Source organism: Triticum aestivum, chromosome 6B (genome assembly GCF_018294505.1).
Source record: "Triticum aestivum cultivar Chinese Spring chromosome 6B, IWGSC CS RefSeq v2.1, whole genome shotgun sequence".
Classification (NCBI taxonomy): Eukaryota; Viridiplantae; Streptophyta; class Magnoliopsida; order Poales; family Poaceae; genus Triticum; species Triticum aestivum.
In genome coordinates this window covers 42,030,121-42,102,209 of record NC_057810.1, presented here as the reverse complement: position 1 = coordinate 42,102,209, position 72,089 = coordinate 42,030,121, and positions in this window count along the sequence as shown.

The window sequence follows — 72,089 nt, the reverse complement described above, 5'->3', positions numbered from 1 at the left end:
CTTGCTGCCGCCGTCCATGGCGCCGCCACGGCCACAGCTGCTGCCACCGCGTCCGAGCATTGCCGCGTGCTCAGCACGCTCCCAGGAGCCGGGCGCGCCCACCTGTTCGACCTACCGTTCCCCCTAGCGCCAACCCGCATCAACCCCGAGCTCCGGCCGCCGCCGCGAGCTCGATTCCGGCGAGCCCGTTCGACCTCAGCCCCTCCCGCTTGCCTAGATGGATGCGGCTGAGCGCCAGCTACGCGTAGATGATCACTGCCGCTGTTTTGGTCGCCGGATGACGTTTCTCGAGCCCCTTCGCCGCGTCTGGACTCGCCGGCGGTTAAACGCCGGCGACCGTTGACCCTTGACCGGCGTGGGTTGACCCCACTGCCCGGTTTGACCCTCCCCTCTCTCTGACTGACGTGTGGGCCCAGCCCCCCCTGTTTAATTAGTACCAGGTTAAGTTAGTGTTAACTAACTTAGTTAAGTAGATAGGACACTGACATGCGGGCCCAGGCTCTAATTAAACTTAGGTTAGTTAACTGTGTCACTGACGTATGGTCCCCACACGTCAGGTTTGACCGGACCAGCCCCTGTTGACCTGTGACGTCAAGGTGATGTCATGCTGACGGATTAAATGATTTTCTGGATTTAAAATAAATCAGAAAATCCAGAAAATGGTATAAACTTCTAAAATTCATAGAAATTCAACCGTAACTCCAAATTAAATAATTTATATATGAAAAATTATCAGAAAAATTCAAGGAATCCATCTGTACCATTTTCATGCATGTTAGAACAACTTATAGCTGCTGTTTAGCACAAATAAATTAAATGGCATTTGAATAATCACATATGGAGTTTAAATTTGAATCTTGTATTCAAACCAACTTCATTTAATCTGTTGCTAGTTGCATTAGCTCAAAACACATTCATTTTGCCATGTCATGACCATGCATCATATTGTGCATTGCATTGATTGTGTTCCCTTCTATGTTGCCGGTAATTGTCCCCTCTCGATAGACGTGATACCGATGATGTGATCGTTGACACTGATGAAGACTCAATGCTATCTTCAGAAGTGCCAGGCAAGCAAAACCCCCTTGTTAATTCCGATACAATCCCACTCTCTCGCTCCTGCTCTCTTTTACTGCATTAGGACAACAACGATTCATCTGTTACTTGCTGCGGTAGCTGAACCCCTTTATCCTTTGCATGACCTGTCATTCCACAGTAAATAGATGAAACCCACTAGTATGAGTAGGAGTTGTTTGAGCCCTGTTGTGCCTACTCATTCATGCTTGTTTGTCATGCCTGCTACTGCTTAGATTTGAGTGAGGTCTGATTCATCGGGGATGAATCAGAGGTGTGTGAACATGTCCTACTGTGTGTGAGCTAAGTGTGTGAACACGATTTGGTAAAAGGTATCGGTGAGAGGCCATGTAGGAGTACATGGTGGGTTGTCTCATTGAAGCCATCCTCAGGAACTGAGTTCTGTGTTTGTGATCCATGATTCAGCTACTACCATACATTGGGCCCTGAAATATGACCCCGCTCGACTTCTTATCCACCCTTGTCCTCTGTCCAGGAGTTGCAAGTAGTTTCTGGTGTTTGTAGTATGCTGGAGGCCGTGGGCAGCGCTGACCGGAGGGGTGGGCTGTGATGCGGTAGGCACGTGGCACGGTGTACCGGATGCCCGTTTGGTATCTCGGGAACCCTGTTCACATCGTTTGGGGCTGTGAGCGAAACTCCGGCCGGATCTCCTCATGGATGGAACCCGAACAGGCGATAAACCTGGACTAGAGACTTGAGTGTTTAGGTAGGTCGTGGTCTACACCCACGTCGGCTTTCGCTTGAAGTCTGCCGAGCACATGTCGTGTGCAGACGCTAAGTGGTGGAAACATGTATGAAGAAGTACACCCCTGCAGGGTTAATATCATCTATTCGAATAGCCGTGTCCGCGGTAAAGGACTTCTGGGTTGCTTATATCAGTTCATAGACAAGTGAAAGTGGATACTCTAAAATACGCATGATAAGTGTGAGTGCTATGGATGGCGTTCTCGTAGGGAGACGGGAGCGAATCCATAGTGGTGTTTTGATATGGTGAATATGTGGACTCGTGTGCGCCACCTCAAAAGAGTTACTCGCAGTCGTAGTTTAGGATAGCCACCGAGTCAAAGCTGGCTTGCTGCAGTTAAACTCCACCATCCCCTTTGTTGATAATGATGCATATGTAGATAGTTCTGATGTAAGTCTTGCTGAGTACATTTGTACTCACGTTTGCCTATTTATGTTTTTGCAGAGAGACTTCGGTCTCGCTAGTAGTTCCGCGTGGACTTCGACGTTTAGCTTGTTACCTCAGCTACGATCTTATGCCTCGGCAGGATTTGGTAGATAGTCAGGCTTCTCAGCCTTTTTCATTTATAGATGTCTGTACTCAGACATGATAGCTTCCGCTTGTGCTTTGAGTTGTATGCTCTGAATGTTGGGTCATGAGACCCATGTTTGTAATATCTCGCTCCTCGGAGCCTATTGATAAATTACTTGAGTCATAGAGTCATGTTGTGATGCCATGTTGTATTTGCACATATCGAGCATATTGTGTGTATGTTATTGAAATGCTTGGTATGTGTGGGATCTGACTATCTAGTTGTTTATCTTTAGTAGCCTCTCTTACCGGGAAATGTCTCCTAGTGTTTCCACCGAGCCATGGTAGCTTGCTACTGCTCCGGAACACTTAGGCTGGCCGGCATGTGTCCTTCTTCGTTCCTGTGTTTGTCCCTTCGGGGAAATGTCACGCGATGAATACCGGAGTCCTGTTAGCCCGCTACAGCCCGGTTCACCGGAGTCCTGCTAGCCCAGTGCTACAGCCTGGGTTCACTCGCTGATGACCGACACGTTCGATGCTGGGTCATGGATGCCTGTCCCTGTAAGTTTGTGCCACTTTGGGTTTACGACTAGCCATGTCAGCCCGGGCTCCTTATCATATGGATGCTAGCGACACTGTCATATACGTGTGCCAAAAGGCGCAAACGGTCCCGGGCAAAGGTAAGGCGACACCCGTGGGAATACCGTGCGTGAGGCCGCAAAGTGATATGAGGTGTTACATGCTAGATCGATGTGGCATTGAGTCGGGGTCCTGACAGCGTTGGTAGCAGAGCTTGACTGCCTGTAGGATTACCAAGCCAAACTGGTCGAAGTTGAGTCTAGAAATTCTTTAGTTATATAAGGGAATTGATTGTGGGATGGAACGTAAGGCTCTTTTTACTCCTTATATCTCATGGCCTTCTGATCTGAGTCATCATCTTCTCTTCTACGGGGATTAAGAACTAGGCTATCTCTTCTTTCTATCAGGATCACGTGTTGCTAATCCGTAGACTTATAAGATTGTTCGATTTAAGCTTGAGTCTAGTTCCTACTACTTCTGTATGTTAACTGATGATCTCAAAACCTTGATATTGTGCTTCTGAGTGGCTATGCCACCATTTTTGTGAATGTCTCAAGTCCTTTCTGAGCATTTACAGCCGTTATGCTGTCCGAGTCATCCCAGGTTTCTAAGTAGTCTGATGCATTTGCAAATTCCTTCCTCCCGTTTCGATGTTCCTTTGGGCCAGATTAACCACACAAATCAGTGAGTTGAGGTACTTTATTGCCTTGACATGTATGTTGGAGCTAGTATTATGACCCTAGGTGTCTTAGGGGATCATCTAGTGGTCTAGCCATGATTTGTGTCCCAGTGTGATGATTCTGGCCTTTATTCTCGGAAGCATCCCGTGATGCTACTTAGTAGTAGGTATTCTATTTCTGGGTTTTGAACCCGAGATTCACTCTACTTACATCATGTTGATAGTGTTGCTAGTTCCTTTAGGATATTAGTAACCTTTGCGATAGTCCTTGAAGTCCGTGGTATCTTCTTCTTCCAAATACCATGAACTACTTATGGCAGAAGTTCCTCGTTGAACTGAAATATCACAACAGGATTATTCTTGATAAGTTCTCCATTATATATTGTGGCTCTGCCAGTCCTACCTCTCTGCATGGGTTATCTGGAAGAAATGTTGATCTCGCTCGACATACTAATCTATGCATCCACAACTCAGAAAATTATATGTTCCTTTGAGTTGTCCCTCTTTAGTTGTCTACTGACCTTCGTCTATCAATTGATAGTCAAGGGTATGCATGCATTCGTTTATCGATGCCTATTACCCTTGTGGTCCGTCAAGCCATTCTGTCCTGAATGACTTGGAGAAACAAACTCCAGTACCTCATCCATATCTAGGATTGGGTCAAAGTAGTTGTATTCCGCAGATCAAATGCCAATCCAGCTTTTGGTTCTGTTCTACCTTGGAGTATTACCCCCTTTATGTCAGAATTGTCATGAGAACTGCACCAACTCTCATGAATTTTGACGTAGTAATACTTCTCACCATCATTAGTCATTCCTCGGCCATCGTGTTGATGCAACCGGAATACCGACAAATGAATTGTGATGTGTGAAATCAATACTCCCAGCAACCTCGTTGCTTGGTAGTTAAAGGATAATAATTTCATTCTTAGCATGTTGGTTTTTGAATCATCCCTCTAAGACTGATCGTGCTACCTAGTCCTTATTTTGGTGCACTTTTCAATCAATGAGTTAGGATAGTGTCAATCCTTGCCCTATTGATCATATCGTCTTGCCCTGAAAAGCAGGATTGTCCTCGATCTTAGTAACATATCGGTGGTTCGTGATTTTCCGAATATCTTCTCGGAAGTATTACCAGGTTGTCCCCTGACTGTTATGTTGAGCTCGTGATCAAGTTGGTTTCTTGTGAACCACCCTTTCTCCAAGAATCTGTAATGGATATCCCGGAGCTAGTTGGCTAAGTTAGACAACAACTTGGAGAGTTGGAAGATAAAAGCTTGCCTGACTTAGTCCGTTCCAAAGGGATATTCTTGTGTAGTGTGTGTTGAAGAAAGGTGATATCTTCATCGATTGGTCCCTGTGATCAGTTATTGGACTTATTGCCTGATAAAAACTTTGATTTGAGTATGGGTTATCGTCAAATCAAATCAGAACCAACGATATTCGTAATGTTGTCTTACTCGTGGTTGATCCCTCGAGCATACACCATTATATCTTTTGGGTCTGACCAATGCTATCACTTGTTCACTTAACTATGGAATTCCTTTTAAAAGGAAACCCAGATGAATTGTTGTTGTGCCCATTGACAACATCCTTGTCTTCCCCATAATTTTGCTGAACATTAAGTTAGTGTTGGAAACTTTTGAAAGCATTTGATCATGCTAGCTCATGAAGCATATGTTCGGATGTAAGAAGTGACTTCCTCTAGTTCATGTGCATTTGATGCAAGTTGCCGCCGTGGACTCGAGAAAGTCAATGTGGCTTCCTCTGGAATCATCGCAAGTCAGTCATGCACACGTGCGAAGTATTCTGTGGTCTGGAGACTTGCAACCTTCATTCCATATGTGTATCCTAGCACACCAAGCCACTGACTGATTTGTTCAAGGAGAAGGAGTATCTTCATAAGAGCTAATCCGGACTTATGAAAGAACTTCGATACCCTCGTTGATGGTTCCTCCTCCTGAACTCGGTAGTGTTTTATTATAAGACTACTTTGTGGTCATGCTTGTCTGGAACAACGTGTTCACATGTGTGTAGCAGAACCAGCTCATGTTTTGGAGCTTACTATCGTAGTTCATTCCCCGAGAATCTCGCAACGTCATCTCGTCGATTCGTGTTGCAAACTTCCGTTTTTCTTCCTGGACTCGATGAGTCTGGAATATCCTGACACCAACCAGATCTGAATCTCAGGCAGATATGATGGTTGGAATATTTCCCAAGAATTATAATATTGGTCGCGCGAAAACCGGTAAAGTGGATGTTGTGGCCAACACACCTAGCCGGAAGACATGTTATTATAATATCTTGATTGAGGAAGTTGGCCACCTCCCCATAGGGATTTCGTAGGATTTACTCTCTAGTTGTTCCTTATGGATTTTTGTGCTCCCGAAGTCCGACCTTTTACTTGATGTTCTAGATACCAGACCATTTCTATGAATAGGTTACACTAGCACATCAAGGAGAACATTAGAAGCGGAGTGCTAAATGTCTCTCGGTCGATCATCCAGATTTCGTCCCCTTGGCCTCGTTAAGGTGAAATCTGAGAAAGTGTTATCTTCCTTTGCATCTACATCTCCCACCGGTATTCATCATGGTAGTATGATGTGTTGCCAGGATCCTTGACACGGATATTGGTAAGATCTTGATGATTATGGAAATGCTCAAGTTCTTGAGAGCACGCTCAAGCGCTATGTGTTATCATCGACACTAATTGGGATGCTCTCAGTTTCCTCGGCAATGCTATGACCTTTTCAAACAGTGAATTCACTCTCTATTGTTGGGTTCTTCCTCAGTTACCAGAATCATTCCCAGCATTTGCATTTTTTTTCCCAGCTTGCACCGCCAATGTGCCATTCTACCACGGGTCTCTTCCATTTCTGGTGATAAGCAAATTCATCCATTACGTTGTCTTCAACAAGGTAATCCACACCATCCAAGTCCGAGTATGCCATTCTACCGACCCCCTCCAAACGATCGCTCGAGAATTGCCTTAGGCTGGTTTAAAGAGTTTCAATGATCTCTGAATCAAAGGTAATTCTTCTTGCCACTTAAGGGGATATATCTACGAGTCACCATCCCTAAGATGCCTCGTTGTGGTATCATGGCAACTCAACTCCTCGCTACGTGGACAATCGTTTACCACCTTCTTAAGTGTGGAATTGTTGTCTACCTAGTGAACCTTCGTCATCCGTTTCTTTCCACCCCTCTTGATGTGTATCTCGTGTCTCAACCCGAGAGATGGTCCTATGTCTCATTCCGTGAGTTGTTCGATCTTCGAGAAGATCGACCCTTCTAGAGTCTCCTTCTTCCCTCCATGTCATGTTGACAGGATTTTTCAAGGCAAGACTTCAAGACAATGATGGTGAATGAATCAACGTTCAACTAAAGTGCACCCTGGATCGTGAAGATTATACTAGTCTGCGTTACCCTTCACTTTACCCTACGCTTGAATCTCGAGACGAGATTCTTGTCTAGTGGGGGTGAGTTGTCACATCCCTAGCTGCTGGTAGTGCTCTAGGCTAGCTTCATGTGTGCATCATGTCTATATTTTCGAAACTTGAACTGAGGAATTTTGGAAGCCTCAAAAACTTAAATAAAAGAGGGGCAAAAACCCTAGAAATCTCATTCATTGCTCCAAAAATGCTCCTTTTCAATGTTTGATAATTTTTGGTAAGGGTTCTGGTCCCAACCAAAATATTGAACATTTTTAAGGAATTATTTTTGGTACTTTGGATTTAATTCATTAGCTATTTGAATTTGAATTATATTCATATAATTAGAATATAATTTCAAATACCCCCTGAAATATTTTATAAGCTTTTGGAAAAGTCCATCTAGCAATATAAAATATTCAGAGGAGTTTTTGGCATTGTTTGAATTATTTTAAATTCAAAACAGTGGCAAAATAAATTAAATAAAATAAAACAAAACAGAACAGAAATAAATAGAAAGGGAGAGAAGGCCACCTGGGCCACCTACCTGGCGCCACTTACCTGGCCCAGCTCCCCCAACGGCCTAGCCCACCAAGGCCCATGCCAGTCATCCTCTACCTCTGCCAGTAGGCAGAGGAGGAAGACAGCGCACGCGCGCGCCGTGGCGACACGCCACCTCCCTGCCTGCCTGCATCCCACGCCACCGCGGCGCCTGAACCGCCTCCCCGGCCTCCCCTCGACCCCTGGACACCGCACTTTCCCCTCTTCGCTCCTCTCTCGCCGTTCCCCACCACAGCCGAGCGCGCCCATCGCCGCCGACGCCGTTTACCGGGGCCACAGCCACCCCCTCGCTCCCTCTATGCATCCCTGAGCTCCGCCCTGACCCCGTGGAGCTACACACGCGACGCACGCAACCAGAGGAGGCCGCAGTCGACCGGAGCGTCGTCGTCTTCATCTTCGGTGCCCGGAGATCGCCGTCGTCAATTCGCCGTTGCAGAGGCTTCCCCGAGCCCACCGAGCTTCTCTCCCGACCCCTTGTGAGCTCCTACGCCTTTTCCCTCTCTCCCCGAAGTCTAACTCGCCCTCTAGCACTAGCGCTGCCGCGCCCGAGAGCTTGCTGCCGCCGTCCATGGCGCCGCCACGGCCACAGCTGCTGCCACTCGCGTCCGAGCATTGCCGCGTGCTCAGCACGCTCCTAGGAGCCGGGCGCGCCCACCTATTCGACCTACCGTTCCCCTAGCGCCAACCCGCATCAACCCCGAGCTCCGGCCGCCGCCGCGAGCTCGATTCCGGCGAGCCCGTTCGACCTCAGCCCCTCCCGCTTGCCTAGATGGATGCGGCTGAGCGCCAGCTACGCGTAGATGATCGCTGCCGCTGTTTTGGTCGCCGGAGGACGTTTCCCGAGCCCCTCCGCCGCGTTTGGACTCGCCGGCGGTTAAACGCCGGCGACCGTTGACCCTTGACCGGCGTGGGTTGACCCCACTGCCCGCTTTGACCCTCCCCTCTCTCTGACTGACGTGTGGGCCCAGCCCCCCCTGTTTAATTAGTACCAGGTTAAGTTAGTGTTAACTAACTTAGTTAAGTAGATAGGACACTGACATGCGGGCCCAGGCTCTAATTAAACTTAGGTTAGTTAACTGTGTCACTGACGTGTGGTCCCCACACGTCAGGTTTGACCGGACCAGCCCTTGTTGACCTGTGACGTCAAGGTGATGTCATGCTGACGGATTAAATGATTTTCTGGATTTAAAATAAATCAGAAAATCCAGAAAATGGTATAAACTTCTAAAATTCATAGAAATTCAACCGTAACTCCAAATTAAATAATTTATATATGAAAAATTATCAGAAAAATTCAAGGAATCCATCTGTACCATTTTCATGCATGTTAGAACAACTTATAGCTGCTGTTTAGCACAAATCAATTAAATGGCATTTGAATAATCACATATGGAGTTTAAATTTGAATCTTGTATTCAAACCAACTTCATTTAATCTGTTGCTAGTTGCATTAGCTCAAAACACATTCATTTTGCCATGTCATGATCATGCATCATATTGTGCATTGCATTGATTGTGTTCCCTTCTATGTTGCCTGTAATTGTCCCCTCTCGATAGACGTGATACCGATGATGTGATCGTTGACACTGATGAAGACTCAATGCTATCTTCAGAAGTGCCAGGCAAGCAAAACCCCCTTGTTCATTCCGATACAATCCCACTCTCTCGCTCCTGCTCTCTTTTACTGCATTAGGACAACAACGATTCATCTGTTACTTGCTGCGGTAGCTGAACCCCTTTATCCTTTGCATGACCTGTCATTCCACAGTAAATAGATGAAACCCACTAGTATGAGTAGGAGTTGTTTGAGCCCTGTTGTGCCTACTCATTCATGCTTGTTTGTCATGCCTGCTACTGCTTAGAGTTGAGTCAGGTCTGATTCATCGGGGATGAATCAGAGGTGTGTGAACATGTCCTACTGTGTGTGAGCTAAGTGTGTGAACACGATTTGGTAAAAGGTATCGGTGAGAGGCCATGTAGGAGTACATGGTGGGTTGTCTCATTGAAGCCGTCCTCAGGAACTGAGTTCTGTGTTTGTGATCCATGATTCAGCTACTACCATACATTGGGCCCTGAAATATGACCCCGCTCGACTTCTTATCCACCCTTGTCCTTTGTCCAGGAGTTGCAAGTAGTTTCTGGTGTTTGTAGTATGCTGGAGGCCGTGGGCAGCGCTGACCGGAGGGGTGGGCTGTGATGCGGTAGGCACGTGGCACGGTGTACCGGATGCCCGTTTGGTATCTCGGGAACCCTGTTCACATCGTTTGGGGCTGTGAGCGAAACTCCGGCCGGATCTCCTCATGGATGGAACCCGAATAGGCGATAAACCTGGACTAGAGACTTGAGTGTTTAGGTAGGTCGTGGTCTACACCCACGTCGGCTTTCGCTTGAAGTCTGCCGAGCACATGTCGTGTGCAAACGCTAAGTGGTGGAAACATGTATGAAGAAGTACACCCCTGCAGGGTTAATATCATCTATTCGAATAGCCGTGTCCGCGGTAAAGGACTTCTGGGTTGCTTATATCAGTTCATAGACAAGTGAAAGTGGATACTCTAAAATACGCAAGATAAGTGTGAGTGCTATGGATGGCGTTCTCGTAGGGAGACGGGAGCGGATCCATAGTGGTGTTTTGATATGGTGAATATGTGGACTCGTGTGCGCCACCTCAAAAGAGTTACTCGCAGTCGTAGTTTAGGATAGCCATCGAGTCAAAGCTGGCTTGCTGCAGTTAAACTCCACCATCCCCTTTGTTGATAATGATGCATATGTAGATAGTTCTGATGTAAGTCTTGCTGAGTACATTTGTACTCACGTTTGCCTATTTATGTTTTTGCAGAGAGACTTCGGTCTCGCTAGTAGTTCCGCGTGGACTTCGACGTTTAGCTTGTTACCTCAGCTACGATCTTGTGCCTCGGCAGGATTTGGTAGATAGTCAGGCTTCTCAGCCTTTTTCATTTATAGATGTCTGTACTCAGACATGATAGCTTCCGCTTGTGCTTTGAGTTGTATGCTCTGAATGTTGGGTCATGAGACCCATGTTTGTAATATCTCGCTCCTCGGAGCCTATTGATAAATTACTTGAGTCATAGAGTCATGTTGTGATGCCATGTTGTATTTGCACATATCGAGCATATTGTGTGCATGTTATTGAAATGCTTGGTATGTGTGGGATCTGACTATCTAGTTGTTTATCTTTATTAGCCTCTCTTACCGAGAAATGTCTCCTAGAGTTTCTACCAAGCCATGGTAGCTTGCTACTGCTCCGGAACACTTAGGCTGGCCGGCATGTGTCCTTCTTCGTTCCTGTGTCTGTCCCTTCGGGGAAATGTCACGCGATGAATACCGGAGTCCTGTTAGCCCGCTACAGCCCGGTTCACCGGAGTCCTGCTAGCCCAGTGCTACAACCTGGGTTCACTCGCTGATGACCGACACGTTCGATGTTGGGTCATGGATGCCTGTCCCTGTAAGTTTGTGCCACTTTGGGTTTACGACTAGCCATGTCAGCCCGGGCTCCTTATCATATGGATGCTAGCGACACTGTCATATACGTGTGCCAAAAGGCGCAAACGGTCCCGGGCAAAGGTAAGGCGACACCCGTGGGAATACCGTGCGTGAGGCCGCAAAGTGATATGAGGTGTTAAATGCTAGATCGATGTGGCATTGAGTCGGGGTCCTGACAGCGAGGGCCTTCATCTTATGCATGTACCCAGCCGCGAACATCTCCTCCTTCCGCAACATCTGGAGTTGACGCGACGTTGGCGCGACTCTGCGCGTCGTACATGGCACCGACGGCCGTCCATACTGCCTGCGCCGTCTCACAGCTGATGAGCTGACAGGCGATGTCCTCCTCCATGGAGGTAAGAAGGAGGCCCTTGACCTTCTGGTCCTGAGTCCACCAATGATAGTACGCCGGATTAGTGGCAGTCGTCGCGGCGTCGCCAGTCCCGATGGGATGGTCTTGCCGGGTGCCGCCGTGGTGCCGTCCAGGTAGCCATGGAGGTTGGCGCCGGCTAAGACGGTGTCGGCGATGCCTCCCCACAGCATGAAGTTGTGGCGGCCAAGGCGAACTGAGATCGCTGGAACGGCGAGGGCGGCGGGAACGGTGGCAGCCGCGGCCGAGGTGATGGTGCCGACGCTGTTGGAGAGCGAAAGGGCGGCGGACGACATCGCGGCGGCGTGGAGGAGGACAGCGCGTGGCGGCGGAGAAGAAACTCGCGGCGGCGGCGGCGCGGAAGGGCGGCGCGCGGCGGCGGCGGTGGATGGATCGGGGGGGCACCTAGTGTTCGCGCGGCGGCCTTGTGGCTAGCTAGCAATGAAGAGATAGGTTTAGGGTTTTTGCGTGGGTGGCTAATATCGAGCCTCACGTCTCTTTATATAAATAATCATAATATAATTATATACGTATACAAATAAGTGTACATGTACAATATGCTAGACCTTATTTTACAGCAACAACATTCAAAGATTCAGGTAACATTCAAAGCAACCTCTATAGGCCCAAAAATTAAAGAGGACACTATCGATCAATACACAAAACAACCAAACTACCACAGCATTATTTATGTATAATTATGTAGCTTAAGTTGTATAATGTTTTCATGACAAAAATACTTTGCGCAACATGAAATCTGAAAATGCAGTATTTCTCATGAATGTTTGGCTATGTCCTATAGTGGTGATCAGAGATTTGTATATTTCAATAAGAGATCGATGGGGGTCAGGTGGATGTGAAGCTCACCATCAGGAATCAATACGAACGCATACCTCGAGCTCCTGCCTCCCAACGCACCAGGGTGACAGTTCTGTCAAATTGGATGGATTTGAAGACTGGAGGACCATCAGCGTCGCTACAGGAGCGAACCCCAAACGGACGCGGATTTTTAGAGCTTAGGCTCATGGACACCCTCTATCCATACCCTTCAATATAGCTTTGAGATCCGTGCTAGACAACTAACTTACTGCGTAAAAATTTCTCTTTTTTGTTGCTTCCAAACAAAACAACATATGAACTTCAAACTTCGCAGAATAGCAAAACATTCTTACTACAGTGAGAGAAAAAACTTATAGATTTTTTTGACGGATATTAATATACAAAATGAGATTTTCTTTATTAAAAAATGTTATTTTTAATACTTATGATGGACGAAAAAATCTGAAAGTTTTTTCTCTCATTGTAGTAAGAATGTTTTGCTATCTTGCAAAAGTTGTAAGTTCATATGTTATTTTATTTGGAAAAAACAAAAAAGAGAAAAGTTCTTGCATGAATCGCGATGCAGAGATGGATGGCCAGATAAGGGGGTGCACCTAAGCCTATGCTCCACATGATATTTTCCAACCCCAAACGGCGGCTGCCCACACTGTGTACAAACGTGTCGATCCCACCGCAGGCCTCTCTGCCTCATGCTTGACACCTTCCTCGTCGCTGGCATGCCGAGGTGCTCAATGTGCTCTCCCGCGTCAACCGTGGCGCTGCTGCGCCTGCTCTTTCGCGATGGTGGGGGTGGGGGGCAGCCGCTTGCGGTGCCATACATCTTCCTCGGAAGGAGCACATAAATCGCTCCCCTCTTCCCCGACGTGGAGGTGCGCCCGGATCCGATGCTCCTCGTCCGCACGGCCGCCTCCTGCAGCAAACTCCATTCGGGGCAGCACAGTCTGTGCGAAGGAGCGGCGAACGGTCACGGCGACCCGCGCTCCAGAAGAGGCCGATGGCGACTGCGTCCGTGGGGCATCAGCCGAGTGGAGGAGCGATGGCCTGAGTGGCGTGGGGAAGCGGCAGATCGGTGGAGCGGCAGGCGGCGACCCTCTGCCTCGCCTGGTAGGAGTTGCCAGCGGTGACTGGGCAGAGGCAAGGTGTGTCGCATTGTCGGCAAGGGCGATTTGATGTGGGTGAAGGGATTGGTAGTCGATGGGTGGCTAGATCGGGCGGCGGTTCGGCTAGGCGGGGTGGCGGCGCGAGACGAGCAGGGGAGGGCACGATGGGAGCAGGAGTAGGAGGGTGGCGTGCGGGCGGGCGGGCGTGGGGTTGCGGCAGATTTTTCTTTATAGCGATGGATGGATTAGTGATGGCTTAATGCGTGGCTTGCAGTGTTAACCACAGAGGATTAGAGGCCATTAGATCTTGTAGATGAATGAGTTAGATTGTTTGGATCTGCCCCTCTCTTCCTTTTATAAGGATTTTATAAGGACAGTAGATGCACGTGCAAATAGTTAAACTTATTGTGCCGAAATGATTGAAATGTTAAATTATAGTTAAACATACTATCACGTGAGGATGCCCTACTCCTTATATGGCTCATATACATCTTGTGGAGGTCTCACAAAAAGTTACCGTACAACATTAAAAACTGTAAGCTCCTCAGAAGAGGCATCTAATGCGAAAATCAATGAGGTTACATCTGCTTTCAACATAGTATAGATACAATCCACCAAACAGAACTACCCATCAGTTTGCAAACAGGGTAGTCATGTCCGGCAATGATCTCGGTATCCATGTCGTTGCTGACGGCGGGCACAACAAAATAGCCGATGGAGTCTCTATCTCCCATGCACCACAAAATCTCCAGTGGTCCCACCCTAAGCTAACACTAGTACCGGTTCATGAGCAAACCGGGACTAAAGGTCATGGGCTTTAGTCCTGACCCTTTAGTCCCGGTTCCAGAACCGGGACAAATGGGCCTCTGGAACCAGGACTAAAGGGTCAGGACTAAAGCCCATGACCTTTAGTCCCAGTTCGTTCATGAACCGGTATAGGTGGGGCTCCACATGGCCGCTGCGGCGAGTCCGGGCAGGAGGGCCTTTGATACCGGTTGGTAACACCAACCGGGACCAAAAAGCATCCACGCGTCAGCGGCTCAGGAGCTAGGGTTTTTGTTTTTTTAAGGGGGGCGGGGGTTTGGGGGTTTTGGAGGGTTAATTTAATTAGGGGTTTCATATATTGTGTTAGCAGCTAATAAAGAGAAGTGACCTTTCTTATCTCCGTGCTTGGTCGACGCTACGTACTGTACGTATAGAGAGGACTCGACACGCTGGCTAGTAAGAAAATGAAGGAAGCCATTAAGTACAGAAGATCGTCATGAACATATACAAAGAGAAGTGATCGACCTCTCCTTCTCCAAGAGATTGGTCGAACAACAAGTTTTCGTATATCTATCCGACGCTACTAGCTACATATATGCAATATAAGATCTATTACAATCCCTAATATCTGAAGTCATGTTCCACATGATATTCTCCGACTTTATTGATGACGTGGTCAAGAAAGAATCCTGCCAATTCCTCTAGAATTGCTTTTATGCGATCATGCGGTAGGAGATCATCCCGCAGCTGCCAGATCTAAATCGAAGGATAGGGTTAATACATGCGTATGAATGAAACTCAACACAAATGATGGTAATGAAATACAATTGTGAATATTTTTGCTTATGCACTTCATACCGTTTTTCAGAGTAGCCCCGCTTATTCTTGGCTGTCTCATTGCAGATGAACTCGCAAACGTAGTATCCACAAAAATCATTTCCTTGTTCCTACCACAAGCACTTTACGAGAAATAGAGGTCAATCAAACTTATAAGCAAGCATGCTAAATGGTATTGATGAAACTAGCTAGAATCAATGGGAGATGCGCGGAACTAGGTAGTAGTACTTACTTTTGGTTGTTTAAATGTCAGCTCGGTCGGCAGTGCCGGAGAAATTGCGGTGAACTCTTTCCAAACCCTGCCAGACAGAGAAAATAATTTCTTGATATAAGGAAATGAACAAAGTTACCGATATGGTGCGATAATGATCGATTGAACTTACTTCTGGAGCATTCGAGTCATGTCCGCATAGTCCTCGGGATCTTTTCGTCTCGAGTCTAAGACGGTTACTTCTCCCTTCTCAAGATTAATCACTAGGAGAATAAAGTGGAAGCTGCGCACGCATACACAACTCATCAGTTACATGACTATAACCTCGAGTAATAAGGGAAACCGAATATGCACAAGACAGTAACACTCACTTGAAGTTGTAAGGAAAGAATATTTTATCTTTGGTTTGATTTTTGAGCAACGATTGTAGCAAGTTGTCCTCGGTTTCTATGACATTCTTTTGAACCGTCCATTCATGTATGGCATTTGGGTTAATGAACCCAATGTCATAGATTTGTGCTTTTCTGAATTCGACGATCTTCAATCTGCATAATATAGTGAGGATAATTATATATACATGCAATGAAAGAGCTGGAAAAACTCGTCAAAAAGTAGTACTTACATACAGTAGCAAGCCACAAGTGATTTGTTGAGGGCCTTTTGATTGTAGAACTGGAAAAACTCGTAAAAATCAACAGTTAACAGTTCTTGGCCAATGAAGTCGTGGTCCTCTTTAATTCTCATCGATAAAGCATCCTTCCCAGACTCGCTGCAGGTTTTCATGTACCATTCATGGAATCTTCGCATCATCATTGTTAGGGAAAGAGTTCCATCTTTGACGAGAGGCTTCCCGTAGTGGTATTTGAATTCGTCCACCTCCATTGTATCAAAATGTACATCGTCAGGAAGGTAATCACCAGGATTGGTACTGGGCAACATTAGCGGCTGATTTGCGACGATATCGCTAGACACCTTGAGCTGGGGGAATGATTGGTTCTCCTGTTCTCCGAGCTAGGGAATTTTTTCCCACTTCTTCATTCTTTTAACCTTTTTTCACTTGAAGTACTTCCCGACCGGCGTGCTTCTTGCAATGTCTTTTTAAGACACCGGAGATGGTTGTTATCCGACAAAGGTGGTGGTGGTCGCTTCAGGGCATTGATAGTGCGCTTTGCTTTCACCGGATCAATATTCTCCTCCGGAGGTGGATGTTTCATAGCTCTTCGCGTTTCAAAGAAGTCCTTCACTTGGGCTTCAATGATCTTCGCGTTTTCCTCCACGGTCATCTCATATGGTAACTTCTCTACAGGCTTGAGAGATGTACCGAATCTGTATTGCCTCCTACCTCTGGTTGTACTGCTAGACGCCGGAGCAGTGGCGGCTCTCTTCTGTTGCTGCTGACAAGTAGTAGAAGGAGGCGGAGTGGTCCGACGCGCCAGAGCAGCTGGAGCGGCGGTGTCTGTGTTCCGCCATTGCTGACGAGGTGGAGGAGGAGGCGGGCTGCTCGGACGCGCCGGAGCAAGCGGAGAAGGAGGCGGAGTGCCGCCCTCACGCACCGGAGAAGGAGGGGGAGTGCCCTGATCACTTGCCAGAGGAGGAGGAGGAGGCGGAGTGCCTTGACTCGCCAGAGGAGCAGGAGGAGGAGGAGGCGGAGTGCCTTGACTCGCCAGAGGAGCAGGAGGAGGCGGAGGTGTCAAGTTCAGAAGCTTGATGTGCTCCTTCCGCCATAGACATGGAGTCTTTAGAGCAAGAACCAGGTGAGTCTCCCCTTCACCTGTAGGGTGGTCAAACTGGAGCTCCTAAAATCCCTCCATTATTTCATCCACCATCACAACAGCATAGACTTGTGGAATCGGAAGGCAATGAAAAGTTGCGTCGGGTTCAGGAGGTGCAACAGAGCCGACAACCGCTTTGACTTTGAGGTTCTTCCATTGCGTCATAAGCTGGCATTGTTGAGCCTCCGTGATAGCATCCACGGGGTAGCTAGGAGCCGAGAGGCTGCTGAACGAGCTCGGTGGAAGCCACACTGCTTCTCTGCTGAGACGGCGGGCTAGCTTTTGGGGTAGCTTGGGCAGGTCGCTGGCTCTCAACTTGTTCCTCTAGCTTTTGTACCCTTGCATTCAGCTTCTGCAGTATGCTCAACTCCACTTTCCTCCTCCTCTCTTGGGTTTTGTAACCGCCTGCGCCGGGAAACCCAACCTTCCATGCAATGGAGCCTGGCGTGCCTCATGTTCGTCCAGGGTGCTCCGGATTCCCGAGGGCCTCTGTGAGCTCGTCGTTCTATCTGTCGGGAATGAATGTCCCTTGCTGCGCTGCACGATATACATCTGAAGCTTCTTGACAGGTATTCAAGTTGCTCATCCGTCCAAACGCACTTCCCTATTTCAGGGTCGAAGGTTCGCCCAACCCTAAAGAACCAAGTCCTTGAACAATCTGGCCAGTTCAATGTCTCAGGTTCGACCCCTTTAGCAATCAGGTCATTCTCAGCCTTGTCCCACAACGGCCGGGCTTTGAGGTAGCCACTTGACCCCGTGCGATGGTGATGCTCCTTCTTTCCAGCATTTTTCTTGTTTGTTGCTGACATCTTCTTACTCTTCTCCGATGTCTTGTGGGCCACAAATGCTGGCCAGTGATCTATTATCTTCTCAAATCGGCCGGTGAATTCTGGAGTCTTCTCTTTGCCGACATACATTCATTTCAAATCATTCTTCCACCTCCTGAATAGATCTGCCATCTTCCTGAGCGCATGAGCCTTGACCAATGGCTCTATAACCAGCTTATCCGGATCCTCCTCTGGCGGTAGGGTGAAATTTTCCTTCAGCGTGGTCCAAAGATCATCTTTCTGTCTATCTTCGACATAAGAAACTTGAGGGTCTTCGTTCTTAGGCTTATTCCATTCGTGGATGCTGATCAGGATCATGTCCATAACAAGAACCCCGCATTGAGAAGAAAATGCTTCCTTGGTCCGGATCGGTTCAATCGGTTGTCCATCACCCACGATTGATGTGATCGTGAACCTTTCTTCCTGGCGCAACCTTTTCTTCGGGCCTCGTCTCGTTACTGAAGTTTGGCTCGATCAGGAGGGCTATAAAAGAAGAAAGAAGAGTTAATATATGTACATAACAAAACAATTAATGCATCAACTAGCTAGTCAGCACAGGCTTAATTAATATATATTAATTAAGCCTTCATCACGGTCGCTGGAGCCATCATGATCATGACTTTCCTCCTCCATTGTTAGATTAACGTAGCCTGCTTCCTCCCCTTCCATACCATCGGTGTCGTTGAGAAATAACGACAAGACATCACGTCCATCGCGGATTATGTCCCCCAATTTCTCTTCTTGTTCGATGTCTCTTTGTTGATCCATAGTTTCTGCAAATATTACAGCATGGCAATTAATATACAAACATGAGAGATGGATATATTAATAGTGGCAAACATAGACCTAGCTAGCTAATCACAACAAGGAATATTAATTAGTGGCCTCGGCGCTTCTACGGTTTGGGGTGGCCTCGACAATGCTTCTAGGGTTTGGGTGGCCTCGACAACGCTCTTTTAACTTGGTAAATTTGGGTGGCCTCGACGCTTCTAGGGTTTGGGGTGGCCTCGACAATGCTTCTAGAGTTTGGCCTGGACCGCCTCTCTCATGAATGTACGACGTCCGGACCGCCTCTCACATGAATGTCAAACAAGGGATTTAACAAGATGGCGCCATTCTGGATGTGCAGAAAATGGTCCGTATTTTTCCTGATCTCATCTATCCTTCAATATGTCATGATGGCTAGTATCAAAGAATTCAAGAAAACCATGGCTTCATCATTAGCCGGAAGTAACAGGCGCATGATGGTACGAAGCTCCCCAAAGTTATTTTGGAACGGAGTCCTGATAGGATAATTTGCTTTTTGGTACGAAGTTTAGCAAGAGCCTTTTTGTGGCGCCCCGACTCAGAGAAACCGGAACGCCCTGTATTCCAGCCCAGAGATCGAGGAGAAGTCTTCTGGAATATAGTACTGCTTGACATAGAACAAATCACCTCTTATTACAAACGATAATAATACAAGTGTCTGATGTTACAGAGGATCACATCAGCATGGCGACACTATGCCTGCGATACTACACTTGCTCTATGCTAGCAGCAGAACAGCTCGTAGCAGCGGAAATCTTCTAGCGGCGGAATAACGATGAAGGTGGTGAAATCCACTCCGCAGGGACTCTAGCTGGGACACGATCTAGCTCGCACGAAGGGAAACCACGACAAGCAATCAATCAATCACTACATCACCTCCAATCTGGCATGACACGCCAGGTCAGTACATTGAATGTACTTGCAAGCTCAGAACAACCAATAGCATCAAGGCAAGACAATAACATAGCATTAGAAGATTAATTAACAACTACTATGATGCGAAAGCAACTACTAAACATGATCTGAAACTACTACAATACTGATAAACCACCATCACAGATCTCAATAACCATCTCACGCTTAGTTAACCAGCCAAGCAATATACCATCTCGATCATCTCATGATCTATACCTCTACGTGATCACCGCGTGACCACATCACCAACTGAATGATCATCCTCAAGATCATCCCAACATCATCATCAACATCCTGCCAAACTGTCACAGCTCATCATATCAACATATTAGTCCTATAAAAGTCATTCCATCACGTGAGTGTTGATCGAACGGTGTGCCTAGTATGAAATTGTGCCCATGACCGAGGACGCGACTATTGATAGATTAAACACTCACACTCTGTAACACCCCAAAAATTTAACCATGTTTTGATTATTAAAATTTTGCCAGGAGTTTAAAATTTTTGCTTTCTGAATTTTTTTTTGATTTCAGAACCCCTTTTTCTTTAATATTGTGAAGTTTTTGCCCCAAGTAAAAACTTTCCAAGATTATCATTGGGCTTGTATATCAGTGGATTTATTGGCATAATTATTTTTCCCGAGCTTTATTATTTTAAAGTGGTTTTCATAAATTTTAGAGCCTCTTTTGGACTGCAACTATTTGATAAATGCATCTAAAATTTTCACCAAAATTTGGGGATGTCATGTGGTGTTTTTAAATCACTCTGGAGCAAAAATATCTTTTATTCATTGAAAATTTTGAGCTTCACCCCAAGTTTTCTAAACTAGTCCAGTTGGTACCTTTGCACTACAACCCCTTTAAATAATTCTTGAAAAAAATTACCAAGTATTTGGAGAGGGCAGTAGATGCATATAATTCATTTTTATGCAAAAACCCATGAATGTTCTTTGCAAAATTTGAGCAAATCACCATCTTTTACTCTCTAGTCCAGTTTGGCACTTTCTACAGCAACCGCATTTTATTTTGCTCTGTTACCCATGATTCTTTTTCCTTCTTATAGTCCATCCTACAAAACCCTTAATTCTAGGAGAGTGGACCTATTGGATTTTATTTAGTACATAAAATGATAGCCTTTAGGTTCTGTTCAAAATTGGTTTTCTCAAATATTTGCACTAACAAGTTTCTATATTTGACAAACTAACCTGGCCACCATCACCTACACCTAATGAGACACTGATCTGGATATTTTGGCCGCTCCAAGAACTGCCTAGATGCCTCTAGCATTTTGTCAAACACCTTGTGTGCATGGCCAGTTTTGGCATGGTTTTTAGTTAGCATTGTAAACTTGGTCCCCTGACCTAACTCTATGTCCATTAACCTCCTTGCAAACTCTAACCTAGACCTGTTAATTGCCAGCCTCGCTCGAGCACCCTCAGGCAGCCTCGTACCACCCCTCTAGCGCGTCCCACGGCCAGCAAGCGACGGCGGGAGGCCTTCTTCCTCTCCTCCGACCGATTCGGCCGCCGCCGCCCTCTGGTCCCATCCGTCGCAAACAGAGCCTCCCCCACCCTTCCAGCATCACCACCCGACTCCTCTTTGTCTTGCGGAGCCGCCCAAAACCCCAACTGCGATGGAGAGCCACCATAGCCAGAACCCCCAAATCGGCCCGAAGCCAACTCCACCGCGAACCTCGCCACCGGCGACTCCCTTCACCCCCGCCAGCCGTTCGACCACCGGGAGGACTGCCCCAGACTGGCGGATCCATCCCCGTCCTCAGAACCCCGCGGGGAAGCGCCGTTCGTCGACGGCGATCACCGAAGCCCCGCCCCGCTCGGACAGAGGAGGGAGCCGCGGGTGACTGGTCAAACCTGACCAGTGGGCCCCGTGGACCCACTGTCAGTGACCCACGCGCCGTCCCCGCTGGAATAAGTGGAGACGTAATCCCTGAATACGCCTTCGACGTGGTTAGTTTCGAAACGTTTTTCCTTTTTTCTGTTTTATTTTAAAAACAGAAATTTGACTAAACTTTGACTAGCTATAACTTATTAAATATAACTCCAAATGAGTTGATTCTTTTTCCTACCTCTCTCAAATATTGTCTAGTTTATTTTCAGGTTTATTTGAAAAAAATCAGACAACTTTTTTGTACTGTATTGAAACTATGTTTTAATTCAATATTTTCAAAAATAGGATTTTTGGAGAGGAAAACTTTCAAAAGCTTTAGGATGCACCCTGCCTCTACACAACTTGAAGGCAAGCATTCTGAACTCCGGCATAATATTGTCGTGTGATACAGTTACAACACCTCTCGTGTCGGAGTTTCCAGTTTTTTGGATGATATGAACCTACTCATAAGTGCATATTGATGATTCCGTGCTATTGGAATTTGAAACGTTGTGATAGTAATCACCCTCATATGCCTATCATGCCTATCGAAAGGAAGCCAGGAAAGCCTCTGTCTTGGGTATACACGTGCTTGTCTCCAGTCTTCGTCGAGACGGATGTGTCCGGTATGGCATAGTAAGGTATGATGAGTTGTGATTCTGTCTGTTGCTTGGAAAAATATTTGTTATGCTAATCATGCAGGTAACACTTAAACCTCCCGAGTCGACCGTAGGTCGAGTCTTGTTCCTGTAACCCCCATACTTGTTTCGTGCTACCACTTGTCCCTGCCGTAGGTAGGGTACGGTTTAGTAAGTTGTCAACCCCTTTCTATCACACACTGTACAGAGAGGCCATGGTGGAAGATACCGGCTGCATCCGGTAGGCATGCCACCTGGTCCGGGGGCATGGGTGTTTTCGGTTGTAGCCGAGGGGGTAGCTCCCCTAGTTTGCGTGCATTATAAATTTTGTGATCCCATGCTATTCGAGGTTGTAGCCTCCCCACTTAGAGTTTTGCTTAACGAGTGTCGTGGCTGATTCCAGACACCGATAAGTTAAGCTGGTGTGTGCGGTTAGGTGTGTTTTCAATTAAAAGACCGTAGGCGGAATTAGTCCTGATGGACTAACGGAATCCGTTACTCGTGGGTAAAGAGTACACCCTCTGCAGAGATTATATCTATTCGAATAGCGTGTCCATGGTTAAGGACTAGAGTCTGGGATGGGTCAAGTGTCGGTCTTAGTGTCGGTCTTCGGAGGAAAAACTACTAAGCCAGAACTTTGATTATGACTGGTGACATATGATGATTATGATTATTATTATTATGGACTAACTATTCTCATTATTTGAATTATTGAGTATCCCTGGGACGGTTCTACCTCCTGGATATTCACTGTGATTATTCTGCTATAAGCCCTTTATGTGGTGTCGCACAGACGCCCGACTGTGGCATGTTTGTTATTGATTTACTATATAAGCCCTTTATGTGGTGTCGCTGAGACGCCCGACTGTGGCATATGCTTGTTATTGATTTTCTTATAAGCCCTTTATGTGGTGTCGCTGAGACGCCCGACTGTGGCATGCTTGTTATGTATTTACTTTATAAGCCCTTTATGTGGTGTCGCACAGACGCCCGGCTGCGGCACGTTTGTTACTTATTTCACTTATGAGCCCTTTCTGTGGTGTCGCCCAGACGCCCGACTGAGGCATCCTATTTCTACTCTCTAATTGCATTTTATTCGTATTTTATGTGAATAACTTGCTTATGTACCTCATGGATTTTATTTTATGACTGACGTTGCGATCATAGAATATTTCAGAGCATGATTATCGTTTGTTATATTATATCCCTGTTCATAATGTTTGCGAGTACATTCAAAGTAATCACTGGCTTGTCCCTGGCTATTGTCTTGGCCGGATTTCTTGCTTGGAGAGGAGCATTACGATGACAGCCCTGGAAGATAATCAATGGTGATAGCAGTCTCGCGAAGATAGGAATTATCCAGGTCAGCTATTCCTGTGGGAAATGGAGTCCCATAGACGCTGAGAGACCACAAACCACTTCCACCATCAGCCACTAGAAACCATTCGTTGTACTCATAGGCCGGAATGGTCTTGTACTACATATTTTGTATTTTGCTTGGAATTTCTGTATTAAGTTTGTGCCTCATCAGCTAATAGTAATCCTGGGGCTGGTGAGCATAAGGGCCATTTTTGGGTAAATTAATACCCCGAAAACCCGGTCCTGACAAACTTGGTATCAGAGCCAAGCTGACCATTGGCTAATCTTATCTTAGCCAGGTCAAGAAACCTAGGTTAACCAAACCACTAGACCATAACCTAACATCGGCCAAGCTTCTCGCGTAAGATAACCCCATAGTGACCCGACACCTTTTGGCAGTCGGTGCCCAATCTATCAGCCTAGCCTGTCGATCACGCGCCAGTGACCGACACCTAAATTGTCTCATTCGCAAGCGTGTGAAGGAAGACTCCGTCCCCTTTTTCTATAAAAAGGGCATGCTAACCTCAACACAGCACAGCATAGCCTCTTCCCCAAACCGAGCCATAATGCCTGGCCCCGTCGTGCACAATGAAACCACGGCAAACAACCTTGGAGGTTTTGTCACCGTGCTAGCAAACCTCACCCGCCGTGCCTTTGCATTAGAGGAGCCCCTAGAATATGTTGTGTACCAAGGACCCATGAGCGGTGAGAGCCGTTAATTCTGGGCCACTGTACACATCTATGGTAGGGGCCTATTGCGAGAACGCCCCTACAGGTTCACCGGAAAGACAACTTCCTTTGAGCCACAAGCCATCCAATTAGCTTCTCGAGAGGCTATAGTTCAACTCCGGCACTTGTCGCCCAGAGTTAACTGTCGCTCTTTCCACTACTACCCCAGCCGTGGTATGGTAGGCCACCCTAGGTTGCCAATGGAGATCACGAGACGGATCCTGCATTGTTGCATCTGGTGCGCTATGTAAGTGCACTAGAGGGACTGTTTGATCAAATCACCCTTGATCTGATCGCAGCTCGTGGAGAACAAGTTCGCCGAACCCTGGCGAGAGGGGAAGATGAGCCCGACACCGACAACCCAGTCGTGCTGTTCGGACATCCGATCGAGTCCTTGAGGACTGCCCCGGCCATCGACCAAAATACTTTGGTGTCCCCAGAAGTGCTTCGTCGCCTTTTGGGAACACGCTACAGTGGGATTGTGGCCAACAATCCCCGGGATGGTCATCATCGCTACCCCGACCTGGCAGCCCCTCAACCCCCTCCAGCTAACCCCGACGGTGAAGCCCGTGGAGAAGCCTCGACGTCCACAAGGCAGGCCCATTTAGACATAAACGAGGTAGACTAAGTCACTCGAGTAGTACCGAGTCTCAGTATGCCCACGCCTTGTAATTATGTAATCTTGCATCGACTTGAATAATCGCAGCCTGCTTGTGTGCCTCTGTTTTAAATAGTAGCCTTGCATAAATATATTAGCATGCGGTTGCATTTTTAATTCCGGGCATAGCTACCAAAACCACACCGTCGACACCCACAGTAATACGTCACTTTTATGAGATATGTGTATCTGTAGCATTGACCCCGACCCCATGGAGCAGACTCGATAGACTAGTTACCTTTCACCATGGTAAATAACCCAGCCCCAATGCTGTATAAAAAGGCCACCTCGTGACCTTGCCAAGTACCCCTCACCTTGAGCAACACTCGCACAACCATTTCCATTTGCCATGCCGAGCCCTAGTATTTACCTGAGAACTCCAGACGCAACTCCAGGTAGCTTTGTTAAAATTTTGTGGGACTTTACCTGCAGTACCATGAGTGCTATCCACCCACCCCAGTATGAATTACTCAAATCGAGGATCACCCCATCCACCTCGAAATATTGGGCAGTGGTGCACGTCCCTCCCGCTAACCCAAACCAAGACCCCACGGAAGCTTCCTTCGTGGGGAAATCTATGCCGACTCCACATATGGCCATAGAAGCTGCTGCGTATGAGGCGCTTACTCGCCTTCGATTCGCGGTACCCTATGCCAGCGAACGAGGGTATTATTACTTCCCGAGTCGGGCAGCACCCGGAGAAGTAGCATCTTTTCCCGGTGGACGAATCGAGAGAGACCCAGTACTGGCCAACCTTGCCCAATATGTCATCGCTCAAGAGCGTTTGACCCAGCGAGTAATGGGCTATCTCTAGAGCCTCGCTGATTTGAATCCTCATATCGCCATCGGCAGACCACTGAGGCCCAACCAGGAAAGGCACATTCATCGACTTGTCAACCCACTTCCCCCGATAGAAGAAGAGTGTGCCCCAATTCCAGAGACTTTTTCTCAGGACCCTGTCCAATTACCATTATTGTTGTAGATGTCATTGCTGTGTTTATTGTCCCTGCAGTTATTTATATATTGCAACTCGTGTGTGGTATCCTAAATTTGTGCGATGAATTGAATCTTTAGTTTCAATCAACGTGAGTGATTTTTACTATGGTAAAATTTTATTACTGTTTTCACTCTCAGTAAATCCTGAAGTGAGATTTCTCCTTGAGTTGTTGCAGCATATATTTCTTCTCGACATTACAGCAGACTCACGACCCCAACCACTCGACCAAGTGCAAATCCGCGTGCACATTTGCACCAAACTAATCACCTCCCTAACACCCCACAGTCTCATAGGGAGAGATTTGTGAGTAATTACTCGGGTACAAGTTACCTCCGGCACCCTGACAGCAGTTAGCACTTGACACCGCACCTAATCCTCGTGATCACCGCCACGGCAGAGAGCTAACACTCGAGCGGTAGCATCACGATGATCATCGAGGATCATCACGCACAGGAGCACGGAAAACCCCAGCAATGCCGCCAACCCTCCGCACATCAGGATCACGTACCAGTCCGGCATCACCTCCACCATTAGAGCCTCGTCTCGAGCTCCTGCAGACAGTAATGGAGGAGAAGGGAGGAGAAGGAGAAGCGAGGTCAGGAGGAGGAAGAAGAAAGGAGCACCGCGGTCATTTTATAGCTCGAGATCAGTGTACGGTGGGCGGAGTCCACCAGCGTCGCTCGTTGCCCGATCGTCGGTGTTCGGAGGCGAATCCGCGAGCAGTGCAGATAGCGCACTGGCCCGCGAGGTGAGTGCATGATGCGCCGACAGCTAGCACGCCGCGCAGTACCACAGTACGGCCTAGATGCCGTACGAGCTAGACGTCGCCGGTGGAGAAAGCGCAGGAAAGCGCGCGGGAGAGAGGAAGAAGAGAGAGCCAGAGGTAGAGGAAGAGACCGACAGTGGGCCCCGGGTCAACCTGTCAGCCACAGAGAGCACTGTGCTCTCGGGTACGACCAGCGTATTTTCAGTAATTTAGAAGTTTATTCTAAATTTACTGTAACCAATAGTAGAAACTGACCATAAATTTTTCCACGCAACGCCAGTATGCCACGCTGTAGTTTTACACCACCTATTGTCCACTCACTGTAGCTACGTTTTAATTACATGAGTAGGATGGTTATTTTTGTGATAGTAGGAGTAAAAAATTTCAAAACAACCCTTATCAAATCTCGAGGACGAGATTTTTTCTTAAGGGGGGTAGTGTTGTAACACCCCAAAAATTTAACCATGTTTTGATTATTAAAATTTTGCGAGGAGTTTAAAATTTTTGCTTTCTGAATTTTCTTTTGATTTCAGAACCCCTTTTTCTTTAATATTGTGAAGTTTTTGCCCCAAGTAAAAACTTTCCAAGATTATCATTGGGCTTGTATAACCCTTCAAGAAAAACAATTCTTCTATCAGTGGATTTATTTGCATAATTATTTTTCCTGAGCTTTATTATTTTAAAGTGATTTTCATAAATTTTAGAGCCTCTTTTGCACTGCAACCATTTGATAAATGCATCTAAAATTTTCACCAAAATTTGGGGATGTCATGTGGTGTTTTTAAATCACTCTAGAGCAAAAATATCTTTTATTCATTGAAAATTTTGAGCTCCACCCCAAGTTTTCTAAACTAGTCCAGTTGGTACCTTTGCACTACAACCCCTTTAAATAATTCTTTAAAAAATTTACCAAGTATTTGGAGAGGGCAGTGGATGCATATAATTCATTTTTATGCAAAAACCCATGAATGTTCTTTGCAAAATTTGAGCAAATCACCATCTTTTACTCTCTAGTCCAGTTTGGCACTTTCTACAGCAACCACATTTTATTTTGCTCTGTTACCCATGATTCTTTTTCCTGCTTATAATCCATTATACAAAACCCTTAAGTCTAGGAGAGTGGACCTATTGGAGTATATTTAGTACATAAAATGATAGCCTTTAGGTTCTGTTCAAAATTGGTTTTCTCAAATATTTGCACTAACAAGTTTCTATATTTGACAAACTAACCTGGCCACCATCACCTACACCTAATGAGACACTGATCTAGATATTTTGGCCACTCCAAGAACTGCCTAGATGCCTCTAGCATTTTGTCAAACACCTTGTGTGCATGGCCAGTTTTGGCATGGTTTTTAGTTAGCATTGTAAACTTGGTCCCCTGACCTAACCCCCATGTCCATTGACCTCCTTGCAAACTCTAACCTAGACCTGTTAATTTCCAGCCTCGCTTGAGCACCCTCAGGCAGCCTCGTACCACCCCTCTAGCGCGCCCCACGGCCAGCAAGCGACGGCGGGAGGCCTTCTTCCTCTCCTCCGACCGATTCGGCCGCCGCCGCCCTCTGGTCCCATCCGTCGCAAACAGAGCCTCCCCCACCCTTCCAGCACCACCACCCAACTCCTCTTTGTCTTGCGGAGCCGCCCAAAATCGGCCCGAAGCCATCTCCGCCGCGAAGCTCGCCGCCGGCGACTCCCTTCACCCCCGCCAGCTGTTCAACCACGGGGAGGACCGCCCCGGACTGGCGGATCCATCCCCGCCCTCAGAACCCCGCAGCGAAGCGCCGTTCGTCGACGGTGATCGTCGGAGCCCCGCCCCGCTCGGACAGAGGAGGAGGGAGCTACGGGCGACTGGTCAAACCTGACCAGTGGGCCCCGTGGACCCACTGTCAGTGACCCACGCGCCGTCCCCGCTGGAATAAGTGGAGACGTAAACCCTGAATACGCCTTCGACGTGGTTAGTTTCGAAACAATTTTGCTTTTTTCTGTTTTATTTTAAAAACAGAAATTTGACTAAACTTTGACTAGCTATAACTTTTTAAATATAACTCCAAATGAGTTGATTCTTTTTCCTACCTCTCTCAAATATTGTCTAGTTTATTTTCAGATTTATTTGAAAAAAATTCAGACAACTTTTTTGTACTGTATTGAAACTATGTTTTAATTCAATATTTTCAAAAATATGATTTTTGGAGAGGAAAACTTTCAAAAGCTTTAGGATGCACCCTGCCTCTACACAACTTGAAGGCAAGCATTCTGAACTCTGGCATAATATTGTCGTGTGATACATTTACATCACCTCTCGTCTCGGAGTTTCCATTATTTTTTTTGATGATATGAACCTACTCATAAGTGCATATTGATGATTCCGTGCAATTGGAATTTGAAACGTTGTGATTGTAATCACCCTCGTATGCCTAACATGCCTATCGGAAGGAAGCCGGGAAAGCCTCTGTCTTGGGTAGACACGAGCTTGTCTCCGGTCCTTGTCGAGACGGATGTGTCTGGTATGGCATAGTAAGGTATGATGAGTTGTGATTCTGTATGTTGCTTGGAAACATATTTGTTATGCTAATCGTGCAGGTAACACTTAAACCTCCTGAGTCGACCGTAGATCGAGTCTTGTTCCTGTAACCCCCATACTTGTTTCGTGCTACCACTTGTCCCTGCCGTAGGTAGGGTACGGTTCAGTAAGTTGTCAACCCCTTTCTAGCACACAACGTACAGAGAGGCCAAGGTGGAAGATACCGACTGCATCCGGAAGGCATGCCACCTGGTCCGGGGCATGGGTGTTTTTGGTTGTAGCCGAGGGGGTAGCTCCCCTAGTTTGCGCGCGTTATAAATTTTGTGATCCCATGCTATTCGAGGTTGTAGTCTCCACACTTAGAGTTTTGCTTAACGAGTGTCGTGGATGATTCCAGACACCGATAAGTCAAGCTGGTGTGTGCGGTTAGGTGTGTTTTCAATTAAAAGACCATAGGCAGAATTAGTCCTGATGGACTAACGGAATCCGTTACTCGTGGGTAAAGAGTACACCCTCTGCAGAGATTATATCTATTCGAATAGCCGTGTCCATGGTTAAGGACTACAGTCTGGGATGGGTCAAGTGTTGGTCTTAGTGTCGGTCTTCAGAGCAAAAAACTACTGAGCTAGAACTTCAATTATGACCGGTGACATATGATGATTATGATTATTATTATTATGGACTAACTATTCTCATTATTTGAATTATTGAGTATCGCTAGGCGGTTCTACCTCCTGGATATTCACTGTGATTATTCTGTTATAAGCCCTTTATGTGGTGTCGCACAGACGCCCGACTGTGGCATGTTTGTTATTGATTTACTATATAAGCCCTTTATGTGGTGTCGCTAAGACGCCCGACTATGGCATGCTTTTTATTGATTTTATTATAAGCCCTTTATGTGGTGTCGCTAAGACGCCCGACTGTGGCATGCTTGTTATGTATTTACTTTATAAGCCCTTTATGTGGTGTCGCATAGACGCCCGACTGCGGCACCTTTGTTACTTATTTCACTTATGAGCCCTTTCTGTGGTGTCGCCTAGACGCCCGGCTGAGGCATCCTATTTCTACTCTCTAATTGCATTTTATTCGTATTTTATGTGAATAACTTGCTTACGTACCTCATGGATTTTATTTTAGGACTGACGTTGCGATCATAGAATATTTCAGAGCATGATTATTGCTTGTTATATTATATCCGTGTTCATAATGTTTGCGAGTACATTCAAAGTACTCACTGGCTTGCCCGTGGCTATTGTCTTGGCCAGATTTCTTGCTTGGAGAGGAGCATTGCGATGATAGCCCCGGAAGATAATCAATGCTGATAGCAGTCTCGCGAAGATAGGAATTATCCAGGTCAGCTGTTCCTGTGGGAAATGGAGTCCCATAGACGCTGAGAGACCACAAACCGCTTCCGCCATTAGCCACTAGAAACCATTTGTTGTACTCATAGGCCAGAATGGTCTTGTACTACATATTTTGTATTTTTCTTGGAATTTCTGTATTAAGTTTGTGCCTCATCAGCTAACAGTAATCCTGGGCCTAGTGAGCACAAGGGCCATTTTTGGGAAAATTAATACCCCGAAAACCCGGTCCTGACACACTCTACAGAGGTGGCGCACTTTACCCACACCACAGAAAGCATGGCCTCGCACTCCCATTCGGGTGGACCAACGGCGTTCCGACAAAACCGATCTACTGCCATGACACTCTCCCGGCCACTCCGACCAACTCCCTCTCAAGGCTAAGTCATGGGTGGACCCATGCCTACCAAAGGCATCTTCGGCCACCGTCGTGGCAAAACGGTCCCAAATGGGGACAAGGTACCATAAAAACAAACGGGCACACAAGGCTTATGTCGTCCTACCTGATCAGGGTAGCGTCCGGGCATAACCTTCCCTCATTGGAGGCACCGGCGAGAGGCATGACAATAAACCCAGCTAGGACCCCCCCATAAGGTAAATGTGGTTGCACTAGAAAAAGCCCGGTTCGGTGGCTCCTGACCAACTTAATGACGAACTTTATCCTCAAAGCATATCAACGATAACTGATACTCCGATATCATCTATCAACCTGTAATCCAAGTCACAGAAATATCCAACAAATTATCCAAAGCATGACCTAAACATAATACCCCGAGGGCAACATGACACTGCTATCATGATGAATCCAAGAATGATAATGATACTACCCCCAATAGCAAAAATTAACTATCCAGCTAAGATCCACATGCAAATATCATCTCCGAAAATAATGCTCCAAGCAACAACAACAAAGCGTCAACTATCATCCCAAAAATAATCATTCTAGCCACTAATAATCCAAAGGCAACATGTCGTCCACATAAGCTGCAAACATTAGCCCTAGAACTCCAAGCAACATCATGGCAATAACAAGTTCAAAAACAACTCCGAGAAAATGCCATGAACAAATCACAAGTAGCTAAAACAATATTTTAGACAGGTTGAAATAGTTTAAACCATGTCAGTGCATTACAGTGATGCAAATGGAGGGTGTAGCTTGCTTGGGGTGGAAGAAATCACCGGGAGAAAGTGCGAGAACCTCGCGGAAAAAATCACCGGAAAACATTCTCTCTCAGAGGGTGAGGGAGTCCTGGATTAGGGGGTATCCGGACAGCTGGGCTGTGTACAACGTCCGGACTACTGAAGCGTGAAGATACAAGACTCAAGACTTTGGCCCGTGTCCGTATGGGACTCTCCTTTGCGTGGAAGACAAGCTTGGCGATCCGGATATCGTGTTTCCTTCCTTGTAACCGACTCCATGTAAACCCTAGCCCTCTCCGGTGTCTATATAAACCGAAGAGGTTGGTCCTTAGAAGGCCGATCACAATTACAATCATACCATCATAGGCTAGCTTCTAGGGTTTAGCCTCTACGATCTTGTGGTAGATCTACTCTTGTACTACCCATATATTCAATATTAATCAAGCAAGAAGTAGGGCTTTACCTCCATCGAGAGGGCCCGAACCTGGGTAAACATCTGTGTCCCTTGCTTCATGTTACCATCAGCCTTGACGCACAGATCGGGACCCCCTACCCGAGATCCGCCGGTTTTGACACTGACATTGGTGCTTTCATTGAGAGTTCCTCTGTGACGTCGCCGCAAGGCTCAATGGCTCCTTCAATCATCGTCAACGACACGGTACAGGGTGAGACTTTCCTTCCCGGACAGATTTTTGTGTTCGGCGGCTTCGTGCTGCGGGCCAAGTCGCTTGGCCATCTGGAGCGGATCGAGGGCTACGCCCCTGGCCATCAAATCAGGTTCAGAAACATGAACTACACGGCGGATATCCGCGGAGACTTGATCTTCGACGGGTTCGGGCCTGCGCCAGGAGCACCGGACAGTCACGCCGAGCAATGCCTGGACCTGCTGTCAGACAACACTCAGAATATCACCCCTGCAGCAGCCCCAGACTCAAATCCGGAGCAGGCTACGTTGCCAAGGGACGGAGGGATGGACCCCGACCCGCAGGTCGTACCTTCATCGGCGGTGGAGCCGAACACAGGCCTCGCTCCTGAGGAAGGCCCGTGACTCCGGACCCTCGGATTCGTATCCGGTTGTAGGATCCAGTCCGCGCGTTCCCGAGCTCGCCGAGCCTGGTTGGGCTCCGGTAATGGAGTTCACCGTTGCGGACATCTTTCAGCACTCGCCCTTGGGAGACATGCTGAACTCATTAAAGTCTCTCTCTCTGCCAGGAGGCTCCCGCCGAACTATGTCCGGCTCGAGTGGGAGGAGGGCGATGAAGGAATTCTCTGCCCACCCACCACCCACTTCATTGCCACGATCGATGATTTAACCGACGTGCTTGACTTCGACTCTGAAGACATCGACGGTATGGACGACGATGCAGGAGAATTATAGGAGCCACCGCTCACAGGGCGGTGGACGGCCACCTCTTCATACGATATATATATGGTGGACACTCTGAAGGAAACTAATGGCGACGAGGCAACGAAGGATAACCCCTCGGGAAGAAAAGCAAAGCATGGGCATCATCGGCGCCACTCCAAGCCCCGCCACAGCAATACCGCCCCCGGAGAAGAAAGAAATCCGGATGGCACCGAAGAAGACTATGACCCTGACCAGCCCGCCTTCGAGCAGGCCGAACAAGAAGATGAGCAGGTCAGCCCAGAAGAACAGGCGACGGACGGATACCCGGAGGAGGACAACTACATGCCCCCATCCGAAGACGAGATTAGCCTCGGCGACGACGCATTCAGCATGCCTGAGGACCCCGTGGAGCAGGAGCGCTTCAAGCGTAGGCTTATAGCCACTGCGAGGAGCCTGAAGAAGAAGTAGCATCAACTCCAAGCTGATCAAGACCTACTCACAGATAGATGGACTGAAGTCCTAGCAGCCGAGGAATATGGACTCGAACGCCAAACGGCTGACCGGCCACCCCGTGGACGGGATAAAACGGGATATCAGCCCAAATACCAGCCCGCACCCCCACGCTAATACACTATGGCCCAGGGCAACAGGCAAGACCTGCAAGATATTCTGGAAAACAAAGCAGGACAGCCAAGTTCGATCTACGGATTGCGGGGACGCGCCCTAGCGCGCGACAATGATCGTCGCGCCGGATACATAATCAACAAGTCTGGCCGGGCCGAACACAGCAACCCAGACCAATTCGAGTTGCGTAGCCACATAGCCCAGCACAGAGGCGCCGCACACCCCCTCTGCTTCACTGACGAACTGATGGATCATGAATTCCCAGAAGGGTTCAAACCCGTAAACATTGAATCATACGATGGCACAACAGACCCTGCAGTATTGATCGAAGATTTCCTTCTCCAAATTCACATGGCCGCGGAGATGATCTACACGCCATCAAGTATCTTCCCCTTAAGCTCAAAGGACCAGCCCGACATTGGTTAAACAGCCTGCCAGCAAATTCCATTGGCAGTTGGGAAAACCTGGAAGACGCATTCCTTGACAACTTCCAGGGCACATATGTGCGACCACCGGACGCTGATGACCTGAGCCACATTACTCAACAGCCCGGAGAGTCAGCCAGGAAATTCTAGACCCGGTTCCTAACTAAAAAGAACCAAATAGTCGACTTTCCGGACGCCGAAGCCCTAGCGGCTTTTAAGCATAATATCCGTGATGAGTGGCTTGCTCGACACCTCGGCCAGGAAAAACCCAAGTCCATGACAGCTCTCACAACACTAATGACCCGCTTTTGCGCGGGTGAGGACAGCTGGTTGGCCCGCAGCGGCACCACGCCACATTCCGGCACTTCGGACGGCCGCAATGCTAACGGCAAGCCACGGCGTAACAGAAATAAGAGACGGAACAACGGTGACAACACTGAAGACACGACAGTCAACGCCGGATTCAGCAGATCTAAGTCCGGTCAGCGGAAAAAGCCGTTCAAAAGAAATAATCAGGGATCGTCCAGTCTGGACCGCATACTGGAGCACTCGTGCCAAATTCATGGCACCCCGGACAAGCCAGCCAACCACACCAATAGAGACTGCTAGGTGTTCAAATAGGCCGGCAAAATAAACACTGAAAATAAGGACAAGGGGCTGCACAGCGTCGATGACAAAGAACCCCGGCGTCCGAACATGGGGGGTCAAAAGAAATTCCCTCCCCGAGGTGAAAACGGTCAATATGATCTACGCCACTCATATCCCCAAGCGGGAACGGAAGTGAGCACTACGGGACGTCTATGCGATGGATCCAGTCGCCCCCAAATTCAACCCATGGACAGCTTGTCCGATCACCTTTGATCATAGGGATCATCCTACTAGCATCCGTCACGGCGGCTTAGCCGCATTGGTCTTGGACCCGATCATCGATGGATTCCACCTCACGGGAGTCCTTATGGATGGCGGCAGCAGCCTGAACCTGCTTTATCAGGACACAATGCGCAAAATGGGCATTGATCCTTCAAGGATCAAGCCAACCAAAACCACCTTTAAAGGTGTCATTCCTGGAGTAGAGGCCCGCTGTACGGGCTCTATAACATTGGAAGTGGTCTTCGGATCCCCGGACAACTTTCGGAGCGAAGAGTTAATCTTTGATATCGTCCTTTCCGTAGTGGTTACCACGCACTACTCGGACGAACCGCATTCGCTAGATTCAATGCGGTACCACATTATGCATACCTCAAGCTCAAGATGCCAGGTCCACGCGGGGTCATAACAGTAAATAGGAACATGGACCGCTCTCTCCGTACAGAAGAGCATACTACAGCCCTCGTAGCGAAAGTACAATGCGGCCTCCTCCGGCAAACCTCCAATCCGGCGACGACAACCCCAAGCACTGTCAAGCGAGTCCGGAGCACCCTACAACAGGATCATCAGGAACACCAAGAGCGTGATTAGCAGACCGGCCTCCACTCAAGCCCCATCAAAGCAGCATTCGTGCCACGCGTACACAATTACGCACTCAAGATACCATGGGCATGGGCGGAGGCGCATCAACGACTCAGTCAATAGTGCGGGTAACCGCCAAATACCTTCATAATCTTTCCCTCTTACCTTTCAGGACATCGCTTTAGTGCAACATCCTCAGAAGAGCCGAATTGCCGGACTTACATGGGAGAGACATCCAAAGAGGCAACAAACGTTGTGCACAGAAGGAAATACCCAGGTGGAATCTATTTACGATCATTATACCTGCTTTATCTATCTGTACACAGCCTGCCCCTGGATAGGACATGTCAAATAGTCCTATTTATCTCCACTTAATGCATCCATTGTAAACATATGCTTAAACGTATTATTCGTCAATGGGAGATCATATATATCATCAGCTTATTATTCTTATTTGAGCATTTTTTCTCTTATAAATTTTTATTTGATATTGCATCCGTACACCTTGGTACGGTCAGTTTGCCAGGGGATTCTCATGGCGCCCCATAATATGGCAAGTAAAGTCCAAACACTTTCAACAGTGCGGCACCCCGAACTTATAGCACTATATGCATTAGCTCCCAATCATGTCTTGGGTCTATAGTTGGGATAGCCCGACTCTCTTGTTTTGGTGCCTTACATTCTGTTATATCGGCTGAGGTAGCACAGGGAGAACTACTGCGATTGTGTCCCGGTTCTTCCAGACGATCACCTCAGTAGAGAAAGCCGAAAACTGACCAGCATGATGTGGCGAGAGCTGGTCGCTGTTCGAGAGGTCCTAAAATCCTTAAAGATTTTCTGCTTTAGGCGATAAATCGGCTTCGTCTGATCTAGGCATGTATAGCACCCCCGTTCGGCCTTCCGAATTCTAGGGGCTTTGCCAAAATTTAAAATTGTAGACTTCTATGGCTAAGTGAAAGTTATAAAGCTGCATAGTCTGATTGCCTTGTTCGCTATGCCGGACACCTCCTTAATGGACCAAACATTTGGATAAAGGGTGTCCGGATTTTCCATGAACACCCCAGTACTAATTACGTGGGGGCGGAAGCCGATGACTGGCCTATGTTCATAATCTTATAAACAGCCGCACAAAAGGTAATATTTTAAATAACAAAAGCGCTACATAGCGCAAGTAACTTCGTCTTTAAATTACAAACATGACAGAAGTGAATTCATTCAAAAATGGTGTCCTTGGTACACTCATCGGCCACGAGACGAGCACCCTTCATAACGCCATCATAGTACATCTCGGGATGGCGATGCGCCTTGCCCTCCGGCGGCCCGTCCTTGACCAACTTCTCCGCATCCAGCTTGACCCAATGCACCTTGACGAGGGCAAAGGCCTGGCGGGCACCCTCAATACAGAAGGATCACTTGATCACTTCAAGCCGCGGACAGGCATCCACCATCCGCTTGATCAGGCCAAAGTAGCTAGTGGGCAGGAGCTCACAAGGCCACATCTAGACTATGAAACCTTTCATAGCCAGTTCAGCCGCCCTGTGGAGTTCGACCAACTGCTTTAGTTGGTCACTCAGAGGCATCGGGTGTTTGGCCCCGGCATACTGGGACCAGAAGAGCTTCGCCGTTGAGCTCCCCTCCTGGGCACGGTAGAACTCCGCAGTGTCTGATACGCTGCATGGAAGATCTGCGAATGCCCATGGAGAGCTCCGAATTCGAGTAAGTAAAAGAAACGCCTCCTCCACATGTTTGCTTTGCATAAAGAACTTCTTACCCGCTACTATCTTTTTGGCCTCCTGGATCTCCTGCTATGCTTTCTCGGCTTCGGCCTTAGCGTCTTTCAAATTGACATGGGCCTTCGCAAGGTCGACCTCTTTCACCTTCAGATCATGCTCCACGGACTCGCACTTCTTGCCGAGGTCCCGGAGCTCTTGCTATACCTCGCCCACTCTAAAACTTTGCTTTTCGCGCTCCTTGCATTCCAAGGCCGCTTTGTCTTCGGCCTCGGACAGCGCTTTCTTCAGGGACGCCACTTCGGTGGTGGCCCCTGTTACACAGTCACAACGCTTTGGCGTTAGACTGGCCAATCTTGCCTATCTTTAAATACATGCGATCGGGGAATCGCTTACCTTTATTCTCCCTTACCTGCCTCTTCGTGAGGCCGAGCTCTCCCTGCGCTTGCTCCAGGTCCCGCTTTAGTTCGGCAACCTTGGCGGTGCGGGCAGCAGCGGCAAGCAGCACAGCCTGCTTATTCGCATGATTACTTCTTATTAGACTCTTGCGGATTATAATTGACCCTCCGTTTGGTTTTTCTTTCCGAACACCAAACAGAGTATCATGGGCTACTACCTATCGGGTGGTAATTTTACACATATTTATTACTTACCTCAAAGCCTATCAAGAGGCTGGTGCAAGCTTCGGTTAGTCCGCTCTTGGTGGACGAAACCTTCCGAATCACCGAACTCATAAGAGTATGGTGCTCTTCATCCATGGAAGCGCCGCGAAGCACTTCCAGCAGACAATCCGGCTCCTCGGGTGCACCGGAAGTCCTCGATATAGACGGCTCGCCCTCCCTAACGAGGGGCTATCCGCCTAAGTTCGGAACCATTGAAGGTTCCGGGACAGTGTTCGGCTGAGAGCCCGGCCTACTGTGGCTCTCATCGACACAATTCGCGGGGATCTTGAACCCCGCGTGTCCGACGTCTGGGACCCCGCTTCGGGGCATCTCCAGAGTCACCTCCCCCCGCTCTGGGAGCCTTCGGGACAACACCTCCGAATCATCCGCGGGCTGAGGAATAGTGGCTGTCGGGAGCGAATTGATCTTCGAATCGCTTAGGGACCTGGAGGAATATACCTCGGGATGAGCCCTGGCCGGACTGCACATATGTTCGGCGTTAAACAAAAGCTATAGAGTGTAGTTATGGTGGAGTGCGGACACTTACGATCGCACTGGGGGCTTCCCCCTGGGCAGCCACCCCTCCTCGCTGTGAGCGATCGTGGCGGAGTAGTCCGGAAGGGACGCTGTCGGTGTCAAAACCGGCGGATCTCGGGTAGGGGGTCCCGAACTGTGCGTCTAGGCGGATGGTAACAGGAGACAAGGGACACGATGTTTTTACCCAGGTTCGGGCCCTCTCGATGGAGGTAAAACCCTACTCCTGCTTGATTAATATTGATGATATGGGTAGTACAAGAGTAGATCTACCACGAGATCGGAGTGGCTAAACCCTAGAAGCTAGCCTATGGTATGATTGTTGTTCGTCCTACGGACTAAAACTCTCTGGTTTATATAGACACCGGAGAGGGCTAGGGTTACACAGAGTCGGTTACAATGGGAGGAGATCTTCATATCATATCGCCAAGCTTGCCTTCCACGCCAAGGAAAGTCCCATCCGGACACGGGACGGAGTCTTCAATCTTGTATCTTCATAGTCCAGGAGTCCGGCCAAAGGTCTTAGTCTGGCCATCCGGACACCCCCTAATCCAGGACTCCCTCAGTAGCCCCCGAACCAGGCTTCAATGACGACGAGTCCGGCGCGCAAGTTGTCTTCGGCATTGCAAGGCGGGTTCTCCTTCAAATTCCCTGTATCCGTCGAATAGTGTCCGGCTTCTAGTGCGTGCTGTCCTCCTCGGCTTCTGTGCCCCATAATGACCATCTTCCACGCGTTAAACGAATGCGAAAGGCCAGGGGATTTTCTCTTTACTTACCCCCCGGGTTGCGTTAATGAGCCGCCCATAAAAGAGACGGGGATTTAGATCCAATTCGCACCATCTTCCCTCCGCGAGTCTTCATCAGAGCGCCTCTGACAAAGATCCATTCCATCATGGCCAGTCGGTGCCGCTCCTCCTCTCGCCCCTCCAGCCCTCGTCCCGGAGATTGGGGGCGGTGTTCCGTCCCGCATAGCGAGTTAGTAGTGCTTCAGTCCAAGGGGCTTCTCCCCCCAGCATATATGGTCCCAGTTTGAGCCGGGATTGCCGCCTATAGCGACGGAGAGCAGGCGGAGGGCGTCCCCAATCCCTCTCAAGGAGAGCAGGTATGCTTAGTCCCTTATTTGATGAGAGGACTAGGATTTCCGATTCATCCGTTTCTCTGAGGGTTGCTGGAGTTCTACGGCCTCTAGCTACATAACCTCACGCCCGCCTCCATTTTGCACATCGCGGGCTTCGTGGCCCTCTACGAGCTGTTCTTGGGTGTTGAGGCCCATTTCACGCTGTGGAAGAGGTTGTTTTGTCTTGTGCCCCGTTCTTAGGAGGGGTCTATTTATCAGGTGGGCGGAGCCGAACTATTGCGCATCGCCGGGATTGGATATCTATCCGGTACCCCAAAGAGGGCGTCGGAAGACTGGCCCTCGGAGTGGTTTTATATAGATGACGTCCCCCTGCCGGACCCTGTACGGATCGGCCTCCCCGAGTTCAATAATGCCCCGTTGAAGAAGCGCCTGAGTTGGCGCCCGCGGAACCCTCAGAGGGAAGCTAACAGGGACGTCATGTACCTGATGAGCCTGATAAGGTTGTTGGCTCATTCTGGACTGACCATGATCAAGGTCATGGCCATATGCATTACGCGAGGGGTGCAGCCGCTTCAATACAGAGGCCACCCCAAGTGGGATTTCAACGGGGAGAATGACGCTACCCGGTGCGGTCGCAAGGGGCCAGATTCGGCCGCCACTTTAACAAGAATCTTATCCGCTTTGTACAAGGGGGAAGAGGAAGAATTCCTCCGTGTCAACCCGGAAGGCGGATTCTCCATGTACAATCCACCTAGTTGGGTGAGCGGACACTTTCACTTGCCTATCCGCTTTTGAAATTCCCGTAGTTGAGTACTTAGTCTAGTAGTGTTTAAACGCAGGAGCTGCGCCAGGCTGTGAAGGAAATAAACAGCCCTGCTCCATAACCCGAGGACTCGGAATGGTCCCTCGATTCGGACTCCCAAGAAGATCCGGACTTATGCGTGGAGTTGATTGATGGAGTATTTCATCAATTGAGCAAGGATAACTCCTTAGTGGCCATCACGGCCGACTATCCCGGACTACTTCCAGCCTCGAAGGTAACTAAGACCGAAGTCCCAGTATTCTCATGCTTTATCTTGCATGCCGTAAACTAATAGCGTTTCGGAGGGTAAATCCTTGAGGCGGAAGGCCGAGCCCATGGTGGGCAGCTAACAAGGGCCGCTGAAGCCAGGCGGGCCAAAAAGAAGTCCAAACCAGATCGAGATTTCGGCGCAACGGTATGGCGTGCGAATTTAACGCCTAGGGTTTATGCCCTTGAGTTTTACTAATGCTCATGATTTTCTTAGAAAGAAGAGAGCCCGCCGGAGTATGTCCGCCGGCCAAGATTCGAGGCCGGATCTGGAAGCGGAGGCGGACACGGGGCGCGCCTCGGGCGCTCCTCCGACAGAGGACGTCGACGGGCTATCTGCCCCCAATTCAGAAATGGAGAGTGCCCTGAACCACAGACGCCGCCGGACTGTTCTTCGTGACGCGTGTTTTTTCCCCAGAGGTGTTGGACGCCTTTAATGCAGGAGATGCGTATCTCCGTGCTGCTCAAAATGGTCTAGCCAGAGCCACGGAGTAGTATGTGAAAGACATACATGTGAGTAGAATTGAAGGTTATATATGTCAGTAGCCCCCGAGACTTGAAACAGTGAAAATAACTGTTTGAAGGATCATGTGCTATGCAGTGTCTTACAAAGAAGAATACGCAATTGTCCCAGGAGCTCGAAGAGTGCAAGGCCCAGCTCGAGGCCGCATTGGCCACTTCAAAAAATGTCATGGGGACGCCCGCAGGTAATATATGCTTCGAAAGATAATTCCGTTTTGAAATGCGGCAGGCGTGCAACCCTGACAATAATAATGCATATGAGGTCGGAGTAAATCCGGACAAGCAACAACTCCTACGCCAACTAAAGGCTGGCGAGAGCGTGCTGACGAGGGTGAGGCAAGAGAAGAACAAGCTTCAAGACACCAATACCCAGCTGGGTAAGGAACTGAAAGGTGTTCGTATTCAGCTGTCTTTTTCCGTGAAGGAGAATCGACGACTTTGATGCGGCATTTTTAGTAAGTGCTTGAACGAATCTTCGAAAAAAGAATTCGGCGAGGAAGTCGATTGACAAAGCTATGTCTGTAGGTCTGCTGACAGGTCGTCCTGCGGAGGAAATGCCCGGTTCAACGGGAGACCTTCTTCCCGAGCTGTTGCAACTACACGAACGAGTTCGACAGGCAATGCAAAGAGTCATCCAGGCTATGTGGCCATCCCTCTCTGTGCCCGAAGGCCTTGAGGAGCTTACAAAGAAGCTGGAGGGAGTGCTTCCGGTTGTGGTAGATATCGGCTTGCCGTCAAGGTGCCAGGAAGGCCTGGGCCATGGTGAAGACTCGGTACACGAAGGCTGACCCAAACCACATGGCCGAGGTCGGCCCTATAGGTCCGGACGGAAAGGAGATCCCAGTCAGCTTATCATATGGCCAGGTGGATCTGGTTGCAAAGTATTCCCAACAGGACTGTAAATTAGACCGCCTGTTGGATGGTATTGAAGGAGAATATGCCGAGTCGGATTGACTCTGTAATTTAAAATGACATAAAAATGCCTTCTAGCCATATTGTAGATTGTTTGTCATTGCGGACCTTTTCGCTTCGACCTCTGGACCCTATAGTCCAGAGTGTGTCCGAATACCCTCTCGATTATGTAAGAACTGGGGCATGCATGGAGACAAGCCGTAGGGGTCATAAGTGCTTTAGCAGACAAGTGCCCAACTAGTTATGTTATATTACATGGTTAGTAAGAAACATCTTCCAGGGAGAATAGTTCCGTTAGGGGTTCCTTTCCCTGGGAGGCATGCCCTAAAGTGCATGTCCGAACTGCCAGAAAGAGCAAAAAAGCATCTGGGGGCAAATGAATAAATACGAAAGATCATCTTTTAGTTCACCGACCGAATATTCCCTTTAGAACGCTAGCTTTCGGCTTCACCCAGTCTGAGGTACACATCCGGCTGACCCGGCAGTAACAATCGCAGAGGTGCTCCCTTTACCACCTAGCCAAACGAACGGGAACGTAGGGGTAAGCACAGGAGCCAGGCAACCCAGCTTGGCCAAAACTTAAGTCATATCGATGCATATAATGGTGTATAAAAGGTTCATGCGGAAGCATCACACATGTTTTGGGCATGAGGCCAGTTTTATATAAAATTCTTGGTAAAGAAGCCCCCAGGTATTATGAGCGTGGGTAGCGCGTCGGGTATGTGCGAACAATGCACAGACAAGCCCCTAAGGGTTTGGGAGAAAAAAAGGGTAGGGAGAAAGAACAAAATCCCGGACTGCCAATAAAAAATAAAAATAGAAAATAAAACAAAGGGATAAAGGAAGGAAACAAACACGGAGTCTGACGCTAGGCGTAGAATCTTCGTAGGCATGCTGCGTTCCATGGGTTCGGCTCGAGTCGGTTATCCGATGTATTTCGCAAACCGTACGCTCCGCCGGTCAGTACTTGATCGATTATGAAGGGCCCCTCCCATTTGGGCTTTAATTTATCCTTTTTCTTGTCCGGCAGGCGTAGAACTAGTTCGCCAATGTTATAGGTTTTGGCCCGTACTTCTCTGCTTTGGTATCTTTGAGCCTACTGTTGATAGCATGCGGAACGAGCTTTTGCCACATCGCGCTCCTCTTCCAATGTGTCCAAGCTGTCCTACCGATCGAGCTCGGCTTCTCTTTCTTCGTACATGCGCACTAGAGGTGAGTCATGGATTATGTCGCATGGCAGTACTGCCTCTGCGCCGTATACCATAAAGAATGGTGTGAATCCGGTAGTGCGATTCGGCGTGGTCCGCAGCCCCCAGAGTACGGAGTCAAGCTCCTCTACCCAGTGCGTGTTAGATTCCTTGAGCGATCGCACTAGTTTGGGTTTGATGCCGCTCATAATGAGACCGTTGGCCCGTTCGACTTGACCGTTAGTTTGAGGGTGATAGACTGAATCATAGTCGAGCTTGATGCCCATGTTTTTGCACCAAAGTTTGACTTCATCGGCCGTGAAGTTTGTGCCGTTGTCGGTTATGATGCTGTGGGGGACGCCGTAATGGTGTACGACCACGGATATGAAGTATATCACTGGTCCGGATTCGGCCGTCTTTACAGGCTTGGCTTCTATCCATTTGGTGAATTTGTCCACCATGACCAGTAGATATTTTTGCTTGTGGGTTCCTCCTTTAAGGGGTCCGACCATGTCAAGCTCCCAGACCGCGAAAGGCCAGGTAATGGTTATAGTTTGTAGGGCGGTAGGCGGCATGTGGCTTTGGTTGGCGAATAACTGGCAACCAACACATCGTTGCACTAAGTCCTGAGCGTCTGCCTGGGCCGTTGGCCAATAAAATCTGGTACGGAAGGCCTTGCTTACAAGGGCCCGGGCTGCGGCGTGGTGCCCGCCGAGTCCGGCATGAATTTCAGCCAAAAGGTCTCGCCCTTCCTCTTAGGAGATACACCTTTGAAGGACTCCGGTTGTTCTTTTCTTGTAAAGCTCTCCCTCGTGGACTTTGTAGGCTTTAGATTGCCGCACTATGCAGCGGGCCTCGTTTTGGTCCTCGGGAAGTTCCTGCCTAGTTAGGTAGGCTAGGAATGGTTCTGTCCAAGGGGCAATGACTGCCATTATTGCATGGGCTGACGGCGTTGTTTCGTTGGCGGAGCCCCCAACTGTGTCAGAATGTTCGGTGAGGGGCAGTGTAGTTGTGTCCGGGCTATTGTTTCCAGATTCTCCTTCCCATGATATGGATGGCTTGAACAGCCATTCTAGGAAGATGTTGGGAGGGACGGCCTCTCGCTTGGCGCCAATGCGTGCCAACACGTCTGCTGCTTGGTTATTTTCCCGGGCTATGTGATGAAATTCAAGCCCCTCAAACCAAGCTGACATCCTTAATATGGAGTTGCGGTAAGCTTCCATTTTCGGATCCTTGGCATTGAAGTCTCCATTTATTTGGGATATTGCGAGGTTTGAATCCCCGAGAACCTCTAGGCGCTGAATGCCCATGGAGACAGCCATCCGGAGGCCATGTAAAAGGGTCTCGTATTCGGCTGCGTTGTTGGAATCCGTGTACATTATCTGAAGTACGTATTGGACTGTGTCTCCGGTTGGGGACGTCAGAACGACGCCAGCCCCCAGGCCAGCCAACATTTTGGAGCCGTCGAAGTGCATGATCCAGTTGGAGTATGTGCCGTACTCTTTAGGGAGTTCGGCTTCAGTCCATTCGGCGATGAAGTCGGCCAAAACCTGCGACTTAATAGCTCGCCTTGGCTTGTAGGTTATGTCGAATGGGAGGAGCTCGATGGCCCATTTGGCAATCCGGCCCGTTGCGTCGCGGTTGTTTATAATATCATTAAGGGGTAATTCGGATGCCACTGTTATGGAGCACTCTTGCAAGTAGTGTCGCAGATTCCGGGATGCCATGAACACCACGTACGCTATCTTTTGATAATGCGGGTACCGTGACTTGCATGGAGTTAGTACAGTGGACACGTAGTACACTGGTTTTTGGAGGGGGAACTTGTGTCCGTCTGCTTCTCGTTCGACGACGAGCACCGCGCTTACAACTTGATGGGTTGCCGCGATGTATAATAGCATTGGTTCGCCCGTGTTGGGCGCGGCCAGGACCGGATTTGTTGCCAGTATGGCTTTTATTTCTTCGAGTCCGGCCATGGCGGCATCCGTCCACTCGAAGTGGTCGGTGCGCCGCAGGAGGCGATAGAGGGGTAATGCCTTCTCTCCTAAGCGGGAGATAAAGCTGCTTAGAGCCGCCATGCATCCTGTCAGTTTTTGTATTTGTTTGAGGTCCTTTGGGGTATCCAATTGTGACAGAGCTCGGATCTTGGCTGGGTTTGCTTCAATTCCTCTACCGGATACGATGAAGCCCAAGAGCTTTCCGGCTGGTACGCCGAAAACGCATTTTTCCGGGTTGAGCTTAATGTCATATGTTCGGAGATTGTCGAACGTGAGCCTCAAGTCGTCTACTAGAGTATCGACGTGTTTTGTTTTGACGACCACGTCATCTACGTATGCTTCAACTATTTTGCCGATCTGGTTGGCCAGGCATGTCTGAATCATGCGCTGATCTGTTGCGCCGGCGTTTTTGAGCCCGAAGGGCATCATGTTGAAGCAGAATGGGCCGTATGGGGTGATGAATGCCGTTGCGGCTTGGTCTGACTCTGCCATCTTGATTTGGTGGTAGCCAGAGTATGCATCGAGGAAACACAATGAGTCGTTTCCTGCGGTGGCATCGATGATTTGATCAATTTGGGGGAGTGGGAAAGGGTCCTTTGGACAGGCCTTGTTAAGTCTTTGAAATCGACACATAGGAGCCAAGATTTGTCCTTCTTTGGTACCATCACCAGGTTTGCTAGCCAGTCCGGATGCTTTATGTCTCTAATGAATCCGGCTTCTAGTAGTTTTGCTAGCTCCTCTCCCATGGCTTGTCTCTTGGGTTCGGAAAAACGCCGTAGAGTCTGCTTGACGGGTTTAAACCCTTTTAGGATGTTCAGGCTTTGCTCAGCCAGCCTGCGTGGGATTCCTGGCATATCTGAGGGGTGCCAGGCGAAAATGTCCCAATTTTCTCGCAGGAAGTCTCTGAGTGCGGCGTCTACATCGGGTTTTAGTTGTGCCCCGATGGAGGCCGTTTTTGTAGGGTCCGTTGGATGGACTTGGAATTTGACTATTTCGTCCGCTGGTTTAAAAGAGGTGGACTTGGATCTCTTGTCTAGTATCACATTGTCCCTGTCCACCGTAGAGCGCAACGCAGTTAGTTCCTCGGCCGCTAGGGCCTCGGATAATGCCTCCAGGGCCAGTGTGGCTGTCTTGTTTTCAGCGGAGCGCTATGTCCAGATCACTTGCGAGAGTGATGATTCCATTGGGTCCGGGCATTTTGACCTTCATGCACCCGTAATGGGGTATGGCTTGGAAAATTGTAAATGCTTCTCACCCTAGCAGAGCGTGGTATCCGCTGCTGAATGGGGCCACTTGAAATGTGACCTCCTCGGATCTGTAATTATCCGATGTGCCGAACACCACATCCAGTGTGATTTTTCCTGAACAGCACGCTTCCCGGCTTGGAATTATTCCTCTAAAAGTTGTGTTGCTTCGCTCAATGCGGCTCCAGTCAATTTCCATTTTTCGCAGGGTTTCCTCGTAGATGAGGTTAAGTTCGCTGCCGCCGTCCATGAATACCTTTGTAATTCGGAAGCCGTCCACTATCGGACTGAGGAGCAATGCGGCTGGTGCTCGGGCTGTCCGGAATTTAGGTTCGTCACTGGCATTAAAGGTGATAGCCGTGTCACTCCATGGGTTTATTGTTGCTACTTGGTAGACTTCGGCAAGGTTGCGGAGCGTTCGTTTCCTTGCATTGTTTGATGTGAAGGTCTCAAAGACTGTCGACACTGTACTGGGGAGGTATTCTTCGGGTGCTGGAGTTAAAACCTCCTCGCCACTTCGGGCCACCTGCCGTAGTATCCAACATGCTCTAAGGCTGTGCGTTGGTGTGGCTTCCCCTGAATTATGAATTTTACAGGGTCCATTGAGCCATCCTTCCAGTACGGTCCCGTACCTTGTAGAGGGTTTTTGTTTTTTGATGTTTGGCTCAGATGTCTGGCGATAATGCGCCCTTTTGTTTCGGACTCGTGTTGTATTCGGCGCCGGATTGTCCCAGAATTTATCTTCGGTTTTCTGAATGCTTTCAGTCGCACAGTACTTTCGTACTATGGATGTCAAGTCGGCGAATCGTGTAATTTCATGGCGACTTATGGCGTTGAGGATTCCGATGTCCGTGCAGTTGTTACAGAAGAGTGAAATTGCTTCTTTCTCGCGGCAGTCCTTTATCCTGTTCATAACCAGGAGGAATCTGGCCCAGTAGTGGTGTACTGTTTCCCCGGGCTCTTGCCATATTAGGGATAAATCCCGCATAGTTGGGTGGGCGGGTGGAATTAAATCCGGAACCTTGCCTGATGTAAGATTCAGGGGCCAAGCGGTTTCCGAATTCGGAAGCTTGCTTTCTTGGACATTATTCAATGAATCAGGCCTACTGCCTGACTTTAGGTTCAGGGTTTGGGCAACATCCTCCCCTCCACGGGTGTCCGGCATGGAGGGATCGGGAATTCGGACACATCTGGTCCTTAGGGCGGGCGAAGACTCGCCACGTTGTTCTTCCACCACTTCAACATGATGGGTGACCTGGGGAGAGTCGATCTCTCTCTGATCGGGTTTAAGCCCAATCTGGCCGTAATCTGTAGCGACTCCTAGGGCCGCGATGCGATCCAAGAGCTCATTCAAGGAGAGGAGCTCCATCGGATCTAACTGCTCGGCAAGCTCCGAGCTGATGTGAAGATTGCTTTCGATGGCCCGAGAGGTCATCGTCGGCGCGGCGGCCGGACAGGCGGCCGTCAAAAACCTGCCTAGCCGGAGAGTTTGGCCGACAGCCAAAGCTCCTTTAGCAACTATGCCATCTTTAAAGACGGGATGCAGCATCCTTCCTGATGGTGATGACACAGCGGAACTCTCAATGAAAGCACCAATGTCGGTGTCAAAACCGGCGGATCTTGGGTAGGGGGTCCCGAACTGTGCGTCTAGGCGGATGGTAACAGGAGACAAGGGACACGATGTTTTTACCCAGGTTCGGGCCCTCTCGATGGAGGTAAAACCCTACTCCTGCTTGATTAATATTGATGATATGGGTAGTACAAGAGTAGATCTACCACGAGATTAGAGTGGCTAAACCCTAGAAGCTAGCCTATGGTATGATTGTTGTTCGTCCTATGGACTAAAACTCTCCGGTTTATATAGACACCGGAGAGGGCTAGGGTTACACAGAGTCAGTTACAATGGGAGGAGATCTTCATATTGTATCGCCAAGCTTGCCTTCCACGCCAAGGAAAGTCCCATCCGGACACGGGACGGAGTCTTCAATCTTGTATCTTCATAGTCGAGGAGTCCGGCCAAAGGTCTTAGTCCGGCCATCCGGACACCCCCTAATCCAGGACTCTCTCAGACACTTTCCCCTTCTTGGACGCCCCAGCCTCCCCCTCCGAGGCGGCTTTTCTCTTCTTCTCCCCCTCAGTGTGGGGAGGTAGAATTTCTTCTTGATTCCCCCGCCTCCGTGGGAGGAATCTGTCTCGTCATCATCAGACGACAGGGGTATGATGGCCTTACGCCGAGGGCCTTTTCCGGCACCCTGGTCCGCCTCCCCGGGCCACTCATCCTTTTCGGACGGGGCGTCTTCTTCTTCTTCCTCCTCCCCTTCGTGGGAGGAGTGTGCCTCGTCGTCTTCGGACGAGGCTTCTGGCATAACCTTACGCCGAAGACCCTTTCGGGTCCCGGGGGGCCTTCTTTTCGGCCTTCTTCTCCGGCACCTTGTATGGTGCCGGGACTAGCATCTCCGTCAGGAGAGCATCAGCAGGGCCTTCTGGCAGCGGAGCCGGGCAGTAAACCTGCTCCACTATCTCCACATAATCCTGAAGCAAACATGCATAACTACTTAAGGCTCTCCCATGAATATATTGGGAAGCACCGGGTCCGGTGGTAGTCCGAGAACTCACCTAACTCGAAGCCCGCGCAGCGTGAAGCCCGCGGTCCTCGGATGTGGGAGGAGGTACTTCAGAGGCCTTGAAGAGCACCTTCCATGCGCCTTTGTGCGTCATGTCGTAGAGCGTCCGGAGCGTCTGGTGTTCGGCCGGGACGAACTCCCACAGATTGAATGCCCACCGTTGGCAGGGCAGGATCCGGCGAACGAGCATGACCTGGATCACGTTGACAAGCTTGATGTTCTTGTCCTTCATGCTTTTGAGGCATGTCTGGAGTCCGGTCAGCTCCGTAGAATCGCCCCAGGACATGCCCTTCTTTTCCCAGGAGGTGAGCCGCATGGGGGCTCCGGATCGGAGCTCGGGGGCCGCTGCCCAGTTGGCGCCGCGCGTCTCGGTGATGTAGAGCCACCCCGATTGCTATCCTTTTACGGTCTCCCCGAAGGAACCGTCCAGCCAGGTGACGTTAGGCATCTTGCCCACCATGGCCCCTCCGCACTCCGGTTGCTGGCCGCTTACAATCTTCGGCTTCAAGCAGAAGGTTTGCAGCCATAGGCCGAAATGAGGCCGGATGCGGAGGAAGGCCTCGCATACGACAATGAACGCCGAGATGTTGAGGACGAAGTTCGGGGCTAGATCATGGAAATCTAGCCCGTGGTAGAACATGAGCCCATGGACGAAGGGATGGAGTGGAAGTCCCAGTCCACGAATGAAGTGGGCGACGAATACGACCCTCTCGTGGGGTCCTGGGGTCGAAATGACCTACCCGGCGTCCGGTAGCCGGTGCGTGATGTCCACGGCCAAGTATCCTGCCGCCCAAAGATTTGCGATGTGCTTCTCCTTGATGGTGGAAGCCACCCACTTGCCTCCTGCTCCGGACATGTTTAGCTGTGCGGAGAAGACTTGGGCCAGGGCGCTGGAGCTTGAGGGGGCAAGAGTGGGCAAAGGAAGAAGAAGGCGTGGGCGAAAATGGGGAAATCTTATCCCTTTATAGAGGCGCCGAGAGCGGTGCGCCTCCCCACTTGCCCGTTGGGAATCTCTTGCTACCCAAGCGCCACGATTGATGGCGTGGTGGCATTACCCATACCCATATTGATGAGAATCCCGTGATAAGGGGACACGATCTCTGCTTTGACAAGACGTATCAAAGAAACCGCCTCGCAATATGCGATGTAGTTGGTTGTGGGAAAACTGTTCGAATAATGATCCGACCGTGATAACATGTCACGTCATCAGAAAAAGTTGTCAGCAGATTGCATTTGTGAAATATCATTTTTTCTACAGCGGTGTGTAAAGATCATTTTGTGGATCGGGACACGATTCAAGTGTTCAATAATTACTTTGGAGTATTCGGAGAAAGAACCCACCTTGCAATGCCGAAGACAATACTGCGCGCCGAACTCATCGTCATTGAAGCCTGGTTCAGGGGCTACTGAGGGAGTCCTGGATTAGGGGGTATCCGGACAGCCGGACTGTGTACAACGTCCGGACTATTGAAGCATGAATATACAAGACTCAAGACTTCAGCCTTTGTCCGGATGGGACTCTCCTTTGTTGGGGAACGTAGTAATTCCAAAAAAAATCCTACGCACACGCAAGATAATGGTGATGCATAGCAACGAGAGGGGAGAGTAATGTCGACGTACCATCGTAGACCGTAAGCGGAAGCGTTATGACAACGCGGTTGATGTAGTGGTACGTCTTCACGATCCGACCGATCCAAGTACCGAACGTACGGCACCTCCGAGTTCAGCACACGTTTAGCTCGATGATGATCCCCGGACTCCGATCCAGCAAAGTGTCGGGGATGAGTTCCGTCAGCACGACGGCGTGGTGACGATGATGATGTTCTTCCGGCGCAGGGCTTCGCCTAAACAAGGCGACGATATGACCGAGGTGGAATATGGTGGAGGGGGGCACCGCACACGGCTAAGGAACAATCACGTAGATCAACTTGTGTGTTCTAGGGTGCCCGCCTGCCCCTGTATATAAAGGAGGGAGGGGGAGGTGCGGCCGGCCCCCAAGGGGTGCGCATGGAGGAGTCCTACTCCCACCGGGAGTAGGACTCCCCCCTCTTGCCTTGGTGGAGAAGGAAAGGGGGGAGGGGAAAGTGGAAAGGGGGGCGCCGCCCCCCCCCCTTCCTTGTCCTATTCGTACTAGGGGGAAGGGGGCGCGTGGCATGCCCTGGACGGCCCTCCTCTTCTCCCTCATGGCCCATGTAGGCCCAATAACCCCCGGGGGGGTTCTGGTAACCCCCCAGTACTCCGGAAAAATCTCGGTTTCTCCCGGAATGATTCTGATATCCATATATAGGATTCCAATATATCAATCTTTATGTCTCAACCATTTCGAGACTCCTCGTCATGTCCTGGATCACATCCGGGACACCGAACAACCTTCAGTACATCAAAATATATAAACTCATAATAAAACTGTCATCGTAACGTTGAGCGTGCGGATCCTACGGGTTCGAGAACTATGTAGACATGACCTAGAACTATTCTCGGTCAATAACAAATAGCGGAACCTGGATGCTCATATTGGCTCCTACATATTCTACGAAGATCTTTATCGGTCAAACCGCATAACAACATACGTTGTTCCCTTTGTCATTGGCATGTTACTTGCCCGAGATTCGATCGTCAGTATCTAATACCTAGTTCAATCTCGTTACCGGCAAGTCTCTTTACTTGTTACGTAATGCATCATTCCATAACTAACTCATTAGCTACATTGCTTGCAAGTCTTATAGTGATGTGCATTACAGAGAGGGCCTAGAGATACCTCTCCGACAATCGGAGTGACAAAACCTAATCTCGAAATACGCCAACCCAACATGTACCTTTGGAGACACCTGTAGTACTCCTTTATAATCACCCAGTTACGTTGTGACGTTTGGTAGCACCCAAAGTGTTCCTCCGGTAAACGGGAGTTGCATAATCTCATAGTTACAGGAACATGTATAAGTCATGAAGAAAGCAATAGCAATATACTAAACGATCAAGTGCTATGCTAACGGAATGGGTCATGTCAATCACATTATTCTCCTAATGATGTGATCCCATTAATCAAGTGACAACACATGTCTATGGTTAGGAAACATAACCATCTTTGATTAATGAGCTAGTCAAGTAGAGGCATACTAGTGACATTATGTTTGTCTATGTATTCACACATGTATCATGTTTCTGGTTAATACAATTCTAGCATGAATAATAAACATTTATCATGAAATCGGGAAATAAATAATAACTTTATTATTGCCTCTAGGGCATATTTCCTTCATCCTTTGCATGGAAGACAAGCTTGGCGATCCGGATATCGTGTTTCCTTCCTTGTAACCGACTCCATGTAAACCCTAGCCCTCTCCGGTGTCTATATAAACCGGAGAGGTTGGTCCTTAGAAGGCCGATCAGAATTACAATCATACCATCATAGGCTAGCTTCTAGGGTTTAGCCTCTACGATCTCGTGGTAGATCTACTCTTGTACTACCCATATCTTCAATATTAATCAAGCAGGAAGTAGGGTTTTACCTCCATCGAGAGGGCCCAAACCTGGGTAAACATCTATGTCCCTTGCTTCCTGTTACCATCAGCCTTGACGCACAGATCGGGACCCCCTACCCGAGATCCGCCGGTTTTGACACCGACAGAGGGGGCTGAATAAGGGCAGGGAAAAATGGTCATTTTTAGAATGTCAAAACAAGGTGAAAGTGTGACCAACAGAGTGGGCTTGACGATACGAAGACGTGGGCTTTGGAATCACCTCATTTGGAGTTAGGATCAAAATGATATAGGGGTTTTTCTGCCAGGGACCTATCCGCAAAGAAATCATCACAAACAGGCTCTTGGCTGAAAAACTGAAAGTGCCCTTTCTGAAAGTACGTTTTCCAGAGAGGAAAACGTACTTCTGCCTGAAGAAGAAGCAAAAGACGCTTTTGATAAGGGAAAGCGTACTCACAAGGAGTACGTTCTCCACTTATCCACGTCATTGGCACAAAGTCAACGGACGTGCGGCTGATAGGTGGGGTCCACAGGGCCCACGGCCAGCTGGCAGGGAGGGGTCAGCATCTTCTTCTCCTTCCCGACATCGCTCGCGGAGCAGAGGGGTCATCGTCGCAAGGACTGATCTGGGCGGCTCCGGCTGTCTCCCGTGGCGCTCGGCACATGGATGAGCTCAGTGCAACACGCCGCATGCACCTGGACCGGTTGTGGCTTCCAAGGAGGACCAGCACGGCAAGGGCAGGGGCGTCGGTGGACAGGGGCTTCCGGCGGTCTTGGAGACGAGGCCGCCTGCGGTCCGGTAAAGGAGAAAGGAGGTGGGGCGATTCGCAGGAGTCTGGTGGGTCGCCTGGATGTGGAAGCAAGGGGAATGGGGCTCGGGGTCCGAAGAATTTAGGGCGGAGGGAGCGGTGGCCGAAGCAGCCATTAGAGGGCTTGGGAGCTCCTCGAGCTCAGAGGAGTGGCTAGGGATGGCTCTAGGAGGTGGAGGAGGTGAGTGGTGCAGAGGGACACGGTCCAGGGCTGCTTAAATAGGCGCGGGGCGAGGTGCCGAGCTGTTGTCGCCGCGGACATGTGGCCAGCGCCGCGGACGCTTGTGCATGCACTCGAGATCGATGAAGACGATGGGGAGGAGCTGTGGAGTAGCTCACGGGGCAGAGGAGGCCAAGAAGGACAGGAGAAATCGATGAGGTGAGGGAGGCCGTGGCCGCGTGCCGCTGCTCGAGCTCGGCCAACTCTCTGGCAAGCTCAGCAAGCACGGGAGATCACGGGGAACACGACGAGGCCCCACTGGAAACATTCACGGGGAGGTAGACGATGCCGGGCATCAGAGGAAGCAACTGAAACAAGCTCGGAGCCAAACATGGCACAGTGCTCCCGTGGGCGTGCATTTGCGAGCTCCGGCGAGGCGGTTTCTCGAGGGCGCAGGGGTCGAGGGTGATGGGTGAGGAGCAGGGCGTCAGGTCAGCACGCTGAGACGCGCAGAAATCACCGTAGTTGAGCTGGTCGGTGCGTCCCAACACGCAGAGCACGCTCGACGCAGCTGGAGCACGTGGATTTGCATGCTAGAGATGCGGTCACCACTGTCACTTGCACGAAGAGGACAAGGGAGGCTACGAGGAGTTGTCAAGTGACTAGTCCCTGCATAATAGAGGCTGAGGGAGTTGATGGATCGACAGAAGGAGCCAAGGAGAGGAGTGTGGCATCGCTGCAAGTTTGCTGCATCAAACTTGGACGTGTACTACTGATCAACAGGGACTTGCACTACGAGGGAAAAGCCTACACATAGAATCTTACCAGCAGCGCTCCTCAAAATACGATGCTACTGCTATTTAGCAGCAGCGTGTGATAGCAAAACGCGCTGCTAAAAGGAAAATAGCAGTAGCGCGTCCACACCAAACCGCGCTACTGCTCTAATTGCCATGACCTCGCCACCCAGCAAGTTATAGCAGTAGCGCCCTATACTGAATCGCGCTACTGCTATAGAAGTTAGCAGCAGCGCGCTTCTAAGAAAATCGCTACTGCTAAGATCAGCCCACAAGTTTAGTCCCACCTCGCTCCGCGAACAGGGTGTTTATCACCTTAAATATGTTACTTCTGAAATTATCACAACCAGTTGGTCTTCACTGAACTCTATGTGTAGAATTTGTGGCTGCAATATGAGTCCTCTCTTGTTCCTACCGGAAAGGACTCATATTGACAATTCAGATTGTACACAAAAAGATCATTGATGGCCAATGTATTTTTGCATTGACGTATTTTTGTATACTTACACTTAGCAATAGTGCTTTATCTGCAAAGCGCTACTGGTAGTCCAACTTAGCAGTAGCGCATAATAGTGCAGAGCGCTACTGCTATTCAGATTAGCGGTAGGGCGTTTTGGCAAAAGCGCTACAACTATCCCTACCTTATCCCCACGCGCACGACCGGCCCTCTCTCTCACTCACACTCTCACTCTCGACGGCGCGCCGATAACCGTCATCGTGCGTCGTCGCCGCCGCCTTCGTCCGTCCGCCGCCGAGGTACTCCCCTCCTTCCGTCCCTCCTCCCTCCTCCTCGCACATCCTTCCTCCGCCTGCGGCCGCCCCTTCCTCCTCCGCCGCCACCCTCCTCCCTCCGCCTGCGGCCGCCCCTCCACCCTCCTCTGCCGGCAGCCCTCCTCCCACCTTCCTCGACCTCACCGCCGCCACCTGAGCCCACCCAGCACTGCCGCCTCCCGATCCCGATCCCTCCCTCGCCGCCCCTACCTCTCCGTCGCCCCCCACCCCCTTTCTCTCTCCTTAGTTAGTACTAGATGTTGTTTAGTAGTAGTAGATGTTAATTTAGGGTTCATAGATAATGATTTTTAGTAGTAGTAGATGTTAATTACTAGTAGTGATGGTACTAGTAAACTAGGGCAGTATGATTAATAGTAGTTGTAGTTGAACTACTTTAGTTGTAGTTGAACTAGTTTAGTAAGTAAATTAATAAACTAGTTGAACTAGTTGAATTAATAGAACTAATGTATTTTTAGTAAGATAATTAATATAACTAGTTGAACTACTTTATTTTTAGAAAGAACTAGTTTTTTTCTATTTATAGTAAGTTTATCTTTAGTAAGAACTAGTTGAATTAATAAACTAGTTGAACATGTCATATTTGTTGTTATTTTTTAGTTTAAGCAATTATTCAGGATGTATTAGTGATAACTTATACGGTTTTTGCTTTTACAGAAATCAAGGAGCCCCTCCATCATCCCCGCCGTCGTCCCCGTCACCGACCTCCTCCGACATCGAGGTGAGACCAGCCAAATATCCATGTGTATCTTGTGTTGCTCAAATAGGATATGTGGTTGCCCAAGTGGCCGTTCATGTTCAGTTTACACCTCCGAGTGGCCTATGTTTTGCCGGAGTGTTGATTAATTTCCGTTCCGGCAAATTTCAGGCGCTCGATATGTCCTTTTTTAGCAAAGGTCATGCCGGATTTTTCTGTGAATTCTGGCATGACTTGTGCTAGAATATGTAGGAAATATCGAGTGGCCTGGATTTTCTCGAAAAATAATGTGCTAGAATATGTAGGAAATGTCGTACTCGGACGACGACAGTCTCTCGGGGGAGTGCAGCTGGTGCCACGATGATCGAGGTATGTGCGACAGGTTCATTGAGCTGGATGAAGATCGGCGCTTTAGCATTAAGCTCGAGGAGACCTTCGATGTTGAAATGGTACGCAACAACAACAAGTGTTTTTTTTCATAGTTTAGCATGACTTCAACTATTTCAACGTCTAATTTTCATCTTTTACAATTCGACTAGCTTATCCCATGCCATGCAAGACGCTATGTCTTGGAGAGGATGGGTTTGGAAGACCATGAAAATTTTGAAACAAAGAAAATACACCTAAGGACCCATCATGATATGGATTTTGAAGTAAATCTGTGCAATGCTCAGAGCGTAACCCATTTTGGTTGCCAAAATTGGGAATCACTTTGGAAAATGTATGGTTTTTATGAGGGTATGATTGTCACCATGGATCTTGGTGATCCTGACATCGAACAAGACAATATGGACATTTGGGTCCTTGTTGATACGCTTCCGATTGTACCGCTATGTGAGTTTCTCAAACATAGTTATTAACTAATTTATATTGTTTATTTCAAAATAGTTGACAACTTATTTCCATTGACAACTTATTTTGATTCTTCAAAGACTGTGCGGAAGATGGTAGACAAAACCCACTACACCGATGGCTCAGAATTAACTTATAAGGAGAAAAATCATTTGATCGCATTTTGTACTCTTCTTGAGAATTACAATAACTATTATCGAACTCCTCCAAATTATGGTGAATACGTGCCACTAGTGCACGTGTTGAACCACGGTAACTTCTCTGGAGATACTCTGGTAAGATTTTTTACTATTACGACATCCGTGCATCTTTTGCATACTTCTAAAACTAGTACATCATTGCTAACTACGAAGTTATTACTATGTTTTTCAACAGAAACTCCCTATGGATTGTGTGCCTCATCTGATGTCTCTGAATGGTCGCCTTACTTTTCTAAACATACTGCTAGGTAAATCTAGGGAGCTCACCTGTGCATATCGGATTTCTAAAACCGGTGAACACATGTTCATCAAAGAATGGAAGAAATGTATGGACGTTTGCAAGGAGGTTCTTCAAAGTAACATTCAAAAAAAGTCAAGAATTGGAGACAGGCTAATCTCCATTCTCCATAATGGAGAGTTAGGGGCTATCTTGTTTTTTTGCTATTTTACCTTAGAAAATGTAGTAGGTCTTAATCGAATGTAGTAGGTCCTATGAGGTACAATATGTTTATTATGTGGTAATGTGTTAGAGTTGATAATGAGGAGTACTTGTGATTACGACTGACCAATTTGCTATGTGATGTCATTGATGAAAACGATGATCTTGAGGAGGTGTTATATGACAATGATGTAATATGATGATAAGTTGTTAATGATATGATGATGATGATGATATTATTATATCATTGGGTGAAAGAACCGCGGATTAGTTTCAAGTGGATGGACATCCACTTGAAAGTAGTCCATGGTTCTTTCACCCCGTGATGTAATAACTCATTATGATGTAAAACAATCTCTAAATTCCTGTTGTATGAAAACTTGTGTAAAGGTGTATGAATACAACATGAAGTAAAAAAGAAATAAAATACTAAATAATAGTAGTAGCACGGGAAAGGAGAAGCGCTACTACTAATTACCAATAGCGCTGTTCTGGAGAAGCGCTACTACTAAGTCAATTTAGCAGTAGCATGGGTCTAGGCGCGCTATTGCTAAGCTTTAGCTGTAGCGCCTTATCAGTAGCGCTCCTGCCCGCGCTACTGATAGGCCTAAAATCCGCGCTGCTGCTAGGCTTTTCCCTAGTAGTGTTGATTGGGTCAAATGGAGTTGTCTGGGAGGTTTATCTATTGAAGGACTACAGTCCTAGAGGTTATGAGGGTATTTGGTCCACAAAATACCCTACTTGCTTTGCAACTGCCATATGGGTCCAGAAACTTGATCAGGAAGGTGCACTCACATGGAGAATCATCTTGGGCTCAATTTGGATAGATCATGATGATTTGGACAGGTGATGATGCTGCAAAAATCTCATACCAAATGGGTTCACCAAAATGCTACTTGCTTCACAAACATCATTTCTGTCCAGAAACTTGGAATAGTTTTGGTGATCGAATGGTTCAATGAAATGATGCCAAATTGGGTGGAGAGATTTTTATAGGTAGGAGAATGATCTGGTAGTTTATCAGGATTTTTGAAGTAATATAAAATGCACTTGCTTCACAACCCGATAATATTGCCAGAATCAAAGATTTGGTCCTGTTGACACATAGATGATTGGATGGGTCTGCAATTTGGTGGAGAGGTTTAGTATGAGCACATTAAGGAGTGTGCAAAATTACAACTCATTTGGATACTCCTAGATAGTACTTCCTTCACAAAGCCTTCTGTTTGAGAGAAACTTTGAAAAATCACTGAGGAAGATTGGCTAGGCAAATAATGTTGAACTTGTGCATGAGGCAATTATTTGGACATATGAGCATGCCCAAAAAGTGTGGGAGCAACTAGGAAAATATAATTGACACTTCCTTCACAAAGTGCCATTTAGGGCAGAGTAGAAGAATAATTATTGGGGAATTATTTTTGAGCTAGGACAGGAAAGTTTGGGCATATTTGATCAAGATATGACCCAAAGGAATTCTAAGAATTAGTTGGGAATTTTTGGATGGACAGAAATATAGGTTGCTTCACAACCTAGGGCAATTGAGGTTATTCCTTTAATGAAAAAGGATTTTTCCTCAAGGAAAGAATATTGGCATTTGGGCTAAGGAGTGAAGTGACAAGATCTTGGCAGGGTTTTGAGAATGATGAGCCACTTTGGAGGAGGAATGAGGATGATTTCCCTGGTGACAAGGCCACGGAACCACTCCAAAAAGAAAAACAGAGCAAAAATTCAAATAAATCAAAAGAAAAAAGGCCAAAATCCAGGCTATTACAACTCTTACCACCTTAAAGAAATCTCGCCCTCGAGATTTGGTTGCTCAGGGAACAAGTATGACTTGAGGACACCGTTTCCAACTCGGGTATCCTTTTTCCTTTATTTATTGTTCCCCTGAGAATTTCAGATGACCAACTTACCTTGCTCTGGGGTGGTTTGCTTCACCTTTCCCAAATTTTGAGAGGTCTTTGCTCATACACCAAATCCTTTTGCTGACGTTGAAATCTCATGTCTGTGCTGATATCCAAAGGATCTGATCATAAATATCCTTTTTCATGAAAGCCTTTTGCTTCTGCCATGGCTTCTCAAACAAATGCATGTCTTCTGGGTTCCATAAATGCTGAGAATCATGACCATTTTCTGACGGGGTCTGACTGCTGAACAGTGTTACTGATTTCTCTTGATTTGCTTCTCTGGCTTGAGCAGGAGACATTTACCAAAGATTCGACTGCCTTCTGTCGCGAGCGATACAACGGTATATGGATTTATAGTTGTAGCATATCCCACATATTAACATCTTGAGACTGTCCTGACAGGGTGCTGACGGGAAAATACTTTTCATGACTTGTTGTCCATGAACTTGGTTCCGTCGGTGAGCATACCGGGTCTGAGCTGATTGTTCGGCTTTTGAATTTCTCATGTTGTCGGTATACCCATCGATGGTAATGGTTGTGATATGCTTTAATACTGCCGCTGGATTCAAACTATGGAGCTTGCAAAGAAATCTTGGTTCTGACAGAACAGACTTGAATATTCCATGCTAACCATTTTAAGCGGGTTAGCGGGATAAGAAATCCTTGTAGAACAGAGTAGGCCTCTAAGGGTATGCCTTTGTGGATCCATATGAAATCTGGCCACCAACTTACTTTGGTATCCAGACCCTGATGGTCATGCAAAAAATCATCATACCTTTGTTGTCAATCTCATCCTTTTTACGGTCATGATTTTCTCCGTCAGAATACCTTGCTGAAATAGCTTGGCCACATAGATTCTTGATTCTTCGTGCATCCATGGATGTGATGAGTGCAATATTTTTGGCATTATTCCTTGTGCTTGTCCTTGTTAGGTGTGCAAGAATAATTGCCTTGGTGACCATTGTCCGTACTGTTGATTCTTTGTGGCCATCTTTAGGTCTTGTGGATCCTTGGATTACATGAGATGTATCTCTGCTTATCTTCATTTGCATGGCTCATGGGGTTGTTGAATCTGTACCTTTCTTAGGTATATCTGCTTGATCATTATTGCATCTCATATGGGTTACTGATATGACTGGGGAAACCTGCTCAGCATATGTAAGAATAATATGCCACCGAACACTTATCCTTGCGGTAGGCATATGTCTTGACTGAGTTGTATTCTGACAACAACATTAGTGATCTGATTCTTGAGATGCACTGCCATATACTGACAATTCACGGCATAATCTCTGAGGACGGTGCAATAGTGTGGTACTGACGCGGACTGAGGGGCTTACGAGAGAAGCCATTTGAGTAGCTTGCTGAGGAAGACTCGTTAGCTTCTGCTCGAAGCTTCTGCCTGGGTAGCGTGTTGGATAAGCCTGGGTTTTGTACTTGAGAAGCTTCTCCTCGGGTTTGCTTGTTGGGAAAGATTCAATTCCTTCTGTGAGAAGCATGTACTGAGTTATCTTGCTGTGAAAGACGAGGCATCGTGGGCCGAAAACTGTTCACATATCGTGTTGAGGAAAACTGAGGAGCCTTGTATCATAAATTTCTTCTGATAACATGTGGAAGAATACTGGGTTTCTTATGTCCACAACTTCATACTGATATGCAGACTGGAATCCATCCACTGACCCATAATATTCTGTGTCTGTTCACTTGCATGATGGAAATTTGTTTGACTGTCTTCCTTGAGCATATCACATTCTGACTTTATTTCGGATGATAACATATATCATTCATTGCTGAGCCAAAACTTTGTATATGATCCATATGCCTTTGTGTGAAAATATACCATTGGTCTTGCAATGACTTGTCCTTTTGCTGGCTGGATCATAACCGATGTGAGGATCTTGTACTGATGTAAACTCGGTGCTGATAATCAATCCAAGGCACCATTGGTATTCTGAGCCGATATTAATACCACAATGTAGTTGACTGGCCAGACCATACTATTCAGCTTGGCTTCTTTTAAATATTTGAAATCCTTATTGCTTCTTCACGTCCGGTGTCGGTTGATGAGCAACTCTTATTAGGGGGAAAATAATGTAACACCGGGGCCCAAAAAGAAAGAAGAAAAAGAAAACTCAACTAAATAAAAGCACACAAAAACAATTAATTAACACACAATCAAAGTCACATATTACTGCTAGTCACACAATATGCATGCCTACTTAAGCACACAAATCTCGTGGGATCTCCGGTTCTATGATCTAACATGTTGTGAAGATGTGCACGAGGACGAGTAAATGTGTGGAAGAGTTGGTGTAAACAACGCTACACCAAGTGCTAGCTTATCCAGGTAGCAACCTAGACTAGCTCGGAGGTGAGGATGTACTCGATAACTACGTAGAAGGACACGAGTGTCGCGACCACATTATTATCAAGCGGACGGAAAAAGATATGTACTCGTCCAAGAAATAGGATAGCAAGGAAAGCTGAGTCAGTTGACATTGCCCTTTCTTGATAGCTAAGATCATTAAGGGTTACCAACACGACAAGGTAAAGAACGATCTAGGATAGAAGCATGTCCATCACCAAAACGATAGGCGGGAATGAAAGAAAGACATCAGCGTGATACCTGAGCGCCATTTTTGTAAACAGTGTCGGGATCACTTGGCATCACTTTGTTGGGACAGAAATGACACCAAACACCGAAGAACAAGCAGGAAAAGAAAACTGGAGAAATGCAGAGGTTGAGCTATAGTGCATCAGGATCTGATGCCAGCTACATTCACCAGATAAACAGTTAGCAGAAATACTAAGGCTATATGCATGCTATGCAACAAACAAATGCAGCAACCAAATGCAACCAACAATCCAGACTCTATACTATTGATTTCTACCAATTTCTACCACTCGCGCTGACTAGGGCGTCCTATAGCAAGACCTGCTCTGATACCAAGCATGTGGCACCCCGGCTCAGAGAGACCGGAATGCCCCGTGTTCCAGCCCAGAGATCGAGGAGAAGTCTTCTGGAATACGGTACTGCTTGACATAGAACAAATCAGCTCTAATTACAAAGGATAATAAGACAAGTGTCTGATGTTACAGAGGATCACATCAGCACGGCGACACTACGCCTGCGATACCGTACACTTGCTCTATGCTAGCAGCAGAACAACTCGTAGCAGCGGAAATCTTCTAGCAACGGAATAACGACGAAGGTGGTGAACCTCCGTAGGGACTCTAGCTAGGACACGATCTAGCTTGCATGAACGGAAACCACGACAAGCAATCAATCAATCATTGCATCACCTGCAATCTGGCATGACACGCCAGGTCAGTACATTGAATGTACTTGCAAGCTCACAACAACCAAAAGCATCAAGGCAAGACAATAACATAGCATTAGCAGATGAATTAACAACTACTATGATGCGAAAGCAACTACTAAACATGATCTGAAACTACTACAATACTGATAAACCACCATCTCAGATCTCAATAAGCATCTCACTCTTGGTTAACCAGCCAAGCCATATACCATCTCAATCACCTCAAGATCTATACCTCGACGTGAACTGCGTGAGAACATCACCAACAGAATGATCATCCTCAAGATCATCCCAACATCATCATGAACATCCTGCCAAACTGTCACAGCTCATCATATCAACATATTAGTCCTGTAAAAGTAATTCCGTCACATGAGTGTTGATCGAACGGTGTGACCTATTACGAACTTGTGCCCATGACCAAGGACGCAGCTATCAATAGATTAAACACTCACACTCTACAGAGGTAGCACACTTTACCCACACCACAGAAACCATGGCCTCGCAATCCCATCGGGTGGACCAACGGCGTTCCGACAAAACCGATCTACTGCCATGACAGTCTCCCGGCCACTCCGACCAACTCCCTCTCAGGGCTCAGTCGTGGGTGGCCCCATGCCTACCAAAGGCATCTTCAGCCACCGTCATGGCAAAACGATCCCAAACAGGGACAAGGTACCATAAAAACAAATGGGCACACAAGGCTTATGCCGTCCTACCTAATCAGGGTAGCGTCCGCGCATAACCTTCCCTCGTTGGAGGCACCGGCGAGAGGCGTGGCAATAAACCCAGCTAGGACCCCCCCCCCCATAAGGTAAATGTGGTTGCACTGGAAAAATCCCGGTTTGGTGGCACCTGACCAACTTAATGACGGAATTTATCCCCAAAGCATATCAGCGATAACTGATACTCCGATATCATCTATCAACCTGTAATCCAAGTCACAGAGATATCCAACAAATAATTGAAAGCATGCCCTAAACATAATACACCAAGGCCAACATGACACTACTATCATGATGAATCCAAGAATGATAATGCTACTACCCCCAATAGCAAGAACTAACTATCCAGCTAAGATCCACATGCAAATATCATCTCAAAAATAATACTCGAAGCAACAGCAATAGAACGTCAACTATCATCCAAAAATAATCATTCTAGCCACTAATAATCCAAAGGCAACATGTCGTCCACATAAGCTGCAAAAATTAGCCCTAGAACTCCAAGCAACATTATGGCAATAACAAGTTCAAAAACAACTCCGAGAAAATGCCATGAACAAATCACAAGTAGCTAAAATAATATTTTAAACAAGTTCAAGTAGTTTAAACCATGTCACTGCATTACAGTAATGCAAATGGAGGGTGTGCCTTGCCTGGGGTGGAAGAAATCACTGGGAGAAAGTGTGAGAAACCCGCGGAAAGAATCGCCAGAAAACTTTCTCTCTCGGAGGGGGCTGAATAAGGGCAGGGGCAAAATGGTCATTTTCAGAATGTCAAAACATGGTGAAAGTGTTAACAACAGAGCGGGCTCGACGATACGAAGAATTGGGCTTTGAAATCACCTCATTTGGAGTTAGGATCAAAAAGATATAGAGGTTTTTCTGCCAGGGACCTATCTACAAAGAAATCATCACAAACAGGCCCTTGACTAAAAAACTAAAAGCGCCCTTTCTGAAAATACGTTTACCAAAGAGGAAAACATACTTCTGCCCGAAGAAGAAGTGGGACACGCTTTCAGTAAGGGAAAGCATACTCAAATGGAGTATGTATCCACTTATCCACGTCATCGGCACATAGCAACGGACGTGCGGCTGACAGGTGGGGTCCGTGGGGCCCACTGCCAGCTGGCAGGGAGGGGTCGGCGTCTTCTTCTCCTTCCCGACGCCGCCCGCGGAGCAGAGGGGGTCGCCGGCGCGGGGACTCGTCCGGTCGGCTCCTGCTATCTCCCGCGGCGCTCGGCACATGGACGAGCTCAGCGCGACATGCCGCATGCGCCTGGACCAGTTGTAGCTACCAAGGAGGACCAGCACGGTGAGTGCAGGGGCGTCGGCGGACAGGGGCTTCCGGCGATCTTGGAGACGAGGCCACCGGCGGTCTGGCAAAGGAGAAAGGAGGTGGGGCGATTAGCCGGAGTCTGGTGGGTCACCTGGATGTGGAAGCAAGCGGAATGGGGCTCGGGGTCCGAAGAATTTAGAGCAGAGGGAGCGGTGGCCGAAGCGGCCATTAGAGGGCTTGGGAGCTCCTCGAGCTTAGAGGTATGGCTAGGAAGGGCTCTAGGAGGTAGAGGAGGCGAGTGGTGCGGATGGACACGGTCCGGGGCTGCTTAAATAGGCGCGGGGCGAGGTGCCGAGTTGTTGTCGCCGCGGACGAGTGGCCGGCGCCGCGGACGCATGTGCACGCACCCGAGCTCGATGGAAGACGACGGGGAGGAGCAGTGGAGTAGCTCACAGGGCGGAGGAGGCCAAGAGGGACAGGAGAAACGGACGGGACGAGGGAGACCGTGGCCGCGTGCCGTTGCTCGAGCTCGGCCAACTCTCTGGCGAGCTCAGTGAGCACGGGAGGGCACGGGGAACACGACGAGGCCTCGCTGGCAACATTCACGAGGATCTAGACGACGCTGGGGAGCAAAGGAAGCGATCCAAACAAGCTCGGAGCCAAACGGGGCACAGTGCTCCCGTGGGCGTGCGTCGGCGAGCTCCGGTGAGGCGGTTTCTCGAGGGGGCGGGGGTCGAGGGCGATGGGTGAGGAGTAGGGCGTCAGGTCGGCACGCTGAGACGCGTGGAAACCGCCATGGTTGAGCTGGCCGGCGCTTCCAGATGCGCAGAGCGTGCTCGACACAGCTTGAGTGCGTGGATTTGCATGCCAGAGATCCAGTCAAGTTAAGACTAAGTATATATTAGATACACGTGTTGTAAAATTTGTACGGTTCCCTCTTATAAATATATGACAGCCGTACCGACCAAGGGTATCGAGCATTGTTCCAAACCTAATCTGTTTAACACGGTATCAGACGACGCGTTCGGGCCGCGCCGTGCTTCCGCTTCCTCTGCCGCCGCCGCCGACGAAGCCTCCGTCAACCCTGGCGACGGAATCGCCGTTCATGGCGTCTACCCCGCTCGCCTGGGCCCGTCCGTCCGCATCGGGGTCGCGTCCTCCAGCGCCCCAATCGCCTGCGCCTTCGCTCGCCCGTGATGCCGCCCTGGCGTCGCAGGCCTTCGATCCCGCGCAGCCATCCAGAAATCCATCGCTCGCGTACAGTGCTCCAATGCAGGATCCCATGCAGGATCGCATTGATCCATCCCTAGCGTACACTGCTCACATGCAGAATCGATGCGATCCATCCCTGGCGGCCGTCAACCCTGGCTACGGTGCCCCATGCAGGATCGGGATCGCGCCCCTGCGCAGCTGCCTTACGGCCCTGCTGCAACCTCTGCTGCGCCGCCGGCCTTAGGCCCTCGTGGCACTCCCGTCCAGGTGTCATACGGTGGACCGTATCTAGCGCCGTGCGTCGCGCCATCGTCGTCGTATGTCGCGCCGGCACCGTATGCTTCGTCCTCCGCGGTGCCCTACGAGGCGCCGTATGGCGCGCCCTACGCTGCCTCTGTGCCGCACGTCGCGTCGCTGCAGCCCTACGGCGTACCTCCTACGGCGCCCTACGATCATCACCAACACTACCGTACGTCTCCGTCGGCCGATGCGTTGATTCCGTACAGTGCTCCTCCGACGTACGACTCGCAGCTCTCCGCATTGGTGGCTGAACCAGGACCTTTCCACTTCGCTCAACTGGTGACGGTGAAGCTCTCTGCTGACAACTACCTCCTGTGGCGCGCTCAGGTGTTGCTGCCGATGCGTAGTCACTACCTTGAGGGGTATGTCGATGGTACGCTGCCGTGTCCCCCGGCAACGGTTCCGGTGCCCTCCACCGCTGGTGGCTCCGTCATGGTGTCCAACCCTGCTCATCGTCGGTGGATCGCTCAGGATCAAGCTATTCTGGGTGCCATTCAGTCCTCGCTCACACCCTCCATGGCCGGCATGGTGGTCTTTGCCGCGACGTCGAGGGATGCATGGGCCACGCTCGACTCCAACTTTTCCTCGCAGTCGCTGGCCCGTCCCTCTGCCATTCGTAACCAGCTGGGTGAGGTCAAGAAAAAAGACCTCTCCGTCACGGCCTTCTTCAACAAGGTCAAAAGTTTGGCAGATACATTGTTGTCTATTGGGAAGCCTCTTCCTGACGAGGAGTTTACATCGTTCATTCTCAATGGGCTTGATGAGGACTATGATTCTCTCGTTGAAAACAATAATGGACGTGACACACCGATGCCACCTTGCAATCTCTATGCACGCCTTCTCAACACCGAACAGAGGCTCGCTGCTCACCGCTCCGTTGGCGTCTACACGGAGGGCCCTTCTGCGAATGCTGCTCTCCGCGGGGGCGCCCGCGGTGCCAAGCAGAAGGCGCCGCCGACCTTAGGCAACCAGCCCCGTCCGCCCGCTCCACCTCCGACGGCTGGCCGCAAGCGGCTCCACTGCGAGGCATGTGGTGGTGGGGTTGAGTGTCAACTCTGCGGCATCGAGGGGCACTTGGCGTCTCGCTGCCATCGTTGCTTTAAACGAGATTTTCTTGGTATTGGGAACAATGGGAAGGGCAATGAGAAGCAAGCTGCTCTCGCTACACCGGATCCTAGGTTCACTCCTTCATACTCGGTGGATCCTGCTGGGTACATGGATACGGGCGCTATGGACCATTTCACGAGTCAGCTTGACAAGCTGGGCACTCGCCAGCCCTACACCGGTCACGATCAGGTCCGCACGGCCAATGGATCAGGTATGCCCATCTCACATGTTGGTCAGGCATCTCTACTTTCACGTACCAGTAAAACCTTGCGTCTGCTTGATGTCCTTCGTGTTCCCTCAGTCACACATAGTTTACTCTCGGTTCCTAAATTAACTCGTGACAACAATGTGTTTGTTGAGTTTCACCCTTTCCATTTTTTTGTGAAGGACCGGGACACGAGGGACGTTCTTCTTAGTGGTCGAGCTCGCGACGGCTTATACGCACTTGATGTGCCACAAGTCTCTCAAGTTTTCAGTGGTGTTCGGGTGTCGTCGTCGCAGTGGCACTCTTGCCTTGGCCACCCCTCTACTCCCATTGTGTGCCATGTGCTTCATCGCCATCATCTTCCTGTTGAGTCGAGTAATAAGGAGTTTCTAGTGTGTGATGCTTGTCAACAAGGCAAGAGTCATCAGTTGCCTTTTTCTGTATCAAGTCGTGTTGTCACGACTCCTCTTGAACTTGTGTTTTCAGACGTGTGGGGCTATGCCCAAACTTCTGTTAGTGGTCACAACTATTATGTCAGTTTCATCGATGCTTTCAGTCACTTTACTTGGATTTATCTTATTAAGCGCAAATCTGATGTGTTTCATGTCTTTATGCAATTTCAAGCACATGTTGAACGATTGCTTAAGCACAAAATTATCCATGTTCAGTCAGACTGGGGGGGGTGAGTATCATAACCTTAACACCTTCTTTCAGAAGCTTGGCATCTCACACCATGTGTCTTGTCCTCATACACATCAGCAGAACGGTGCCGCTGAGCGCAAACACCGTCACATAGTTGAAACTGGCCTGACACTTCTTGCACATGCCTCTATCCCGTTTCGGTTCTGGAGCGATGCTTTTGTTACTGCCTGTTTTTGATAAACATGATTCCCACACGACGCCTTCACATGAAATCTCTGCTCGAAGTGTTGCTTAATGAAACTCCAGATTACTCCCTCCTCAAAGTGTTCGGCTGTGCGTGTTGGCCGCATCTTCGTCCGTACAATAAGCATAAACTTGAGTATCGATCTAAACAATGTGTGTTTCTTGGGTACAGTCCTCTCCACAAAGGTTACAAGTGTCTTCACATCCCGTCAAATCGTGTTTACATTTCTCGTGATGTTGTGTGTGATGAGACTGTCTTCCCGTTTTCCATGCTCACATCACCCACCAATACTCCCGTCACCGAGTTGCACTCTTTTCCAGTTTTTCCTGATCAATTTGTGGATGCTGCATATTCTCCTCTGTTGTTGCCTAACCATGGTGCAGGGACTGGACGAGGCACTCGACTTGAGCTTCTGGATGATGATATGGCCACAACTGCGCCAGTTGCTGCTACGCCGGATGAGGCGCTCGACGAGGCTGCCCCCGCCACTACCCCGCTTGACCCCGACGTCGATCACGCGTGCATGCCCCATGCACGAGGATCCGACGGGGTGACCGAGTCGCCGGGGCCAACGGCCTCGCTGTCGCCTGGGCCGGCCGAACCTGCGAAGCTGTCGGTCGGGCCGGCTGGACCCGCGGCGCTCTCCCCTAAGCCGGAGGCCTCGCAGGTCACCGAGTCTTCGTCGCCTGGTCCGTCGATGCCGGTCACGCCCGTTCTGTCTTCGCCGACCCTGACCGTGCCATTGGATGCGCCTGTTGACTCGCCCGCTGGTGCGTCCTCCTCACCGCTGATGGATAGTGGCTCCTCTGGTATGGCAGCTCCAGCGCCACCTCCGCCTGTCGTCCTGCGTCCCCATACTCGCAGCAAAAGTGGCATCTTCCAACCGAAGAAGCGCACTGACGGCACTATCGCGTGGCTTGCGGCATCTGTGGCACATGCTGAGGCTGACCCTACGACTGAACCACGACATTTTCGAGCAGCGCTTGGCATCCCACATTGGTGTGCTGCGATGGAGCAGGAGATTCATGCCCTTCAAAGAAACAACACTTGGCGTCTTGTTCCACCTCCATCTGGTGTTAATATCATTGACTCTAAATGGGTATTCAAGGTGAAGAAACATGCTGATGGCTCCATTGAGAGGTACAAGGCACGCCTGGTTGCCAAGGGATTCAAACAACGGTATGTCATTGATTATGAAGACACATTCAGTCCTGTTATTAAACCAACTACTATTCGTGTTCTTCTCTCTTTGGCTGTTACTCGCGGATGGTCGCTTCGACAGCTTGATGTTCATAATGCCTTTCTTCATGGAGTTCTGGAAGAAGAGGTTTATATGCGTCAGCCGCCAGGTTTTGTTGACCCTCCTCAGCCACATCATTTGTGTCGCCTTGTCAAAGCTCTCTATGGTTTGAAGCAGGCCCCGTGTGCGTGGCATGCCCGTCTTGGCGCTGCTCTTCGTGCGCATGGGTTTGTTCCTTCTACAGCAGACACGTCTCTGTTTATTCTACAGCGACCTGAGGTGACTATATACATTCTGGTCTATGTTGATGACATCATCCTTGTCAGTTTGTCTGCTTCTGCTACAGATCGGCTTGTGTCTTCTCTTGGTGCTGAGTTTGCTGTTAATGATCTTGGGAGACTGCATTATTTTCTGGGCCTAGAGGTTCTTCATTCTGATGGTGGCTTGACTCTTACTCAGAAGAAGTACTCTCAGGATCTCCTGCGTCGTGCCGGTATGCTGCAGTGCAAGTCTGCTACGACTCCCATGTCTGCTACAGACAAACTGACAGCTCTTGCTGGTGACTTGCTTTCTCCTGAGGATGCCACAGAGTACCGCAGCATTGTGGGTGGACTGCAGTACTTGCTCATTACTCGACCAGAAATATCATTTGCAGTTAACCGTGTGTGCCAGTATCTTCATACACCACGTGATTCTCACTGGTCAGTTGTTAAGCGCATCTTGCGCTATGTTCGTCACACTGGTTCATATGGTCTCCATCTTCAGCCTGCACGTTCTGGACTGATCTCAGCATTTTCCGATGCCGACTGGGCTGGTTGTCCTGATGATCGGTGATCCACGGGGGGACATGCTGTGTTCTTTGGGCCTAACTTGATCGCCTGGCAAGCTCGCAAGCAAGCTACGGTATCTCGGAGTAGTACCGAAGCTGAGTACAAAGCTGTTGCTAATGCCACAACTGAGATCATGTGGGTGCAGTCATTGCTTTGAGAGTAGAAAGTCTCCCCAACTCAATCGCCTGTTCTGTGGTGTGATAACATCGGTGCAACATACCTTTCATCCAATCCAGTATTTCATGCCCGAACGAAGCACATCGAAGTTGACTATCATTTTGTGAGGGAACGTGTTGCTCAGAAGATCCTTCAGATTAAGTTTGTTTCTTTGAAGGATCAGCTTGCTGATATTTTCACTAAACACTTGCCCTTGCCTTCTTTTGAAGGATGTCGTCGCAATCTTAACCTTCTGAGTGTTTCAGGACATAGTTAAGATTGAGGGAGGGTGTTAGACTAAGTATATATTAGATATATGTGTTGTAACATAACCGGTATTTGTACGGTTCCCTCTTATAAATATATGACCGCCGTACCCACCAAGGGTATCGAGCATTGTTCCAAACCCTAATCTGTTTAACAAGTCACCACCGTCACTGGCACGAAGAGGACAAGGGAGGCTGCGAGGAGTTGTAAAGTGACTAGTCCTTGCATAATAGTGGCTGAGGGAGTTGATGGATCGACAGAAGGAGCCAAGGAGAGGAGTGTGGCATCGCTGCAAGTTTGTTGCATCAAACTTGGACGTGTACTGGTGATTAACAGGGACTTGATTGGGTCAACTAGAGTTGTCTGGGAGGTTTGTCTATCGAAGGACTACAGTCCTGCAGGTTATGAGGGTATTTGGTCCACAAAATACCCTACTTGCTTTGCAACTGCCATATGGGTCCAGAAACTTGATCAGGAAGGTGCACTCAAATGGAGAATCATCTTCGGCTCAATTTGGGTAGATCATGATGACTTGGACATGTTATGATGCTGCAAAAATCTCATACCAAATGGGTTCACCAAAATGGTGCTTGCTTCACAAACATCATTTCTGTCCAGAAACTTGTAATAATTTTGGTGATCAAATGGCTCAATGAAATGATGCCAAATTGGTTGGAGAGATGTTTTATAGGTAGGAGAATGATCTGGTAATTTATCATAATTTTTGAAGCAATATAAAATGCACTTGCATCACAACCTGAGAATATTGCCAGAATCAAAGATTTGGTCTTGTGCTCACATACATGATTGGATGGGGCTTAAATTGGGTGGACAGGTTTAATATGAGCACATTAAGGAGTGTGCTAAAGTACAACTCATTTGGATACTCCTAGATAGTACTTCCTTCACAAATCCTTCTGTCTGACAGAAACTTCACAAAGTACAACTCATTTGGCTAGGCAAATAAAGTTGAACTTGTGCATGAGGTAATTATTTGTAAATATGAGCATGCCCAAAAAGTGTGCGAGCAACTAGGAAAATATAAATGACACTTCCTTCACAAAGTGCCATTTAGGGCAGAATAGAAGAATAATTATTGGGGAATTATTTTTGAGCTAGGACGGGAAAGTTTGGGCATGTTTGATCAACATATGACCCAATGTAATTTTGAGAATTAATTGGGAATTTTTGGATAGACAGAAATATAGGTTGCTTCACAACCTAGGACAATTGAGGTTATTCCTTTAATGAAAAAGGATTTTTCCTCAAGAAAAGAATATTGGGGTTTGGGCTAAGGAGTGAAGTGCCAAGATCTTGGCACTGTTTTGAGAATGAGGAGCCACTTGGGAGGAGGAATGAGGATGATTTCGAAGGTGACAAGGCCACAGAACCACTCCAAAAAGAAAAACAGAGCAAAAATCCAAATAAAT